The sequence below is a fragment of the Aedes aegypti genome, chromosome 1, assembly GCF_002204515.2.
Source record: "Aedes aegypti strain LVP_AGWG chromosome 1, AaegL5.0 Primary Assembly, whole genome shotgun sequence".
NCBI classification, from domain to species: Eukaryota; Metazoa; Arthropoda; class Insecta; order Diptera; family Culicidae; genus Aedes; species Aedes aegypti.
Genome location: NC_035107.1, coordinates 145,328,685 through 145,400,773, shown reverse-complemented (window position 1 = coordinate 145,400,773; position 72,089 = coordinate 145,328,685). Strand labels below are relative to the sequence as shown.

The following is a 72,089-nucleotide window of genomic DNA, read 5'->3' as shown; positions in this document are numbered from 1 at the left end:
AGTTGTACAAGTGATACAATTTTTGAAGACAAAATTTGTTGGTATAAATTTGTTATAATAATTGATAAGTCCTAAAAAGGACTTCAATTCGGCCACATTTGTTGGAACTTTTGCTTCCCGTATTGTTGCAATTTTGCTTGAGCATGGTGTCAAACCTTTATCACTTATCATATGACCCAAATACTCCAATTCAGTTACGAAAAACTTGCATTTGTCCCAGTTGATATTTACTTTAGACAATCTGTCTAAAACTTTATAAAGTTTAGCTTTGCAATCCTTTAAGTCTTTTCCTGCAATAAGCACATCATCCAAATAGACGCAAACGTTTTCAATACCTTGCAATACTTGATCCATAACTTGCTGGTAAATAGATGCACTAGAGGAAGCCCCCTGTGGCAATCTATTGTAGGTAAACAGTCCTTTGATTGTGTTAATTACCATAAATTTCCTTGATCGCTTTGATAATGATAGTTGTGTGTATGTGCCCTCCAAATCAAGAGAACAAACAACCTTGCATCCAGCCAAACTAGCGAAAATATCCTGAGATACAAGTAAAGGATAAGTATTTGGAATGATGAGCTTATTAATTGAAACCTTGCAGTCAATTACTAGTCGTATGTCATTATTTTTCTTCATGACAACAACTACAGGTGATGCCCACTCACTGGTTTGAATAGGAGTAATCACTTTCTCTGCTTCAAGTTTGTCCAAATATTTTAAAACTTTCTCCGTTAATCGATAAGGAACGTCGTAAGCCTTTTTAAAAATAGGAATGTCAGTTTTTAAAACCAAATCAGCTTCAAAATGTTTAATTGGCTTGGAAAAATCCTTGACAAAAACGTCAGAAAAATTTAGTTTAATTTCAGCTATTAGTGCTTCACTTTGATTTACTGAAATGTTGTTCAATTGCTCAAATTGGCAAAAAAAATTCTCCAGTTGGGAAAGAATTCGTCCAACCACGGTCGACCCAGCAAAGGAATGAACTGGTAGTCACAGTCAAGCACTAAAAGCGTCCAGTTGGCAACCGCTCTTCGTGCGCGACAAACGTATTTCTCTAAAGCTCCCGTTTATTATTTTTTCGCGATTCCTTGTGAAGTAAATTTTGCATTCAAAGCAAAATGTCTTCACACAGGAAAAACACCTTGGTAGTGGACTTTAGTACCCTGCCAAAACGTCCGACCCTCGATCAGGTAGAGGAATTCTTGAAAAACAGAATTATTCTCGACATGGCCGACGTGAAGAGCATTCAGCTCCACCACCTCGATAACTGCGTTTTCATACAAATGAATAACGCCAGCGTAGCTCCACGGCTGCAGAAGCTTCACCATCTACGACACTCCTTTATCTACGAAGGAGTGGATTACTTCGTCCCGGTGTATGTGGATGGCCCGCATACCATCGTCAAAATCCATGATCTTCCACCGCAAATGCCAAATACTGCGATCACCAACCACATGGAACAGTACGGCAAGGTCATTTCCATCCAAAATGATGTGTGGAAAAACTATTTCCCTGGAATTCCGAACGGTGTGAGAGTTCTCCGGATGAAAATTGAAAAACCATTGCCGTCAAACGTTGTTGTGGAAGGTAAGCGCAGCTACGTTAGCTACCCGAAAGACGACGTGAAACAACAGCAACGCACATCATCAAACACAACCAAAAAACCGCAAGTACCATCTAGCACTTCGAAGGGAAACGAAAACAATCATAACGATGCACCATCAGCTCATCCCGCCGACGGCTCAAGCGACGATGACGATGGGGACGAGAGCGACAACGACGATGACGGAAACAACAACAATAGCAACGTGCAGGAGAATGAAACAATTGAACTGACCGGGAAGAGACGTCAAATTAGCTGATTTACCAATATATTTAACTCTAACTCCAACTTCACCAGAAACTGTTAACCTGGAACCATTTATCACAATTAGTTGTTTAGAACTTTTTACCGTTTTGATTCATATTACGGACACTTAAGGCTTCAGTGAAGTACAACTAGTCACTACACATATAAATTGAATCGTTCTGTACAAAACTTCAGCATTATCAGGCCTTGCAAACACTTAACTTTCGAATGGTAGGTGAAGATGTGGATTCCACATCTGTAATTCACTTTAATCAATAAAAATGTTCGGCCTCTTCATGATTTTTATTCCGGACACAACCACACTTTTGCTTCATATTCCGGACACTTTGATTCGAATTCCGGACAGTTCTTGAAAAACACAATCAGAATAGTCGAATCATTAATTAAACGCACTAAACCGTTGTAAAGACATCAAAACTAGTTGAACGTCGTAAATTTTCATGGATTGCGATGTAAAATGTTTATAAAAATCATCTTTCAAATTGGGAACTTTTTGACGGCGCATTTTAAAACATTTCGAGTGAAATCTTTCCCATACAAAGTAGAGTGTCCGGAATTTGAAGCTGTCCGGGATTCGAATCAAAACGGTATTCGAAAATTTTTTGCGTAAACTTAATTATTTATATGACTTTTTGATGAAATAAAAAGCTGAAATTTGGCAAATCGACTAAACTAGAGGCGATCTATCCACTAAAAATAGCACATGTCGTTTTTTATCAAAAAATGAACGTTTTATTCCATAGTCCAATCTACTGGTACATTACAACCATTGGTACCGGTACCCTACCCCTTTTGATTCCGCCTTAATTGCTTATTTTTGAAGAAGACTGCAAGTGGTAGTCGAAATACGTGTATCTGTCAATGATAAGCAATCAGGGCGGAATTTAAAGGTGCAAGGACTCCAACCTACTTTTTTAGTTTCTCGATATTTGACGGGCTCAAACGGAAAGGGTGCCAATCGTTACCACAAGACTAACAAAGTTTTTCGTCTCTACAGGATTGGTAGCGATTTTGAGTAGTGAAAAAAGTGCCGCGAAAGTTAGTTGTGTTTGATCCTTCGACCTTGGTACTTGCCCTTGCGGGGGCGGGCGATGAGGGCAGAATCAAACATGTCGCGCGTTGTTCGCGTAGTGAAATGAAAAAGCGCCGAGGATCGTTGGTAGTGTTTGTTTGTCATTTGTATAAGAATTATAAAATATCTTTTTTGAAATTCAGAACTAAACTCTATGTTGTGGCTTTCTAATTAGAAGACCTTCGAGAAGTTTAAAAACGCAATTATCTCGCTTTTTCTGATAAATAAGGTACAGGTTTTTGAAGAGTAGTTTCTTAAACAATTATGTAGTTATGTATGCATATTGAGACCGTTTCAAAAGCTGATTGATGCAACGTTCGATATTTTGAAAAATCTTTCAGTAGGCTCAGTATTGAGCCGATTTTTATGACCTTCAGAGAGCACGTGAATTTCCGGAGAAGCTTATCCCGGGAATGGGATTCGATCCCAGGTGCTTGACGTAAGTGTCGAGTGTTCTAACCACTACACCAAGTCCGTCCTCATAAAAGATCGTGGTTAAGTTGCTAATGAAAAGTCACAAATTTTCGTCTACAATCTGAAAATGCTTCAATATCTGTGATGCCAATTTATTTATTTTATAATTCCTTCGACAAACTGCTAATGATAGTCACAATGCTTCTTATTGCGGCGAAAAATCATACTATTTGTTGAAAAACTTGAAAACGTATGTAAGGAACAGAGCAAGTGAAGAGTGATTGAACGATATCACGCTAATGTATGTGCGTGTGCATCAAAATGTAGCTTGTATACAGTTTCGAACAAACTACGAAAAATGTAGATTTAATCATTATCAGAATATTGTGATCCAATTAAGCCATTCATATTTAAAAATTAGAATCTAAGAATGTAAAGAACAAAATGCTCTTTGGAACCTTAAGCTTTTCTATACCCAATAAACGCATGTCGGAAAACTTTTCCAAAATTTCACCCGGTACCAGGTTCCCTAGAGCGTGGTAAATTTGTATAAAAATATATGCTTAGGGTGGACGAGAAAAGCTTAGTTTTCCGTTTGGTGTTACGTTATTTCTTTAATGTTAATCTAGCAATACACTAAATGTTTTTGTTCAAATATTTTACACCCGTTTGACTTTCCCAAAAACACCGATCCAAAAGTGTACAAAACCCCCCCCTAGAGCCAAATCCTGGTTGCGCTACTGATCATGAAACAAACATTACAGCATTGCAAAGCCAAGTCAATTAGCTGCTGTTGTAAGCAATCACTAGTGTTGTTAAACTTTGAAGAGCCTTTTTTTTCTGTGTGCCACGTATTGAACAACAGTATCCAAAATATTATTAGGCAAGGGACCGTCCATAAATGACGTAGCATTTTTTCACTGATTTTTTATACCCCCCCTTCCCCCTCGTAGCATTTAGTCACAAATGAAGATACCCCCCCCCCACATCCCTCGGAAAATACGTAGCATATCAAGCACACAACCCCCCCCCCCCCTCCATTAATTTTTTTATTTGTTTTCCTCGACAATTGAGCTTAAACAAAACATTAAAATCCAGAAATTATAAACAAAGTTTTATATTAATTGATAGTTAATTACTGACCGGAAACGTTAGGATAATCTGACGAATAACAGTTTGAAATACTGTAGCGCTCAAAAAATATTTGGGAAACTGTTTAAACTAACTTATTTTCTGTTGATTCCCAGTTTATATTTATTTTGTTATATTTAGGTTGAATTTAAATATTTAAATCTATCATTGCATTACAATTGCTCTTTGATACAATGATAGATTTTCTTGAGGATTTCTTTAAATTTGAGCGAAAAAACTGGTTTTTATTTTTAATAATTGCTGATGATTGAATGATGGATTTTTGAGCCTTAATTTGGAATGGTTCTCCGTCATTATCAAATCCATTCAGCAAATAGTGGCCAGATAGAGAAAAAATAAAAATTATAATATTTGGAATGTTTCAAAAATCAGCACTTTCAGGGCTGTTCCATCAAGACTGTGTGGAGATCTCATGCAACATTGAACGCACTGAATAAATATCTTGTTTTACTAAAATAACGTTAATATTTGTCTAAATGAGCAAATTATGAAATAATATATTTGAGTAAATAAATCTCTAACTGAAAATATTGATTAAACTAAAACGGTTGATTGTATATCTTGTTAACAAATGGAAAAATAATACTTTCCAAGTCGATAAAGGATTGATTTTTACTTAATTTATTGAGCTTTTAATTTGTTTATTCATAAATAAATAGTATGGACACGAATATAATGTAAAATTCACATAACTATTTAAACCTTCATAAAATCTGTTTAGTTGTCAGGAATTAAATGGTTAAGGGATTTATGCTTTGAAGCTGAATCATTATTTTATAACTTAAGTTAAATAGTTCAACCAAATAAGTTTGATAAAAACCGTTTTTATTTTTTTTTCCAGCGCTACTTTTTTTACCGAAATTATTTAAAATGGGGGAGTTGGGACCCCTCCCTCCCCCTCGTCACACATCGTCACAAATTCGTGAAGACCCCCCTCCCCCCTAAAATGCTACGTCATTTATGGACGACCCCCAATCAAAATCTCGGTGAAGTATATTGTCATCCAAACTTGTTGAAACTTTAATTCGACCTACTATGAAAATAGCATAGGAGTGAGAAACTAAAGTGCTGCTTAGACTATATGTAACATTCATTCGAAACTTTGAACAGCTTTAACTCTTGTTCCACTGCCATGGCTGTTGTGAAACACTAGCTAAGAAGGTGGAGATGAATCGAAGCCACATTTAAAATTTTCAAGTGCACAAATCTGGAGAACCAAAAACCCGTCTGAGCTGAAAACTTAATCGATTGGTCACCACCAGCTAGGGACCAATCGATTAAGTAAACAGCTTCAACAGATGTTTGGTTCTCCAGGTTTGTGCTCTTGACAATTTGAGGTTTGGCTTCGATGCTTCTTCATCTTAAGCATACATCTGCACAAGGTTTAATTAATTTATGGCACAGATTTTCTTTTTGGTTTAGCAGATTGCCAATGTACTAGGCGTAAGGAAATAGATTTTAAAATTGATGATTGATAGAGAATGTACGGAAGACGGTTTCTAGCCCTTTATGGAAATGATAAGATCTAAAATGATATTCAGACCAACACTATATATCTTAAGAAAATATAAGCGACTATCTCCCAAAATCTCCAGGAAGTCAGGATAACCCCGCGCACATAACGGCCCGAAAAAACATAGCCAACAATAAAATGAATTCAAATTTTAATTCAATTTAAAGCACTGTAATACAAAGTAATTAAATCAATTTGTATAAACTTTATTAAATTGAGAATTGGCGGTAGTAGAGTATCACTTGTTTACTACGAGCCCATTTGAGCTGAATCATCCACCATCAGGTCCCAAGAATAAACATCGTACCTTCCCGTTTATCAGTCTGTATAAATATATGGAGAACAAACACAGCGCAACAAGATATATCTACATCTGAATTACGCGAGTCGACTCAACTCGACTCAACTCGAGCCGGTTCCAGCGTTGTTTACACTTTTCTGCTTAATTGGGTCTCGCCGAGCTGTAAAATCTATTCACAAATTTTCACCTTGACCATTTGACCAGACTGCGTGAGGGGATGGGACGGGAAGCAAGAGAAGCGTCACCCCATTGTAAGAAGTGCCTCCGACTCAAGTTTACCTCGTTTTCAACCAGAGAAACAGCTGACTGCCTTCGGCCGAAAGGGTAACTTCATGAGTGCGTACTTAATACCAATTTCACTGGTTCCCACGCAGCTAAAATATAGCACCACCGAGAGGAGAAACGCAGAAAAAGTTAACTCTTGAATCCAAAACCCAAATATGATTTACGATGGCAGCCAAAATAACAAGCATTTAATGAAGGAGCACACTCTGTGATCTATCCTAAAAAGACCAAACACTGTCGAATGCTTTTTCTATATCTAGAAGAGCAAGACCGGTAGAATAATCTTTAGATTTGTTGGAACAAATCAAATTTGTTACACGTAAAAGTTGATGAGTGGTCGAATGTCCTTGTCCGAATCCGAACTGTTCATTGGTAAAATTTGAATTTTCGTTGATGTGGACGTCTCAAATGGTGACCATGGTTCTGTTCAAAATGACATTTTCAAAAAGTTTACTGATGGAGGAAAGCAAGCTGAATGGACGATTGCTGGAAGCTTCTGCAGAATTTTGTCCAGTTTTAAAATTGGTACAATCTTGGCATTTTTACATTTATCAGTAAACTGTGCCAACTGAAAACATTTATTAACTGTATCAACCAAGAATGATAAGCTACTTTCTGGAAGTTTCTTGATGAGGATGTAAAAAATTACATTATAGCCAGAAGCTTTCATATTTTAGAAATTTTTAAAAATAGTTCTCACTTCTTCCAAATCAGTCTCCAAGGAATTTTCGAAAACGTTCTCTTGATTGAAAATATTTTCGAAATCCTGAGTAACTTGAATTTCCATTGGAATAGTAAGTCCTAAATGTTTTTTTATTTCTTCCTACAGATTCTGCCATATAATTTTCCACAGTAGGATCGCGACCGCGTTGAATTTGCCTTCTCCTCACGTTCTTAAGACGGATCAAGAATTTAAGATAATTGTCTATAATCACGAATTCACATTTTGGTTTTGCAATGCCTGTTGCTTCAACAATGTTAAATTTTAGTTAAATTTTCGATAGCATTGTCCATATCAAGTTTTGTTTGCAAAGAAATGCTAACATCAAGATTACTATCGACATATGTTTCATATGTATTCCAATCGGCTTGATGATTGAAATTAGACATGGCAGGTATGCCCTGGGAAGTCGAGAAAATTTACAACCCGAAAAGATCCTCGACCGGTGGGATTCGAACCCACGACCCTCAGCTTGGTCGTGCTGAATAGCTGCGCGGCTATCTGGGACCCTTGTTCGATACTCTACCAGGGAAATTCCGGAAACGACCGTTATCATAACAGACATTACCGCTCATCTGCCTGACACGAGCCTCGACGACTCCGCGACTACGCGAAGGGAAAGTTAAAAGTTAGACTTATAAGGGCCACGGCAATTTGCGCATTCAAATTTTGTGGCATCTTCCTTCACTGGACAGACGTCCTAAGCGTGAGAAGAACTTCCGCAAATCATGCATTTAGCATCCATGCGGCAATGTTTTGTACCATGACGCCACTTTCGGCACCGTCGGCACTAAGTGGGGTTCTGGTAATTTCCTCCAGGTTTCTGGAAATGTTCCCATCACACGGACATTGAACATAAATTTTGCTTTTTCCAAAGCTTTCATATTATGTGGATCCCTTTTGTTAAAGTGAACTCAATAATATTCTTGAGAAAGCCCTTTCCGAACAATGCCAGATTGGGTTCTCTTTTTCATAATGATTACTTGGACTGGGGAAAATCCAAGTAAATCATTTATTCCATTTTTGATCTTATAGTGACTTATAGTCACTTGAGAGACCTTTCAAGACGACTTTGAACAAACGTACAGTTTTGTCGTTATAAGTAAAAAATGTGCTTCTTTTTTTCAAGATGTTTGAGAAGAAGTTCGCGATCATTAAGAGTTTCCGGCAAAACGCGACAGTCTCCTTTCTTTGCGATTTGGAAGGAGACCTTGATTCCCCTAATGGAGTTCAAGATCTCCTGCCTAAATCCCCCAAATTCGGAACAACTGACCACGATAGGCGGCACTCGTCGCTTTCTCACTTGAATAAAAAAGTCTGGGCTGCTTCGATTTGGTGTTCGGAAAATTTGTCTAGAGCATCGAACTGATTAATAGAAATATAAGAAATTAGAACGCTAATGTCGCTGCAAATCTTGTGACCAACATCTAGTGGGCATAATTTAAAGGTGGTACTCAAAGTGTCAAAATTATTTTAATTTAATCATAGTAACATGTTTTCAAAATCAAAATAACAGTTCTTGGCAACGCACATGCGTGTTGTGTTTCATTGAAATAATTTGTTTTTCGTATGCCCTGAAGATCTCCAGGCAAAAGATAGCAAAAGATCGCTGTCGTTCCACAGGTGATTAATTTTTATGTATATGGATTACACAAATGCGTAATTGAATTGCTCCTTAGATTTACATAGATTGAATGCTTTAACCAATGGCAAGACGGATGGCGACTATCTCTGTGCTCCCGGTACTTTTCAACCTGCTGCAACTCGACTCTGTATGGTGAAACTTTGGAGACATGTACGAAGAAAACGCAAGGATCAATTAGGACAATTGCAGTTGTTTAAGATGAAGATGAATCGAAGCCAAACGTCAAATCTGATGAACCGAACACCTGTACGTATACCCAGAGCCGTAGCGTCACCTCATGGCGCCCTTGGCGAACCTCCATTTGGGCGCCCCCTTGTCAAAGTCAAAGTCAAAATTTATCGATTTCTTTTCATGAAACAAAATTGCGTTAAACATACCATAAAAAACCAAAAGGTTTCTTTAAAAATTCAAAAACTACATCTATGTCTATATAAACTTTACCAAAACATTGAAGAAGTACCATGCTAAAGCTTGAGTATTCCCTTAAATTTAATATTACATTAAACTGTTGATAAATTTTGAATAAGCTCATAAATTTGTTTTTGGATGAACTGTCTTAGAATTCCATGAAATTGGCAGAAACATCTAATAGTTTTACATTTGGCAAACATTTGCGATTTATATTTTTATCAACTGCATTGAGTAAAAATGAAGTGTCTGTTGGAGACTCAGCTAGTTTTTCAGATTCTTTCACAGATTCTTCTTGGAATTGTCAATTTTTTTATTTTTTTCGAAAATTCCTGGGATATTTTTCAGCGAAAATCAACAGTTGATCTCTTGAATGAAACTCTCAGCAAAACATATTTAGTTCAGAAAAAAATAATACGCTTCAAATATTTTCAGCATATATTCATAACGGTTGTGCTACTCTTCCCCGAATGTCGTTTCCCCGAACGCTAGTTCCCCGAATGCGAGTTCCCCGAATTTCCCGTTTCCCCGAATAACCCACTTCACCGAAAATATTTTGGAACTCATAATTGTCATATATTTATACATTTCAGGATGGTGAACGTACTGGTCATCTGATATGCACCCTTCTCTATTTGATTGGCGGTTCTTACGAGATTCACCGTCCTCAGCCTTTTTGACAACATCTGTATAGCCGAGAATGACCAAATACCTCCTTCTTTTTATTGCCTATTTGAACTGCTCCACTTTTCAGGGAAACGGGTCATTCGGGGAACCGACATTCGGGGAAACGACATTTGGGGGAAAGTAGCACAATCAATCATAACAAATCTGAATATTGTTAAATTTAACTTTTTGATGTTTTTTTTTTGACTAGTTCGTCGAAATAAGTTATTTATGTTCAATAATTTTTATAAACGTAATGTTGATGTAATCATTCTGTTCTGGATTCTGAAGGTAAAATCATTCTGGTCAGGAGATTTTTTCGAAAATTGTGCTACAGACAATATTCAGATATTCACAGATTTATGCTCAGTATTTCATCAAAAGTATTCTATCAAAATAACACCAAATATTATGATTGAATTCGGAGATATGTCCACAATTTCCAGTGACAACGGGGTTGACTAGGGTATGGTATTTTCAACAGCTTTGTTCTTTTTGTCATGCGCGATTTTTAAAACTGTCGAATTTCGTATAAAATTTCTTCGCATAAAAATTTATCGTTAGGCTAAATTTCAGAATGTTTGACATCCAAAAACCTTTCATTACTAATAGTAAAAACTGCAGATAATACATTGGTTCTAAGATCCCGATTGTGAGAGATTCCTATTTGTAAGTTCTGCAGAGCATTTTGTATCAATCTTTGCCAATGTTGTGAAAACTTGCTTAAGATAATGTAAGAACTATACTCAATAATGTATAAAGACAGTACCCAATTTACGTAAACATTTTTTTCCAGAATTCTGATCCACGAATATATTAGTTGTATTCATTAGCGTCACTTGAACTCAAACCTAGGGGGGGCTTGACCGATTCGATTTAAAAAATTGCTTAAGCAAGATTCGAACATAGTATGAGAATTTTAATTTTCTAGGGGGGGCTTGAACTTTTCTTGGGGGGGCTTAGACCCCCCTAGCCACCCCGTATTTACGCCAATGGTTGTATTTGGCGAACTTTCTTATGAGTGACAATTATTCTTCAACTTTAGACATACATACATACAGTTTTGCAGGTTTCACAGCTTAAAAGGCATAGGAGAGGAAGCGTATCTTATGATACTCATATATTTTGTTCTGATTTATAAAAAGAACCTTGTTTATTCTTATTTTGAATCCCAAATCGGAGTAATGAAGTGATTTTATTAGAAAAAAGAAAAGAAAAGTAGTTGTAATCTGTTATATATGAAATAAGTATTAAATAAATATAAATATTAAAAAAAAAAACCTTAAGTAAATTTCTATATAGATTCAATTAATTTATATTGATAATATGACAATATCTCAATAATCTTCAAGTTATGAATAATGCAATCTTCTGCGATGCTATCAACACATATTGTTAAAATATCAGTAATGTTTTCTATTTTTTACTTTGAATCTGGTACTCATTGGATATATCTCTCCCAAAATTTTGCCAAGTGCGTCACGCATTTTGGCGCCCCCTTAGAGCTGGCGCCCTTGGCGGCTGCCAATCTGGCCAACCGCACGCTACGGCACTGCGTATACCTGCATACGTGTATCCGAGCGAATTCTGAGTGTCCATTTCCGATTCGTTCTGCCGTTAGAAACGTTAAACAAACTAGCACCGACTCGGTTTGAGAGTTTTTATCCATCTCTTTTGTTTCAACGATTAGGATTTGGCTTCACTTACATCCCGCATTTCACTTTCAGGATACGAAAAGAAGTACAAAACAAAACAATCGTTTTGACACTTTGAGTCCGGTAGATTGCGCCAATAGAAAATCAAGGCTACTGTGGTTCATTCATTCCCATCACAACCTGGGAGGGAGAAACCAATACAAAATTTCTGTACGTCATAGTGAGCCGAGATTCCGCTGTCACGAACTGTCACTGTGAGCCCAGATCTCAAACATTTGACTAACATGAAAAAAGCGCGTAACTGATAAAAACACATTTTCGTATTTCTTCAAAAGTGATAAAAATCGAATGAAAATCAATTCATGCACATAACGCAAGTAATGTCACGTAAGCACCATTTAATCTGATTGAACATAAAGCATTGAAAAACGCATCATTCTACTTTTTCCAATGAAAACGAATATTTAGTGCATAGAAAAGTGTGGCCCTTTTGCCATGTTTGTCAGGAAAGATTGAAGGTGCACAACAAAAGGAAACTACCGATTTTCTCGAAGCCTGCCTTGATTGTTGTTGGCAAGCTGGAGTTATCTTGCAGTTCTAAATAACGTTGTCTTATATTTCGTGTGTAGTATCGGTGCCTCCCTCCCAGATCACAACCATCGTATGGAAGGAACAGCGCCTCTAGCGTTCTATATCTAATGTTTCTATTAACTGATTGCTCATTTCGATGCAATTATAAACATTATCCATTTCACCCTTAAGGCCGGTTTGCTACTGACAAGAAAAGGAATCGCCTATCTCGATGCGTGGAAAATTTCTCCCAAGAAATGGTCAAGAAAATCACTTTTTTCTGATCGCAGTACGCAGTTGAGAAGAAATGTCACTTCAAAGGGGACTCTCTGTAGGAAATTTCTTGACCCTTTCAGTCAAGGAATTTCTTTACTTTTCTTGAGCGAAACAGCATACTTAGCTTTAAGCCTGATTTGCTGCTGAACAGGAATCGCTAAAGAAATTTCTCGCCGATTCCTTGCAGAAATTTTCTACAGCGACTTCCGTTTGAACTGACATCTCTTTTCAACTGCGTACTGCGATCAGAAAAAAGCACTTCCTTGATCGATTCCTTGCAGAAATTTCCCATGCATCAAGATAGGCCGAGAAATTACTTGTCAGCAGCGAATCAGGCTTTAGAAGAAAGTTCGCATTCCGGAGAAACGTCCTTTCTTCCATTCTTGCCACGTTTAGTGACAGTTTTAAATCCCACTTTTTAGGAAGGAAGTTGTGAATGCGAGATTCACCCTTCCTTTTGTTTGTTGTTGCAACCATGTTTAGTGAATAAACGAAAAAATGCGAGACCTTCAAGAGTTTTTTTTCCCAAGACAGTGTCCAAGTAGGATTACCACCGCTAGCTTTCACAAATGGGTCCAATGATAAATAGAAGGCACGAGTCCAAACAAGGATCGAAAGAAGATCCATAGGTATAAAAAGTAGCATTGAAAAGTACTGTTTTATTGCTTTAGGTAGTTTAGAAAAATTTCCGAGAGCGGAAAGAATTTGTGTACGCACAGCACGAGGTTACGATGCGCACTTTTTTTGATAATTTTTTTCTAGGGCATGATAATATTTTTCCTATTTACGATCGGTTGGAGCGGAGCGGATGATATATTAGCAGATGATTACAATGCTACTTTTCACCATCTTAGCCAGCTGCAATGCTCTGTTATCATATTCAGTTTTATGCTCGTTTTGTCTCTGCGTGGTAAGAAACCGCCAAAATGTGGAAACAATTACGCATATCCAAACCGACTCCAACACGCTATGAAGCGAGAGAGTGCACATAATTCATACTACGGAATGGATGCACAACTCTCGATAGAGAAAAATACAAACAAAACCAAAGCTCCGGAACCTTTTCAAACGCTTTTGAAGAACTTGAATGTTGCATATGGAAGAGCTTAATGTGATTGGTCTGGTAAATAATATGCTCAATAGCATACAAGATCATTCTGACTCATTTGCAGTTTAAATTTCTTCCACTTATCTAAAAAAATCTACAATTTCAGATGAACATGTGAACAGTATGAAGCTTGACTGGTAACTTGACGGCAAGATGTGAAATCGTTTTAGATTTTAGACAGGTCAATTTACGTAGTTTATTTTTTGATTCACGGAGAAAAACAATTAGTAAAAACAAAATTATTGGTTAGGCGCAGCTGTTTAGTTTTATAGTATGTGTCTAATGGTTTAGTAGTTGGATTAGGAATGAAGAAGAAAAAAAAGACACCACTTTCTCTATGGGTATCCAGCTTTTTACGCTCGCTATAAAATTGCAGGGGGTGATTCGATTTTGACATTTCTTGTCTCCAGATTTTATGGTTTAGTCTTAGTAGGGAATGCTCTCAGATTGTTTATTGAACTGTCAAATATTTTCACTGTATTATTTTCAGCTACCAATTCTTCAATCTGCAAAGCTTATCTTAAAATGATCGAAAATTTGATTCTTATTTTATCATTTTAGGTACCCTAGGACAACAAATCTATAAATGGGAAGAGTTGCTGTAGAATTTAGGAATAAGATTCATAATAACCGTAATAGATTTGTTAGCTCGGCTGTTCTGCATTTCAGAAAAAGCACAGGATCAGAAAAAAACGAGCCATAGTTTTCAATCCATACAAATTTTCAAACGGGAGGGAAGAAGTTCATCGATTGTTTTCTGATTACCGACATGTTGGGTTAACCATTCCCGTTTGCGGCTTACTTGGGCGTGAGCTTATTCCAACATGATGTCCAACTGAATGTGAAATAACGTTGATGTTTCGTTGATACGCCTTTGTGAACGCAACATAACGAAAGCAATCATTCGAAAACGGAAAACGGTCAATAACACAGCGCAACAAAAATGACATTTTTGCGTGTCTCAAGAATCAAATTATGTGTCTCTAGTAGATTTGGGGTTGCTGAATCTGATGCCGTTTTCAGAAATTTTCCAGCACGTCACAATTTTTGGCTACAGGTCGTCAAAGTTGTATAAAACATTGGTTTCGTTGATGTTTACCTAAAATTTGAAGTATATTTTATCAAACTTTTTTGTGATCTTATCCACCAAGCATGTAAAAGAGGACGTAAACTTTCGTTTTAGATATATTATGGTTGAAATTTCACGATTAAATTTAGATTAAACCGATTTTTTCAACATGCTTGCAGTCTCCATATAAAATTCTTCGTTACTCTTATATGGCAAAATGCAATACTTTTCTAAGCCATCAAAAACTAACTTTTCTGCATGAAAAGTATTATGAACTTTGATGATAAGTATTGTTATACACATAAAGTTTGAATTCTGTGGCAAATTAAGCAAATAAATTTCCTTACAAGCTGGCAAACTTTCTTACAAGTTGGCTGAAATAGTCATTTTTTGCATTTTCAACACCTGATATCTCAAAAACTAGACGTGCTATGATAATTATGTAAACGGCAATGGAGTCAGCAACCCTTAATTAAGTAAATAGAGGTATTTTGATACTGGAGACAAAAACGTGTTCCGCAGTGTAATCGCTGCGGTCGATCTTAAAAGGTCCTCTAAATGTCCAGTTCATTTATTTATTCATTATTTTCTTCCAGTAGAAGTTTAAATGAAGCAAATGGCGCATGCGTATTCTATGGAGAGATCATTTGCTGTTATATTTCAACTCCATAGCACTACTGAAGGTTACTGTTACTTATATTTACCAACCTAAAATAATTAGAACATTAGAATAAAACATAAAATCTGAATTTTATCGATACCCATTTACTGAAAACAAGACTGCACTTTTTGACATAGCTTTATCGACATGAAAAGTTTTGAAGTTGAATAAGCTTACTTAGATTGAACCATAAAAAAACAAGTGAAGACAAAAATTGTCCAAAAGGGGGTAATTCAAAGTTTATAGTAAGGCAGCGTAAAAAGCTGGATAGGCTTTCGGTTTCATAGATCACGAAGATGTTCACATGGTCCTGTTCTTAGCCCTTTGGTTAATATATTGCTGTGTGCGTTTGAAATGCAAATATCAAATGCGGTGAGATTTTTAACAAGGAAAGCGAAGTCAAAGATTGATTTTCATTGCTATGTTGGCGGTGATATGGACTATGTTTGCTAAATATCCTTTGAATACTTTGTGTTACCACATTTGAAGCCCAGTTAGAATTGATTTGCACGTCAAACGCAAACAGCAATATCAACAACTTATTATTTTGTAGATACATACATTATTGCGTATTTCTTTCACCACTGGACTATCGCAGAAGTTTTTACAAGTGCGGAAACTCTAATAAAAGTGCGCAATTGCATCAAATCGGGTAGGTGTCTTCGGGGGACTTATTTTTCGTAAATCAAAGAATAAATGCTCTGAAGACACCAACAGGATTCAATGCAATCCCCACTTTTAATCCCGCTTTCGCACATATCAGGCCGCACTTCGCAGTCCAGTAGTGAAAGAAATACACAATAACTGGCTGGGTAATCTTGTTCTGTATGCAGTCTCGAATAATGTGGCATCGAATGTCCACATGCTTCTTTCTTCGATGATCCCGAGGCTCCTCAGCATACACGATTGGTTGTCCTCAAATATTCACGTCGGTCTTAAATATCAACGCCAAATTCTTGTAGTACCTACACGTCTTAGCCAAATTACTTCACAGGCTGCTTGGCTTAATGAAACGTACTTTGCTTCTGTCGATGAAAAAGCTACGGTATCCTATTTTCTTGTGGTCCACGAAACGTCATCATGGATCTGGAACGTGAAGCTAAAAATTAATCGCATGACCTCACCATCTGCATCTGCATATCCTATCAGTGGACTGAAATCAGTTCAGTGGCGGTACATAAGCATTCTATCCACTCCTTGTACGGGTGCTATGTTTCCTTGTTGTTTAAAATGTGTCTTTGGTTTCATCGGGGTGGATGTTAGGTGAACTGGTTCGCTATACTCAGCATAATCCGGAACGCTGTTATTCAAGCCACTGGTGCGAATGTCTCCGTACAATCCTAATTCTTCTTCCTTTCAATGTTACCGTTGTCATCACGTTTGATCCGGAATACTCATTTACAATCTACGATATTTTTCTCTTTTGGCTTCGGATGCAAAGTCCAAGTTCCGTTTTCCTTCAAACCATGTAACTCGCTTTCAGACAAAGATGCATCGCAGCCAAACCCTGAATTTTCAAGAGCACAAATCTGGAGAACCAGTCAACCGTTTGTGCTTTAACTCAATGATCACTTGCTGGTGATGACCAGTGAGTTAAATTTTCAGCACAAACGGTTGTCTGGTTCTCTAGATTTGTGCTCTTGAAAATTTGAAGTTTGGCATCAATGCATCTTCACCTTCAATCGCTTCCATCCCACTCATCTCTCTTTTTCAGCTCAGCAAATTTATTATGCATTTCTTCAATAAAAGCTTCTGTATTCAACGCATAGACCATCGGAGTTTCAACACTTCTTAAGAACACGTGGTAGTCATTCATCCAGGCAGAAGGGCTCGTACTGGTCAATTACTGAACGATTCATCAACAGCCAGCAAGCACTCTCTTGCCACACGGATCTGCTACAACATTTCCTCAGCAAACGGTGTAGCTCCTCAAAATAATTTCGGCCTCCCTTCACCTTTGAGTCGCATGACCGCTAGAGCCATACACAAGAATAATATAAAACAACCACGGTCGATACCTTCTCCTGTGCACATTACCTTTTTCCTCGTCGTGGTTCCTCACGAAACGCTTCGCTTCCTCTTCCAACAAACGGTTCTTGACAAATTTTATGGAGATTTTTTTTGAATGGCATCGTTTGCAGCGCTGTACACAGTCTATCTTATGGTTCCGACAGGGTGAGAAGAAGTTGGATAATCGCGTCATCTTTTTTCAATTTTGACACCAGTCATCTTTAGTACTCGCATAGTTTGTCAAACTCCACCAAATGGTTCTGCATACTCGCACCGCTCTTCAGCTTCAGCAAACCAAGTCTACAACGGTAGTTCAGCCGAGTGCGAAGACCTCGACGTTGGAAAGCTCCTTGAACACAATTCCAGCACTCTTTCGCAGTATGACGAATTCCAAGTATCTATCGGAGACTCGGTGGACGATCAGGCTCTTGCACTATCGGTCGAGCTTTCATTTTTCCTCGAGTTGTTGCTTCTTCCTCGCCTTAACTTCCACTGAGTCCTCAGGGAGTTCAGCGTTAGCTTCCTCATGAATGGCTTCCTCGATGCACTTCACAAGACCTTTCTCCTCCAACAACACACGCATCCGGTACACCTACTGGTCGTGATTTCTTCCGTAGAAAATCCGGATCTTCTCGTCCTCTATTTTCTTGATTCACAAATGGTCGGTGTTTAGACAGATAGGACCAAGTGCTTTTCATTGGTTTCAAAAAAAAAAAAACATCCCCAAACCATTCGAAATAACAAAATAATTGCATTATTTACTGTTATGTTGAAACTTGCCTATTTGATGAAACATCTGCATCAAAATAGTATCAGAAAAATAAGAATTGATGGAGCCGTTGACATATCTTCACAAGGCTAAAATATCATGTAGTCCGGTCTGTCTGAACACCGACCAAATCTACCTCTTACTATAACCTATTGATTAAACGCAGCGGTTTGATTTTAGTACGTACCTGAGAGAGAGGAGACAGCTCACTGACAGTTGGTATGTTTTTTGCCTTCTTTGACTTATTTTTTTCAATTCTTGGATTGTGCACAACGGTCAGATGAACTTATTTTGCTTCTTGTTGTTCACAATGAAAAAGGATATGAATATAAAAAAACAATAACTGTTGACTTCACGCCAACACCAAACTCACAAACCACCAGAGCAGCCAGCGACCGATCGCAATCCACATTCAAGTCCAAAACCACCGGACAACTCAGACTATTCTCTGCTCGGAAAATTACGACTACAACTATGAAAAGAACTGAAAAGAACTATGGCGGAATTTCTTAACAACTCTAGCTGGTTGGAAGGTAGCGACAAATGACGGTATTGGATAGCAGCGGTAGTCAAAATAATACACACAGCAGCGGCAGTGCAGAAACGTTTCTGAGTGGTGGCAATTTGATGAATGCAATCGGCAGCTGACTCTCAACAGGAACGGGAATACGACGAAATCGAAACGGCAACGATGGTCAGGCAACAAGATGAGCAGCGGTTGCTGCGATCCTCAGGGCTCAGCTTCACAAATGATAGACTCACTACATTTCACTTTTTTTAAGTTTTATTCGGATGTCTTCACTGTATAGATTACAAATAACTTCTCAACCGCTTCGTGGCGATACATTTATTTTTATACTCTCAGGAGCAAAGAAAAAAAATATACAAAACAAAAACCCACGCGATTGGTCCTCCAATCACAAATTGCGTTCTGTTGACGTTGTACACACGCATTATGCCTTCGATGACTGTACGCTTGTGGCTTATTCAGGTGTTGGTGTGTGCGTGTTGATTTTGCGTTGAAAGGAAGGAATGAGGAAGGGAAATAAAAGGGATGTTGGTCGTGCGCTGTACAGGGTATGCGTACAGGGTTGAATTTAGGGACGTTGGGAAAAGGATTGTAACCATTTCGCTGTCGCGAACAATAACAGTTTGTCAAAATACAACTTTATAATGGCTTTGGAAGTTGGATTTTTGATGCGCTTTGCCCATCACACTTTTTTCTTGTGCACACACAGTTGCCAGAAAACAAAATGTAAATATGTCAATTATTAAACTTTCTATATGAAACACTTTGAAAAGTCCATACGACTGGCAACCCTTCTCATCTGTTTGACAACAATAAAAAGAAGTAGCAAGTCAATATCTACAAACTTGCTTTTCTGTCCACGACCGTAAACAACGTTCCTGTGTTTTTGATTTGTTTTGAGGTATTTATATAAAAATTGTGGTAAAACAGTTTGGTTTCATACGAATACTGGTGATTTTGATACTTTTTATAGCTCAATGGAAGACGACGTCGAAAGTGATTATGAAAACCGTGCGGAAGAAGCAAATTCATTGGATGCCGTGAACTTGGGGGACGATTCCGACAACTACCCAGTTGAGGCCCTGGACGAAGACGATCATCCCTTGGTTCTTCCCTTGGATTATGATGACGGAACGGAAGATTCCATGCTCAGATACGACGAGCATGATGAGCCGATGGATAAATCTGTTACCGCGAACCAAAAAACCAACTTGTCGCTGTGTGCCTCTTTCTTCAAGCGTCGATTTGTTGGTGAGACATCCGGCAGCCTCGTAGCATCCGAAATCATTTCCGGCAATTCCGTAAAAGAGGTTTTAGAAGGAATGTGGACGATTGTTAAGACAATCATTTGCCGTGAAGTGATTTTCATCGATGAGGATGGAAGCCAGACACCGAGGTGGAGCGACGATGAGCCGACGGTAAACGACATGCAAAAATTCGTCTACTTGCAAAATCAGCGCAATCGACGGCGTGTGAACATCGATCAGATAAGCAGCAAATTGCTTATCAGCTGGCGCGGCAAGGATATACGAGTACACGTTCACATTTATTCGACGGCGGTTTCCTGTAAACAACTATGGGAGCTGGTTGACAAGCAGTTAGTAAAGTTCCAACATACTGACCAAGCAAGTGCACCCAACAACCAGTCTCTTTCTCAGCTAGCTGATGAACTTCGAGAGCTACATGGCAGTCACTTCCCTGGACACGCGAGCTCATGGAAACTATGGACAAACTATATCCACACGGTGCCAGCGCATGAAAGAGAAATGAGAAAATCGGAGCTACCACCACATTCCATCATCAAATTTTTCAGATCTGTTCCAATCTCGGAAGCTGTGAGGTTAGAAAGCACTCGACAGGGATTATCTGTCGCACGTACAATCAATGATGCCTTTTCCACGGAACTTGCAGAGTTGGAAGAAGAAGCTGACCATTTGATTGCTCTGGGACAGAGGGTGAAACATCGCATAGCTGCCCTACGAGCGCGCTCTTTGATTAATTGCAGTCTGGTATCAGCCATGCAAGAATCTACAAGACCGGAAGAGAACGAAATCAGTCGTTCGGTTGCTGAAAGGGTAACGGATATGCTAGACGTAGACCACATGTAATAAAAGCAAATCGATTTTTATTTAAGTTTTATTTGATGTTTTTCTTTAAATAAATGGGAAAAATCGTATATTATCGAATTCAATTTCTGTAATAATTTGATGATCACTTATTCGTCATTTTGAGACAATTCAATCAAAGGATCAAAGGTGCCGCCAGGTAAATAGCCACAATGCTTGAAAATTTTGGAAAAATTGTATTTCCCTGTGCCATGAAAGTTTCAAGAGCCAGCAATGATAATTTTTCGTTTTTGTTTTCAACATATGCTTTCCTTATTCGTGATTTTGTCATTCCAAACATCATCTCTATGGGATTGAAAAACGGGCAATAAGGAGGCAGAAATACTGGTATGATGCCCACAGATCGTAGGTAAAGGATGATATTGGGATCGCAATGGATCCTGGCCCCATCCATTACCCACACTGAATTGGCTCCAGGATATCGACGTATTTTATTGTTCTTCAAACAAAACTCACGACAACAATAAAAAAATATTTTCCTCGTGAATGTTCCTTCCGTTTCAAATGAATCTAGAACTCCGTGAACACCCAGGAAACACAGAAATGATGCTCTAGGGCGGCGCACAAATTCCCCACGAAAAACTAGACGTTTCCCTTTAGCTCCATAGCCGCGGTTCCTCAACACACCTTTGTTGTCTATCGATACCTCATCAAGGAACACTAAATGATAGATGTCCCAATTGAATGAGTTCATTTCTGCGCAGTATCGAAGAATTTCGTACTCTTTAATTTGAATAGCCCTGCGTTCTAATGCCTTCCAAGTAAGTCCTTCAACCACTGATTTTTACCTGAAAATGTTGGTAGAATAGCTCTTGACATTCCTCCAGGTACAGCACCGGATTTTGATGGTACAAGGCCACGATCCATTGCCGATGTTTCGCACTGAATTTTCGGAACACTTGGTGGCGTTGCTTGGAAGAAATTAAACCAGTTTTCTCGTAGGCATCTAACCAGCTACTGATAGTTGATTTGCTCTTCCGGTATATTAGGGCAAGCTGGATCCTTGTTATTCCGAGAAAATAATAGTCGTAGAGGCAATGATACTTTGTATTCGTGCTGGCGTGTTTATGGTGAACGTTCTGGAGGATTGCGTTGACCATTTTGAGGACAGAATGTTTTTTTTTTCAACAAAAATAGATCGAATGATTTCAGAACGAGAAAATTAGAAACAATCAAAACAAAACAGTCACTTCAGACCATCAAACAACAGATGTTCAATTTTGACATTTGTCGATGTCAAAATTGTGTCAGATCAACATGGTTGCACTTATGATCACACTTCTGTAACCGTCACACTTCCATACTGTGCGGTTCGATTTGGTGGGAACAGCGCAATAAAGTATTCAACTTTTTAAAATGTGAAATCATAAAAAACACCTAGAAATGTTAACTACGTTTACTTGAATTCTGATGATTTTTAACACTTTGCTCTTTGAATGTGCGGTTTTCCAGTGACAGGTGGTGACAGGTTTCCTTGAGTTTTGGAAGCTCAATTATATCAAAATTGGACAAAAAAAATTTTTGCAAAAAAGTTTTTAAATTTTTGTGTGTGTTTAGTCAACTGTTTGTTTCGATCAAGTTTATTCGATTGTTACACTGAAAGAAATTTGCAATTGAATTTCGTGTAATTGTTTGTCAAATCGTTTTCAGTTTTTCGTCGTTTTTCATCGCTGTCAGTATGCCGTTGGTGAATCATATCGAGCCGTATGTACCCGGCACGATTCCGTTTAGCCAGTACTTGGAGCAGATGGAATGGGTGTTCATCGATAACAAGATGGCGGATGCGAATGAGCAGAAAGCATCGTTTCTGGCGGCATGCGGAAAGGAGGTGTACAGCGAGTTGAAGCTTTTGTTTCCTGGAAAGTATTTGAAGACGGTGTCGTTCAAGGAGATCACCGATTCGTTGAAGAAGCGATACGACAAGACTGAAAGCGACATGATCCAACGTTTTGAGTTTTATCAACGAGTTCAAGGCCCTACCGAAAGTGCGGAGGATTTCATCCTAGCTGTGAAGCTGCAAGCGGAGTTGTGTGAGTTTGGAGAGTTCAAGGACATCGCAATCCGCGACAAGCTTGTGTGTGGTATTCACGATCCGGATGTGCAACAGCGTTTGTTTGATGAGGAAGCTTTGACACTTGCGAAAGCGGAGAAAATCATCATCAACAGGGAGCTAGCTGGAGCGAACCGAAAGCTAGTTTCTCGTGAATTCGGTCGAGTGAGTGTGTTGAACAGGCTTGGAAAAAGGCAAGAGCCAACAGTTTCACATGCGAGATCCCGTGGTAGGAGTCGTGGACCAAGTAACCGGTATAGGAGCCGTAGCCGATCAGTTTCGTTTGACCGTAGAAATCGTTCTTCATCACGATCACGGAAGTTTCGCTGTAATTTCTGTGGCAGAGATGGTTACACACGTCGCTTCTGTTACGATTTGAAAAGCAAAGAGAAGAAATCCGTGAAGTTTGTCGATTCTCCAGCAGCAAAGCCGAAGATGACGGAGTTTCAGAAAAGTTTGCGTCGTCGGTTGAACAGATCAGTCTCGGATGACGAGGATATGGAGGGTTTGTTGATCTCTTCTATCGGAAAAATCAACGAACCGTGTTTTCGATCCATTTTGATCGAGGGTATACGTGTCGAAATGGAGATAGACTGTGGAGATGCAGTTTCTGTCGTCATATAGGCATATTTGGCAAGGAAGGCAAAAATTCGTTATTTGTGACGCGTCTGCAGAGATATGTAATGGAACTAAACATCTACGATTTCGACATTGTTTACAGACCTTCATCAAAAATGAGCAATGCAGATTTTTGCTCAAGGTTTCCTTTACCAGTTGAAGTGCCAGTTTCGTTGCAACAAAAGTTTGAATGTTTACGATGAGTTTCCTTTGGACCATGTTTTAATTGCAAATGAGTCAGAACAAGACGAGTTTATCCAAAGAGTTGTTTCATACATGAGGCATGGTTGGCAAAAAAAAGTTGGAACGTTGTTTGTTGGACGTTTATGCACAACATCAAGATCTCGAACTGGTCGATGGTTGTTTATTGTACCAGGATCGTGTGTTTATTCCTACTATTGTTACGTCAGTTTCATCACCGCTTTTGAGATTTTGTAGATGTTTTCATCGGCTTTTTTCGGTGAAATTAACGTTAAAACTTGGCTAGTTTGCAAAAGCAGTTGATGAAGTTGTTGCATCGGAATCATTCAGGAATCACCAAAATCAAGCAGATGGCAAGAAGGACAGTTTACTGGTATGGCATGAACAGTGACATTGAACGTTTCGTCAAATCATGTAGTGTGTGTTGCCAGATGAATGCAGTTTCAAAGCCAGCTTCAAATTCCAGTTGGATTCCTACAACAAAACCGTTTACCCGTATCCATGCAGACTTTTTCTACTTCGACAAGAAGGTTTTCCTGGTCATTGTGGACAGTTTTTCAAAATGAATTGAAGTTGACTATATGAAGTTTGGAACAGATACCAGGAAAGTCATATCAAAGTTTATGAGCGTTTTCGCTAGGTTTGGGTTACCTGACGTAGTTGTTACTGATGGCGGACCACCGTTTAGCTCGAAAGAGTTTATCGTTTTCTTCGAGAAACATGGAGTGAAGGTGATTAAGAGTCCACCGTACAACCCATCGAGCAACGGTCAAGCGGAGCGCATGGTCAGAGTAGTGTAGGAAGGTTTGAAAAAGTTTCTTTTGGATCCGGATATGATTGGTTTGAGTACTGAAGACATGGTTTCGTACTTCTTGTTTGGTTACCGGAATACTTGTTTGGAAGATGGACATTCGTTTCCGTCCGAGAGATTGTTTAGACGCTGGATTTAATCCATCCAAAGAATAGTTTTAAACATCATTCCACGAAGCCCAAGGAAGTGGATAAGCGTGTTGTATTTAGTCCTAGTCGTAAGAAACATGACTGGATTGGCAAGTTGCGTCCTGGAGATATTGTTTATTATAAAAATTTCAGACCTACAGATATAAGACGATGGTTAGAAGCCAAATTTCTCAGACGTATCTCATCAAATGTTTTTCAGGTTTCCGTTGGAGGGAGAGTCTACTCCGCTCACCGAAATCAGCTCAAGCTGGTTGGCACCCCAAAGTGCCGAGGTTTGTTCTTTGGGAGGAGCGAGAGGAATCAACGCAGAAAACGTACTAGAGAGGACGATGACGATAGGTTTAGCGACGACGACGAAGAGGACTTTTACCACAGAACAGATGGGAAAGATGACAACAAAAACAGCTGCCAAAATATACGCGAACACTAGCGCACCTGGTGGCGGCGGGCAAGCTTTTTACACTGTAAAGTTTTCGAAAAATTTACTGAATTAGACAAGAAAACTCGTCTAAATATTTTTTGAGATCTCTACTCCAAAGTTATTGTAAAAGAAAGGTAATCTTCAGAAAAAGTGGAATGTTTTCATTTAGTCTAAGTCTAAGTCTAACGATAGATGGTTTTGAATTTCCTCCCTGTTTTAGTAATAAGATCGTACAATAGTTTATAGAATTGAATTTAAATACGAATGAGATAAATGTTCGTTAAAATCATTTTTTAAGATCTTTCAGGAATACCATTACCTTTAATTTAAGTGGGCAGGATCCGTCATTGATTTCGGAATTTTCAAAAGCAGTTTTTTTCGTTCTAAAGCCTGATTTGCTGCTTACAAGTAATTTCTCGGCCTATCTTGATGCATGGAAAATTTCTGCAAGGAATCGATCAAGAATGCGCTTTTTTCTGATCGCAGTACGCAGTTGAAAAGAAATGTCAGTTCAAATGCACGATGTACAAATATTAAGAAGGTGATATATTCTGAAAACTGACAGCTACTTGACGACGTCATTCCTATCCATTTCGAACAAATTTCTTAAAAAAAATGATCTAGTGGTCCGGAAGGTATATGGCACGATAGGACGTCACATGTTTACATTCAAACTTGATATTTACATCAGTAAAGAGCCTGCCTTGTTAATTTTTATGCCGTGTTCAAATGGGAATCGCTGTGGAAAAATTTCTTCAAGGAATCGGCGAGAAATTTCTTTAGTGATTCCTTTTCAGTAGCAAATCAGGCTTAAATCAAAAAAATTATCAGGAAAATGTGTTCACTGTATTCTATTCTCTAACCGAAATACAGTGAACACATTTTCATCGAATAATTTTTAGTTTTTAACAGAAAAACTGCTTTTGAAGTTTCGATGATGGCGAAGATTTCGATGACGGAGCCTTGAACGTTAATCTGCAATTTTTCCGGAAATTTAAATTACAGTTACTGAACACAAAATGGTGAAGTTTGGAAGCATAGACCTCGGCTTCTAGTGCTCCGATTAACTTGAAATTTTAATCGTAGCTCAGACATAACTTTTCCTGAAATAAAATTCACTATTTTTACACACATTGTTGTTCTGTTATTGCAAATATAACATTTAGCAAAAACGGCATATAATTTTTTGAAAACAAGCAATTTTACTGTAAAATTTTATTACCAAACTTGTAATTATCAACAAATGTATAATATTCGCAGACGAGGATTTATTGGCATTTTCGTCTTAATTTGTGTTTTGTTATAACTCAAAAGTTTTTTTTTGTGAGTTACTGTAAATTTCCAACTGCACGATTGTCAAGTTATTTACAAGCTGTGGTGAAAACTTCAGGTCAAACGAAGCACTAGTAGCCTTCAAACTTGACAATTGTGTAGTATTGTATTAAGAAAATAATACCATGCAAATTTCACACAATATTCCAGATTTGGAATTTATTTTTCTTATACAACAATGTGTATAGTAAGTTATTTTACAATTTGAACATAATTTTCGATAACATTTCCTCAACTTTTTCGGGTCTTTCTTTTCTTTGATGATCAGACTAAGAAGAGAGTAAAGGAAGATTTCTTTAAAACTTACATTTTTTAAATTAAAAATAAATGGCAGGTGACCTAAACGCTTGGTCTATTTGTTCAAGAGTCTCCAGATTTTTTTTGCGATTCAGAGGATTTTGAACAAAAAAAAAACTTCTCATCTGGTCTATTGATTTTGAATTCGCCTATTTGAATATGTAGAGTAGTTATTCGGTTAATATAGTGATACTTGGGATGTCGGGTCACCAATTGTACGTAAATTCACCAAAAACTATATTCTAAACTTTTTCTTATATTGTCTCTTGACTCAAAACATTTTGACGTTTGATCGGCTTGCTGGTTTACTGAACTAGGCACATGTTCATCCATGTTAATATCAGTTATACAAACAATAATTATTCTGTACATATTGAAAAAAAAAAACAATGAAGTGGAGTTAGTTTTAGAGTTGGCGACCACAAATCATATTAGAAATATCGGATTAGTTTGGTATCTACGCTCAACATTGCGGTTAAAGGCTGGTTTCCTACTGACAAGAAAAGGAATCGCCTATTTCGATGCGTGGAAAAAGTTTCCCCCAGAAATGGTCAAGAAAATCACATTTTTGATCCCAGTACGCAATTGAGAAAAGAAATGTCATTTCAATGGGGGCTCCCTGTAGGAAATTTCTTGACCCATTTTTTTACTTTTCTTGAGCGAAACAGCATACTTAGCTTAAGACGCCTAATCGGTTCGATATAATTCCGCACTTCGACCCGCATTTTTAAAGAAATTCGTGGAGATAAATTACCAACCATTAGTATAAATTCCATTTAATAAACTACAGATACAACAACTAATAAATGCACTATTTGTTTTTAATTTTGGAGAACGCACTCTGGTAGAATACCAGAATTAGGTAATCGTTTCTCCTCACTGGCTATGAATCAAAAGTCAGCCATCAATTGTCCTCTGGATAGCAAATCTCATGCGCTATATAACGTGCTATGACAGGCAGTCTGAGGATTTGGAGAAAAATCTTTTTCATGCATTTCAAACTAATGGTGCCGGTGCAAAATAAAATTGTATTCATTTATATCAATGAAATATAATAACATAACACCACGATAAATTAATCAACCTTGCACTCGTCTAAAAACTTGCACAACAGACTGACAGCTATTTTTTCTGCTTAACTTACATCATAGCAAACCTTTGGTGGAAAACAATAAAGAAAACTCAACTCATAGGAATGAATGAATGGACCGATGCACGAGTTCATTATTTTGACGTTTGAGCGGTGCCAAATTCACTGGTTTCCATGGTCACATAAACAACACGGCACCGCTAAAACGTCAAATAGTGAACCCGTGCATAGGTCCATAATGTCAACCACATCCTTCACGAGAGTGTTAATGCGATCGTGATGGAAGAGCCGCTGCGTGTTTCATTGCACTACACATGAAATTTGAAATGCGATCATAGATTTCCATGAGAATTGGCTTTAATTCGAACGAAATTTTGTTTGATGATTGCTCATGCTTGAATGGTTGATGCTTGAGCATTACACGATGGAAGAAAAATGTGCACATGATTGAATTGAACGTTTTTTTCGATAACAAATTTATTCACCGTGCCGCAAGGGGCTGAAGAAGGTTGGTAGTTGTTGGTTTATGTCAAAAACTCCGGTCCCACATATAGCATGTAACCAGTTGCCATACCATGTTTCTACACTTTCCCAATCCAAAAGGATGTGAAAGCCAATTATCAGGGGAAAACTGTTTATATTTGTAATGCTTAAAGTTTCGGGCCTTTGTTGACAAATGTTCCGATTTAGGTTCAAGGCTTACTGTGATGGCAGATCAATAATGTTTATATAACGTCAAACAAATTATACGAGCGAAGGAAACCATTTTAGACGAAAGAACGTCAATATCCTGCACTCTAAATTCCGATGGGGCAAACAATGTTTTATTCGCCTACTCTTCTACGTATTTCCTCGTATTCTAGCCGAAAATGGCTTTTTGTTCTAAGATGGCTATCTGTTCTGTGCTTTTACGGTTTTCCTTCGGATTCTTTCATCTATAGTGACGGGGGCGGTCGTGCAGAGGTCGCAAGTTGTGGTCCTGAAGCGGATGTTAGTGTTCCGCGCCGTCGAAGTGTGTCACGCGAAGAGGAAGGTCTACGAAAATCGTCGAGTTTGCCGGTTGAAGAGGTCGAACCGCAGGCTGGTCCGTCGTATCGAGCTGTGTGCCAGTCGTCACCATCGAAGAATCGACAGGAGAATGTCAGGCGTTCTAAGCGACCTAAGCGTCTGAAGAAGGATGTCGATTATGAGTATTACTAGTTGTGTTGTGTTTGTTTTATGCCATGGAGGCGTTCTAATGAACTAGTTTATCGGCAGTCATGTTTTGCCGTGTTCTGTAGTTTTGGTAGTTTTTACCTATCAAATTGTTTAGACGGTTTGAAGTTTCGCCGTAGTTTTGTTTGAAGTTTTCGGCAGTCGAGTTTTGCCGACAGTCAGTAGAGCGGCAGTCAGGTTTTGCTGCGTATTCAATGTAAATATGTTTTAAACTAAAAGGGGGAGTACTGTAGCATCCACCCTAGCTACACCACTGGCTGTCAGGTACAGCAGTGAAGATCATATCAATAAAAGATCAGTTTATCTACTGACTGCACACCCGAACAGACGCGCGTTTCTTTACGTATCGATTATCATATCACAGTCTCGGTCGTAAATCGTTAATTACCGTTTAGAACCCAATCTCCCACAAGATATTACAGTTATTTACTTTACCACTCGTATTCCAATTACTATGAAAAACTATTTTGGATGAAATAGCTGTTTAATCGTAAGTCAGAGATGGAAAGACATAACAATTTTCATTACCGGTCACGCCCATCTTCTCCGTTACGAAGAAAGGGAATGATAATGATGATATGACACCTACTTAAAGAGAGGCCAGCGATGTATTTCAAATTGACAGTTTTGTTATATTTAATCTAAAACTTTTTTGTTCCAATCTCATTACCTTGTGCAGAACTAATTTTTTTAATAGGCTGTTTCAATATTAAATTTTTGTGTCTTTCTAACGTAAATAATGATTGCTACTGAATTTTTAGTTTGTTTCCACAAACAACTAGTATTATTTTTACTATTTAGTTTTAAAACAATGTTGTTTGTTTCTCCGACTAAGACCATAATTGTAAAAATAAAATAACGGCTTGATTCGACCAATCTAATACGTTGAAACCAACTAAGATTTTATTCGTGGTAAAAACAATTACAATTGACAATACAACAATTGAGAATATAAAGGGAAATGTAAAATGTAAAATGTAAAATGTAAAATGTAAAATGTAAAATGTAAAATGTAAAATGTAAAATGTAAAATGTAAAATGTAAAATGTAAAATGTAAAATGTAAAATGTAAAATGTAAAATGTAAAATGTAAAATGTAAAATGTAAATGTAAAATGTAAAATGTAAAATGTAAAATGTAAAATGTAAAATGTAAAATGTAAAATGATTTAATCGAAGAAACAATTTTTCATCGATCAAAATGAATAAACGTTGCGATATAATGTATAACTTTTATCGGAATTGAATCAACAACAAGCACTTATGCATCGTGGATAGCAACCATGCCAAAACAATAAAGTTCCAGCGCGCGATTGCATTAAAGTCAGTGGCCGATAGTCAACCCAGTGCCCGTGCGATTTATTTACCCACCATCAAAACGAAGAGCATTCTCACTCTCATTGAATTGGGAGGCACCGACGCGACGCCACCACCCAACTCAAGCGCCGGATGAGTAACGTTTTTCAGTACGCTATTAGATTTCAACCGGTAATGTTGTTGATTCGCCGCGGCGCGCATCGCGTATCTTTTCCCAAACGTATAAAATATGTTGAGTAGTAGCAGGCCGTACATGCGTATCTATGACAACGGCCTATTGCTAGTGCGGTTCACAATATTGGCCTTCTTCGTCGCCAGCGCAGTTCTGCCTACTGCGTCGGGCCAGACTTTCGTCAGACGTAAGTGTCCAAGCGTAAAAACGGAAACGACTCACGGACGCCTGCTCAGAGTTGGGATACACCTAATTATTCAAATGACCAATCTGCAATTCACGACAAAACTATCGTGCACGATGTACAATTGGCAAACCGTTCTTCAAAGTGGAGTGATTCGTTCGGTATTATTTGTTGTAGTGAAGAACCGCATAGTGCACAGAAGAATGGAGGAAAAACAGTGCATTTCATCATTGATGAGCAACAATTTGAGAGCAATGCGCTGATTGTTGCGCGTTGGCCTTCACCGTTAGTGGGAAGATGTGGTCAATTTTTGTGATGACGTCGTTGTTAAACGATACCTACTCGCGGCAGTCTAAAGGGCCAAAAGCATGAGGCAGTGATTCTGTTACCTCAGCATGGGCGCATCCGTTTGCACGGGGAACAGCAGAATAGGACTGATTTTCGGCTGGCCTACTTCGTCTTGCCCGTTCGTTTGCTAGAGCAATTTTGAAACATTATATACAGTGACGGGCAAAACTATCAGATCAGCTTACTATAAATTTTCATTATCGTTGTATTTTTTTGTTTTTACCATATTTATATTGGGATTTTGCCCTAAAAATAGCATTTTAAAATTTATACCATATTCATAAAATTGCAAAAATCATTAAAATAATTTTCACTGAAATCAGGCCGCTTTCGGTATATTTCGTTGAAATTCCAATTAATTTCACTAATCGCTAGTAGGTAAATGATAAAACTAGAAGATGGTCATTTAAGTTAACACAAATTGGGAGACCCCTATTACGCCAGCTAGCTATAACTCTACACGTGATATACAGTCGACTCTCCCCATCTCGATGTTCTATATCTCGATATCTCTCCCTATGTCGATGATTTTTTCGGTCCCTTCAGTCTGCATACATTCTCTCTTTCCATATTTCCATATCCTCCTTATCTCGATATCTCCATACCTCGATGTGCTCCTGTTGATTTTTTGTTCCAAATTTTCTCTCCGTATGTCGATATGACCATAATCAAATGTGACTAGACTAGATTTTAGTGATTCAAAACAATTTCAGAACGCCAGATGACGTCTGCTTGTTTATTATTTTTCTGGTAACGGAGTGATTTTCAATCTAGTGTTCATTAAAAATGTGTTCTTTGTCGCAATCTCTCCGTATCTCGATGGTCCCTCCGTTATCGAGATGTGAAGAGGCGACTGTATTTTATATTTCACTTGTAACACATAGGAAAGTTAGTGGCATTGTATAAGAAAGGATCATCTTCTTCTTCTTGACATTGCGTCCTCACTGGGATAGAGCCTGCTTTACAGCTTAGTGTTCTTATGAGCACTTCCACAGTTATTAACTGAGAGCTTTATTTGCCAATTTTGCTATTATCGCATTCGTATATCGTGTTAAGTTAAGGAAATTTCCATTACAAAAAGACCCTGGACCGACCGGGAATAGAGCCTAGACACATTCAGCATGGCTTTGTTTTGTAGCCGCGGACTCTAACCACTTGGCTAAGGAAGGCCCCTATAAAAAAAGAATGTTGCTTTTATTTGAAGTTTAAACAATTTTTTCTTCCATTTTTAGTTTAGCCGCTAACCCGTTTTTTTTTCACCATTAGCGCACCGCTCGTTTTTAATTCTAAAATCATAATCAAAAAGCTGAGAAAAAATTCAGCAAGAGCAACTACGAAAACTAGGTGAACAGTAAGGTTTACCCTATGAAATGAACCTTTTTAAAAATCATCTCGGCCATCCACGACTCGTGCTGAAAAAATCATCATTTTGCAACTTGTTGACTAAATAACTATAACTATAATTATAATAACTATAATAACTATATATTATAATAATTTATTATAATAATATCATAATATTATAATAACTATCAAAAACGCAAAATCACAAGAGAAATATGCTACACATAAAACAGTCAGCGATTATGGAAAGAAGGAGTGAAGTGATTGTTAAGTTTTGTACGTCACTGTACATGTCCAGTTTGTGGGAGAAAAGCATGGAAGTTCCTGAGGAAAAGAAGAACAATGAAAATCAAAAGTGAAGCACCAAGGAAATCGATACCTATTTGGGAAATTTCGGCATTTGCTTACAACTTAACAACGTAGCAACAGCGCTTATTTAGCTCTGCATTCCACAACTCAGGGGATCCAATTAGTAAATAGGCTCTGCCGGTCAAATGATACTGATTGATTCATTGAGACATTTTCAATGCCAACAAGGCGTGAGAATATGGTGATGACCGTCAACAACGACCAGAATGGACTATTTAATTCAGACGACAAACCGATAACAATGCGTCGAGGTATTTTTTTTAGTACAGAGCCGCTCTGCTTGTGATGCACATGTAGCTAGATAAGTGAACAATACGTAATTTATGCGCAAAATAATGTGACGTAACGAAGCATGACAAATTCTGTTCTGAAGCACGTTTGATCGTTAGTTTTCAATTACTTATACCTATATTTAGTTGTATAACGCATTGCTCAGTGGCCCAGTTTGCAGTTTTGATGTTTTAGGACTTTAGGTAAATCCAAGAACTGGTTTATATCAATGAGAACTATAATCTTTTTCTTCCTTCTAACGATACGTCCCAACTGGGACAGAGCCTGCTTCTCACTTAATGTTTTTATGAGCGCTTCCACAGTTACTAACTACGAGCTTTCTTTGCCAGTTCACCATTTCTGCATGTGTACCTAAGTCGTGTGGCAAGCACAAAGATACTCTATGGCCTGGCAAGTCAGAAAAAAAAATCTTTTACGAAAAGATCCTCAACCGCTAGGATCAGAACCCACGATCCTCAGCTTGGTCTTGTTGAATAGCAAGCTAATGTGACGATAGTTGGAAAATTCTGCAGGATTTTTGTCTGGTTTTAAAATTGGAACAACCTTGGCGTTTTTCCATTTGTCAGGAAAATATGCTAATTGAAAACATTTGTATAATATATCAACAAAGAATGCTAAGCTACTCTCAGGAAATTTCTTGATGAAGATGTAAACAATTCCATCATAGCCAGGGGCTTTCAGATTTTTGATTTTTGTTATAAAAGTTCTCACTTCTTTCAAATCTGTCTCCCATAAATTTTTTGAAAACGTTCTCTAGATTGAGAATGTTTTCGAAGTCCTGGGTAACTTGATTTTTAATTAGACTAGTGAGTCCTAAATTAAAATTATGTGCGCTTTCAAACTGCATAGCAAGTTTTTGAGCTTTTTCGCAATTAGTTAGTAATGATTTTTTTCCTCTTTAAAGGCCGGAATTGACTTCTGAGGGTTTTTCGAAATTTTAGATAATTTCCAAAAAGATTTTATTTTATTTTTATTTTCAAAATTTTTGTTTCCTCATCGAGAAAATCGTTCTTAAATTTCTTCTGCAGAGCCTGACATATAATTTTCATAGCAGGATCGCAAATGCATTGAAATTGTCAGCTCAACACGTTTTAAGGACGGATCAATAGTTTAAGATCATCGTCTATAATCACGGATTCTAATTTGGTATTGCAATGCCGCTTGCTTTAACAATGGAATTTTTTAAAGTTTCTAGAGCATTATCAATATCAAATTTTGTTTGCAAAGAAATGCTATTATACTTTTTTTTTTCTTTATTAGTATCATTCCAAACATCACATTTATTTCTTATATCTATGTGTCCTGTGTTATTAGACAACACTATCATCCGAATTTGGTAAAACAAATTTAAATTTTTTTAAACATTTTGTCAACAACATATTACATTTGATTTGCCGTAGCAGTTCAGACTTTTACAGATGAGTTGATTTCATCTGCTTATAAGAGAAAATAAAAACGCTTTGAATATACTTAACCTAACCTAAACATATAACGCTTTAATCGTGGCAATAGAAGATTGTATCGATTTTTGCCTGAAATTATTAATTATTTTATTTGACATTTGTTCCAATGTTTCAACATTGGATATTCTATGTAACTCATTGGTACTATACCAGGGAGGAAGCTTCAGAATCATTTTCAAAATTTTATTTTGAATTCTCTGCAGAGCTTTCTTCCTGGTATTACAACAGCTAGTCCATATTGGTACAGCATACAACATGGCTGGCCTGAAAATTTGTTTGAATATCAAAAGCTTGTTCTTCAGACAAAGTTTTGATTTTCTATTAATAAGGGGATAGAGACATTTTACATATTTATTACATTTGGCTTGAATGCCCTCAATGTGATTTTTGAAAGTTAAATTCTTATCTAGCATGAGCCCTAGATACTTAACTTCATCTGACCAATTTATTGGAACCCCTCTCATCGTAACAACATGTCTACTTGAAGGTTTCAAATAAAGAGCTTTTGGTTTATGTGGGTATATTATTAGTTGAGTTTTGGAAGCATTAGGAGAAATCTTCCATTTCTGCAAGTATGAAGAAAAAATATCCAAACTTTTTTGCAATCGACTACAGATGACACGCAAGCTTCGTCCTTTGGCGGAGAGGCCTGTGTCATCCGCAAACAAGGATTTTTGACATCCCTGAGGTAACTCAGTTAAGTCAGATGTGAAAATATTGTATAATATTGGTCCCAAAATGCTGCCTTGGGGAACACCATCTTACAGGAAGTCTTTCAGACCTGGAGTTCTGATAATTAACCTGAAGTGTACGATTTGAGAGATAACTTTGAACTATTCTAACAATGTACACTCCCGTGCATAAGTTTGGGTTCACCCCCTCAAAAATATGCAAAAGTGTTCAGTCCATATCTCTGTGATTACACGTCCAATACAAACTCTTTAAGCCGCATTCGAAAAGCAAAGAGTTTTTCTTATAAATGAAACAGTCAGTCAAGTCATCGTGCAAAAGTTTGGGTTCACCTGAACTTACTTAAATCTGTGAAATCTTAAACCAATCATGTACGCGCTATTATTTTCGCTCAAAAAAGCTTTAAACTATTAAAATCGGTTGAAAAATGGCAGAGATATTAACAAAAATGATGTGCGTGTGGCTCAGGTGAACCCAAACTTTTGCACGATTTGCATCATACTGAGGGGTGAACCCAAGGGGTGGATCACTTGTTTGATACACATCAAATGTGCATTGATTTGCATCAAATGCATTTTTTCGTGATTCACATCAACTTAGCCCTGATGTTGGAAACTTCATTTTGTTATCATAGTAACGCGTCTTGTTTGTTATGAAAGGATTGTAGGGAAAGTTGACGGTCTGGTAGAATGATTTTTGTCTATTGTCCATCACGGTGGATCGTGGTTATGCGAAACAGATTTATCACCTCTGTTGCAAGCTGGGCGATGAAATATCCTATTTTTTGGCAATGGAACCTACGGCGATAATAAATATTCAAATTCATTATTAGCTAACAAAACGGTCATTTTTCTCTGATATGAATTTGGTCTTACTATCCACAAAAAGATCCGGAAAAATTAATATTGGATTGAGAACTCTGGAAGTGCTAATTCCTCTGAATGGCCAATGCTTTTGATATTAATGCAGCAGATAGCAGCCACAATGGACCGATGCACGAGTTCACTAATTTGACGTTTGGGCGGTGCCGAATTCACTAGTTGCCATGGTCACGTAAATAACACGGCACCGCTCAAACGTCAAATAGTGAACTCGTGCATCGGTCCATAGTAAATTAAGTAAGGACAATTTTGACATTTCATCAACAATCAATCAAACCTAGAGTCAAAAATTACAGCAAACCATGAGTTTAGAGAACTATTGCATTGAAATGCATTTCTGATGCATCTTATTTTCTCGATGCATCAAGAGTGATTCAGCCCTTGGGTGAACCCAAACTTTTGCACAATGACTTGACTGACTGTTTCATTGATTTTGAATACTTTTCAGATTTTTCCGCCAAAATTTCGTGGGGTCTCTTCAAAGAATATAAGATAACGATTCTAATGACACTTTGATTTAAAATTTTGGTCGACCCAATACTGAGGAAATTAGATATGATCTTCCAGTGTGTTTTTTGAAAAATGTCACAACTTTAAGTACAAATTTAGTATACAAAATTGAAAAAATGTTTTTGGAAAAATACATACGAAGTAAGAATAACTCTTTGCCGTTCGAATGCGGTTCAAATTGGAGTTTAAATTGGACGTGTAATCACAGAGATACGGACCGAACACTTTTGTATGTTTTTGAGGGGGTGAACCCAAACTTTTGCACGGGAGTGTATGTTGGAAAATTAAAGTTTTTCAATTTTGCAATCAAACCTTCATGCCAAACACTGTCGAATGCTTTTTCTATGTCTAGAAGAGCAGGACCAGTAGAATAGCCTTCAGATTTGTTGGAACGGATCAAATTTGTTACACGTAAAAGTTGATGAGTAGTCGAATGTCCATAGCGGAATCCGAACTGTTCATTGGCAAAAATTGAATTTGGATTTCAAATATCATTTGATGGATCTTTGGGCCAGAAATGCGTTAGTCATGCGGAAAGGAATGAAATTTCAAGAGAATGCGTTCAAGTTGAAGAAGCAGAGAAAATTCGAACAATTACGGGCGGAAAATCTAGTCTAGTCAATTTTGAATATTTTGCGAACTTGGCACAACAAATCAAAGATATGTTCAAGATCAATGATAATATTATGAAGCTAAATATGGTATTAGGGGTCGTCCATAAATGACGTAGCATTTGAGGGGGGAGGGGGGTCTTCACGGATATGTGACGATGTGTGACGAGAGGGAGGTAGGGGTCCCAACCAGTGGACGTACCATTTTGAAAAATTTCGGTAAAAAGAGTAGTGCTGAAAAAACTGACAAACAGTTTATTTCTATCAAACTTCTTTATCTGACTTTTTGAACTTGAGTTTAAAATGATGATTCAGCTTCAAAACATTAATATGATCTCATTAAAAAATTTTGAGAAAATTTTAAATTTTCATGATAAATTCAATCAAACAGATTTTATGAAGCTATAAATAGTTATGTGAATAATTGTATTCGTATCCAAATTATTTTATTTATTAGTCAACAAATTCAAACTTTAACAAGTTAGGTAAACATTAATGCTTTATCGACTTGGAAAATATTGTTTTACCATTTGTTAACAAGACAGAATCAACCGTTTTTGTTTAATTCATTTTTTTCTGTTGGAGCTTTAATTCTTCAAAAGAACACAATATGCTCATTTAGGTAAATATGACCGTTTTTAAAGTAAAACATGTAAAACAAGATATCAATTTAGTGCGATAAATGTTGCAGAAGATCTCCACTCAGTCAAATAATCGATTTGTTTTGATATATCAATGCTTTTGATGGAACAGCCTGGATAATATTGAGGACATCAAATTCAAGTTTTATCAAAATTGTTCTGTCATTCAGTTTTCTAAATCACTCGGTAATTCAGCGAAAAAGCATTTTTAATATTTCGTTTTTTCATTATGAGTTGTGTAAGAATATTTCAGTATGGGGAACAATGATGAAGTTTAGCTTAAATAATAATAAAGATGATTGTATAAACATTTCTGACTGTTTGCGGAATGGATTTGAATTTAGAGAATAATGACAAAGATCCATTCCAAATAAAGGTATTTTGTTGATCACATATTACTGAAATCTGTTTCTCAACCACGAATAATTAAGAAACATCTGTTTAATATGTTGTAAAAGATTTTAATCCTTCAACCATTGCTATTATCTTTATCAATCCGAACAAGTTTTTAACCCTTTTTTCTACATTTTCAACTGTAAACTTGTTGTAGGTTCTAACAACAGTAAAAATACTACAAATTAAATTTACCCTATATAAACTGGGAATCAAAATTATGTTATTTAAACAGGAAATAAGGGTATTTCAACTGTTTTCCAATTGATTGTTTTTTCGTCAGACTATCATGACTTATCAATCAATAAATAATATCAATTAATATCTAATTTTTTGTTGAATTTCTGGATTTCAATGTGGGAGGTTGGGGGGTTTTGTGCTTTATATGCTACGTATTTTCCAAGGGGGGTATCAGCATTAGTGACTAAATGCTACGAAGGGGAGGGGGTGTAAAAAATCACTGAAAAAATGCTACGTCATTTCTGGACGGCCCCTTATTAGTTTTAGTTTTGAAACATTTGAAAGGGAATGCACAAATTTGTGGTCCAGGTCACAGACAGATTTGATGAAAATGAAATTGTCGAAAACGATAGTTTTGTATTTTTTTATAAATCTATTCAATTTAGCAAAAATGGAGGATTTCTTTAGGAAATCGTCTACACTTGAGCGTTTTAAGTTTAAGTTCCCAACTTACAAGAGTTCAATTTTCATATTCGGGCATAGAGGCCATTCGGTTATCGTATTTGAAATACTACCGCGCATACTTTCCATGGATGATCAATGTTACCCCACAGACAACCAGACAATTACGTCCTCATTGCGACATAGCCTGCATCTCTGGTTAGTGTTCTTATGAGCATTTAGAGAGCTTTCTTTGCCAAAGTTGCATTCGTACATCGTGTGGCAGGTACGATGATACTCTATGCCCAGGGAAGTCAAGGAAATTTCCTTTACGAACAGATCCTGGACCGACAGGGAATCGAACCTAGACACCTTCAGCATGGCTTTGCTTTGTAGCCGTGGACTCTAACTACTCGGCTAAGGAAGGCCCCAACAAACAGACGTAACACTTAGAACAAAACGTGATAAAAAAAATCATAGTCGGGAGAACATGTGCGTCCAATGCTGAAATCGTTGTGATTGGCCGATGGGCCAACAGCTGACGTTAGCGTGTAAACGCCAAACGCGAACAAAAGTGATGCGAGCGCTGCCTTTGGCTGGATTGGCCACCTACAGTATATTTGAATCGGTCGTTAAAAAGGTGGTGACATTGCCCTAATATTGGTTACCCAATATCTGCAAAACTAAAAACCAATTTGTATATTCTATAGACATTCTTTAAACTTTCAAAATACAAACTATAATTTATAGTCACGAGCTTTGGGTGCCAGTTTCAAAACTTTCAAAATAAGATTTTTGAGCGATTTTTTTTATCTCAGTAATGGAGTAATGATCTTTTTCCCATACATAAACTATTGTTTGAAGGTCTGATCCCCTCTTCTCCCCTACTAACGATCAAGTGGACAACCCCTTATTGTGAAATGAACTGACGACACCACACATTCCCCATTCGTGATCAAACGTCAACATCCCACCGCAAAATCGCTAGTGTTTGGAGTTGATTTTAACCTCCAAATTGCCAAATAACCTCCAAAACATCACCTCCAAGTTAGGTCTAATAACTTCCGTTTTATGAAATATGGTGGCGCGTTGATCGTCGCAAGTTTATCGTTAAACAGCCAATGAACTGACGAATCCTATGTTTGCACCCACTTATAGGTACAGCGAGCGTTTGCCGAACAAACTCGGATTGTCCATCGAACGCATACTGCGAACATTACTCTCCGCCGACTGGATTCGGCGTCTGTTCCTGCCTCCAAGGTCACTTTATGCTCACGTACAATAATACACGGGACTGCATTCGATGTAAGACTTAATTGCTACTGGTGTCAATAGAACCCATTCAACTCTTCCGATTACAATCTTTAATTACAGTTGCAACTGCCATAGGCGATTTCTGCCAGTACGACGATCAGTGTCAATATCTGCTGAGCACGGACGCCGAATGTCGTGACAACTCGTGTCAATGTCGCGAAGGTACGCACTACGTAGAACGGGAACGTAGATGCTACAAGACCAGCTACCTTGGCCAGTACTGCCGGTTGACCAACAATTGCATCGGCGACGACACCTACTGCCGCGATGGCATTTGCGTGTGCGCCCTGGGTAAGCACCCGAACGCTGGCCGGAATCTGTGCCTCCCGGATGTGTACCTTGGCGAGAAGTGCTTCCGAGACGAAGAATGCATAACAGAGAGCTCCCACTGCAGTGACGACGAGTGTTGTTGTCGAGTTAGCCATATCTTGAATCAGGCGAGAAACCAATGCCTGCCAAGTAAGTATCTAGGTCAACTCAGGGCGGGATGGAGGCAAATGATCGCCCTCCAAATAATGGGTCGATTCTTCTAGGGTAATGATGCGTGACGACACATTGATGTGCATTTGATTTCCATTTCAGTTGCCGGCAAGCTGTACGATCTGTGTGAAGAGGATCTGCAGTGCCTTCATAGGGTTCCATACTCACGATGCCACATCGGGGTGCAGATGAATGGCGATCGAGTGGGCAAATGTACTTGCGCCAACGGTTTCCACGAGATCAGTTATGTAAGCTCATTGATTTAATTCTAGTTCATTCTTTTCAAGTCGTTTTGGGGGTTTCTTCTTTTGAATGGGGAAGATCGTTGAGCTTGTGCAATCGGGCGTTGGTGTCGGTTTGTCGATATTGAACAAAGCATGTCATCGTTAGATTGTTCCTATTTCATAGAGTGCCAATAAATTTCAAAGGCTGGTACTTTAATCGAATTGATCCCTATTTTTGTAGGGGAACTGGGAGAAATTGGATCATGCATTAAAGAAAAAAAGCGGTTTTAAATATGCTCATTTTTAATTTTGACTGTATTGAATAGTGGAAACAGCCAAGTATTTTAAGGCTCAAGAATCCATAATTCAATCAAGAATCCTCATGAAAATCCATCATCGCATTACAGATATGAAGTGCAATGCAATGATAGACTTTCATGATCTTTGCTTTAATTTGGAGCTAAAAACTGGTTTTGAAAATTTGCAAAACAGTTATGGCTATTTTCCTCTTAATTTGTTGATGTCAATACATCAATTTAAAAAAAAAACAAATGAATACTTACTCATGTTTTTTTTTCGTGCTAGTTTAAAGCCCCAACTTCACTGCCCTTTGGAGTAGTTCAAAAAATCGTTTTTACTCCTCACCGCTCATTTGATTATAGATCAAATTGTGAGTGTCCTCCCAAAGTTTGAGCTCATTTGGATGAAAACTGATACTGTACAAGCCCTTCAAAATTTGTATGGGAATTACTATGGGAAGAGCAAACAATTTATTCAATCGGTTATAGTGTTTGCCAATGTGCTCTTTGTTGGCGGAATACCGGCAGAGACACAAACAACGCCAAGGAAACGGATAAAATCGCGAAAAGTAAACCGCACCGGAGAATCACGTTTTAATTGTTTTATTTGGAATCAACTTATAAAAGGAAATACAAAAGAAGAAATCAATCTGTCACTCGTAGTGTTTGCAGTCAGGATGACGATCAACTTGTGAAAAGGGTGTATTCGCGCATCAGTATCCTCACAGGGCTGTGCGGCCAACACTCCTCCTCGCGAAATCAGCCTTTAACTCCTACATCCGGTCCTCCGACCAAACCCAGCTCCGTGGCAAATCTCTTGACCTTGGTAGCACCCAGTGGCTTAGTCAAGATATCCGCCACCATCTCCTCAGACGGACAGTACCTCAACTCGATTACTCCAGATGACGAAAGTTCACGAGTGTAGTGGTACCGTGTATCTATATGCTTGGTCCTCTTCTTGTGTTGATCAAGGGCCACGAAGTCGAGGCAGCTCTTGTTGTCCTCGAACAGTACAGTTGGCTTGACTTGTTCAACATTCAGCTCCTTCAAAAGATTACGCAACCACACGACTTCATGAGCAGCTTCCGAGAGCGCTACGTATTCCGCCTCCATTGTCGACGTAGCAACGCAACTCTGCTTCCTGCTGGCCCAACTGATTGCAGCTCCTCCGATACGGAAGACATATCCGCTACATGATCTTCTGTCACTGGTGTCTCCTGCCCAGTCAGCGTCACAGTGGCCGACTAGCTCAAAGTTTTCCTGCGCATTACCCAACTTCAGTCTGTAATCCACCGTATACGCCAAATAGCGTATAATCCTCTGACTCTCGATCCAATCAACCTCCGAAGGGCTACTGATCTTGCGGCTCAGAATACCAACACAAGCTGCAATGTCCGGACGGCTGTTTGTTGAAAGATACAAAAGCGAACCAATAAGGCTATGGAACTCCTGATTATCGTTGAGCTTCGTTTCGTCTTTTGTTAGCTTGAAATAGCCCGGGTCCATGGGATATTTGGACCCCTTCGCTCCTTCCTTTCCGTAACGCTTGACAAGTCGCTTGATGAAGCTCTCCTGGCTGAGACTGTAGAACCCGCACTCGTCCTTCCGTACTCCAATACCCAGAAAACAAGATATATCGCCCAGCCTCGTGATCTGTATCTTCTTCTGCAACGCTCTCTCGATACTGGTGATCTCCTCCTCCTGTGCACAAGCCACCAGAATATCATCTACGTACAACAAAAGGTAAATCCATTCTCCACCGGCTAGTTGCTTTCTGTACAAACAGGAATCGCTTTCACACTGGCTGAATCCCAGCTCCTTCAGGATGTTGGTTATCGTTTGATGCCAAACCCTGGCCGCCTGCTTAAGGCCATATATGCTCTTACGCAATCTGCAAACTTGGTGAACCTTCTCCTTGGCAACAAACCCCGGTGGTTGCCGCATATAAATTTCCTCGCTAAGTGTCCCATAAAGGTAAGCCGATTTCACGTCGAGGTGTTTGACTGCCATTTGCTTTCTTCCTGCTACAGCCAACAACACGCGAAGGGTCGACTGCATGGCAACCGGGGCGAATATCTCCTCATAGTCGGATCCGAAGCGCTGAGTAAACCCCTGCGCTACGAGTCGGGCTTTGAATCTCTCAACTTCACCTTCGGCGTTCAGCTTCTTGCGATATACCCACTTACTGCCTATAATGTTGCGATTAGCCGGAGGGTCCACCAACTCCCATGTACCATTCGCAATCAAGGACTGGTATTCCTCTTTCATAGCTTTTAGCCAATCCTCCTTTTCAGGTCCTCTGACGGCTTCTTTGAACGTAGTAGGCTCGCTCTGTTCTACCGCCGCAAGACCCATCTCGTAATCCCTGAATCGAACTGGCAGAACATTTCGCGTTGACCTTTGACGCTCTTCTGGTCGCACTTCTCCCATCACTCCACTTCCACGCACTGTAAGTTCTTCTTCGGGTTCCTCTTCTTCGGAATGTAATTCTTCCGCACTTTCATACTCCAGCATATCGTTTTCTTGATCAGGTGCTTCGTCGTTCTTCATCAAGGGTTCAAGTTCGACGGTGGATTCAACCACGGGCTCAATGTCACTTTCACAGAACACTTTTTCGTCCATGTTTATATTCACACGTAAGTCTTCCACAAATTTCACATCACGACTGATTGTAATACGGTCACTACCCGTATCAAGAAAACGATACGCCTTATGCTGGTTCGAGTAGCCAACAAACACCATTTTACGGGACTTAACTTCCATTTTCTTCCTTTTCTGCGCGGGAATCTGCACCCACGCCTCGCACCCGAAGATTCTGAAGTGCTCCAACGACGGCTTCTTGTCGTACCAACGCTCGAACGGACTCATGCCGATGGATTTGGACGGCAAACGGTTTTGGATGTAGGTCGCCGTTAAAACCGCTTCACCCCAGTATCGCTGATCTAGGCCCGCGTCCAATAGCATACACATTGTCATCTCCTTTAAGTGGCGGTTTTTTCTCTCCGCCACCCCGTTTTGTTGCGGGGAATAAGGAGCCGTGAATTGACTCACAATTCCCTCTTCTCGAAGGAAAGACTGCAGGTCATTTCCGGTGTACTCACCACCTCCATCCGATTGCAAAATACGCGGGGTTTTTCCAATCTGCGTCTTGCAAAAATACACAAACTGCTTGATCTTCTCCGTGGCTTCGGTTTTAGACCGCAGCAGATACACGAACGTCATCCGCGTGTAGTCGTCGATCAAAGATAAAAAATACTTATTCCCGCTAGGGGTACTCACCATCGGTCCACTGAGATCGGTATGCACTAGATCCAGCTTTTCTCTAGCGCCGCGGTCGACTTGTTTTGGGAACGGAACACGGGTCATTTTCCCCGCCAAACAACATTGGCAAATCGATTGATCACCACAATCCACCAACTTCATTCCCTCCGCATGTTCATTTGCCGGAATGGCACGTACTGCATCGAAATCACGATGACCTAGCCGGCGATGCCAGGTATGCTGACAGTTAACGGTATGAGGAGATTGGACACTCAGCAGCGCTTGCTCAGGGGTACACAATCTGTACAGGCTGCCGTGCCGCAATGCCACTGCTGTGACCTTTCCTTGCCGGTCTCGAACTTCACAGCGATCGTCGCAAAATACTACCTGGAAACCCTTGGCAGCAAGTGTGCTTACTGATATTAAGCCACTGGCTAACTTTGGAACACAAAGCACATCACGTAGTATGATATCGACAGGCTCATTCGCATCGTTCATCCCAACGATCGTACCGTGGCCAATGCCGGTTGCGTCGGCCTTCTCTCCATCTGCCAACATCACGCTGATGCCTTTCGTTTCACTCAATGATCGAAAAAATTTCTTGTCCCCAGTCATATGACGGGACGCTCCGCTGTCGACAAACCACCACGACGGCTCGCCGTGGCCGACCATCCAGGCAACAGGTCCATCATTAACGCTCACTTGCTTCGCTTTCGCTTCATCGGGTTTCTTCGCTTGACTAGGTCCATCCTGCTTCTTCACGGAACCATCAGCAACCTCTTTCTTCCAAGAGCGACAGTTTCGCTTCAAGTGGCCAGTCTTCTTGCAGTAAAAACAGGAACGGGTTTCCTTGTCATCACTCGAACCACCGCGATGCTTACGAATATCCGTACGCAAAGCTTTTACTGCTCCTCCGCCGCCAGCAGCAGATCCACTTCGTTCCCTCCGCTTCTCAGACTCCGCGAGGAGTTTTGACTTGACTAAATCTAGAGTCAACTCATCGCTTGGCCGCTGCTCGAGTGCTGTCGCTAGTGGGTCGTAAGAATCAGGGAGCGAACACAGTAGCATCGCCACCTGCCACTTCTTCGGGATTTCTTCCCCGGCATCTGCAATACGCTGAACCAGATCGGTGAATTTCTGCAGATGTTGCTCCATATCGCCGTCTTCTCCTAGCTCCAATCGTGTCAGCTTTTTCAGAAGGTACACTTCCGAGCCCTTGTCATGGTAATCCTTTAGAGCTTTCCATGCATCCTTTGCACTGGTGCAGTTTCGTACGATGCTGGTCTGGCTATCCTCGATGCACAAGCAAATCGTGGCTCGGGCTTTCAAATCGGCCTTGGACCATTCCTCCGTCACAGGCTCAGGTTTAGGGTCGGCGATCACACTCCATAGCTCATCTCTGATGAGCATCATCTCGATCTTGAACTTCCAGGATTGATAATTCTGGTTGTTCAGTCTCGGAAGCGAGAATCGTGGCTGCTCCGCCATCTTGAGGAAAAAGTTCTTTCGCTACCGGGATCGCACCGAACACGCACTTTTTTAATTCGCTCTCCAAATACTTTCCGGCACAACCTAAACCGAATTTTTCTTCGCACTTATCACACCGGGCCAATAACCTGTTGGCGGAATACCGGCAGAGACACAAACAACGCCAAGGAAACGGATAAAATCGCGAAAAGTAAACCGCACCGGAGAATCACGTTTTAATTGTTTTATTTGGAATCAACTTATAAAAGGAAATACAAAAGAAGAAATCAATCTGTCACTCGTAGTGTTTGCAGTCAGGATGACGATCAACTTGTGAAAAGGGTGTATTCGCGCATCAGTATCCTCACAGGGCTGTGCGGCCAACACTCTTGAGGGTTAGAGCTATGCTACAATTCTTCATAATTTGATATTGAAGGAAACATCAAGTTATAGAGGTATCGAGTTACTGAACACAAAACCGGTGGTAGGTAATTTGGCATAAAGTCGTTTTGCATAAAGCCGTTTGTCATAAAGTCGTTTGGCATAGTGGTCATTTGGCATAAAGTCGTTTAGCATAATGGTTGTTTGGCATAATGAAAAATAGTTTTTTTAAATGACATTCGTTTTTACGTTTCTATTGAATCTTTCTGATGTCATCAGGCTTGTTGTGGAGTCAATTGATACAAAATGTCTCTTTATTCAACAATCTTATGCTCTTGAATAAACTAAAGCTTACCTAATAGTTATTACCAATAGTATTTTATTACACAACACTTTTGTGTGTCTCAAGAATCAAATTATGTGTCTCTAGTAGATTTGGGGTTGCTGAATCTGATGCTGTAACATTGATCTGCACAAATTATTAGCGAAAAGCGAAATCGATTACTGTATTTACTTCGATGGGGTGTGCTACTTTTCCCAGAATGTCAGTTTCCGGAATGTCGTTACCCCGAACGTCAGTTCCCCGAATGTCAGTTCTCCGAGTATCCCGCTTCCTCGAATAGCCCACTTCTCCGAAAAGTTTTTGGCACTCATAATTGTCGTAACTTTATACATTCCAGGGTGGTGAACAAACTGGCCATCGGATGTGCACCCTTCTTTATTTAATTGGCGGTTCTTTCGAGTTTTACCGTCCTCAGCATTTTTGCCAACATGTGTATAGCCGAGAGTGCAAGAAAACCTCCTTCTTTTGATTGCTTATCGTTCTTTCTCGTTCACCATCCTGCCACTGAAGACTATTACTTAAACTGTACCACTTTTGAGGGAATGGGGTCATTCGGGGAACTGGTATCCGGGAGCCGACATTCAGACAAAAGACATTGGGGGAAAAGTAGCACAATCACTTCGATGATCTTGAACGCAATTTTCGATGTCTTCGTTTAATTAAGCCGCAATATTTGTTGGCGTCCAATCTTCTAATGGATTAATCATAAATGTTGCCTTCTTTTAAAAATAGGCTGTTTTTTATATTAATACTGTTTTAAATTTGATTAATTAGTTAAGCTAAATATTAACCATTTTTATATTTGGCTGTTTTATCAATTATTGCAAGACGTTCTTTTGAATTGATAATTATTCAACATATTTTGCTTTCGAGATATGCTGGAAAAATATTAATTCAATGAATTATTTTTCCCTTCTTTCGATGGTAGATAGTGTTTTGATATACACTTCCAAAATTAAAATTAATATTGAACAGTCCAAAAGTTTTACCACAAATATTGTTTTTTTTTTCAAAAATTTGTTGTTCATTTGAGTTATGTTGTAAGATTTTTTTTGCGTTAGAGCCTTAAACATTTCAAACGAAAAATAATCTGCTCTAGTATATAGGCTTTGTTTGCATATTGCTGCAATAATAGATAAGAGATTGTAATATTTTGTATATAAATTTTCGCTTCGTAAAAACGAAGTAATCTTCATCAAGTTACGTCCAAGCTGGGACAGAGCTTGATCTGCAGCGAAATATTCTATGAGCGTTCCCTTTATTAATAACTGCGAACTTTCTTTGTCCATTTACTTTTATCAAATATGTATATCGCAACAAGCTCAAAGATACTCTGTGTTCTGGGATGTGGAGAAAATTATTACAGGTATGTATGTTCCGTTTTTATCAACACGATCGGCGATTTTCAGTTAACAAAAACTTCTTAGACAAAATATTTTACAAATTTGAAATGAAAATTGTGGTTTGGTCAAGATAATACACATTTTCATCACATAAATGCACAGTATTGATGTTTAGGAGCTGTGAGGAGCATTTAGATTGTCCATTCTCATAGGTTCGTTATGAAAGTTGATTGCAGACTCCTATCAATCAATATGATTTTGTAATAAATCATTAATAGTTTTCGTTTTCTTGGTTAGAATTTCAACAAATGTTCTACAGAATATTAAAACGATAATCACATAAATGTCCTTTGCATCACAAGGTACGTCATATTTGTAAAAATAACTACAAGGAAGTAGGGCAAGATGATCATTGTGTTTTTTAAGAAAGATTAATCCAGAAACGACTTTTTTTCTGTTCATCCTCATCCTTCTGCTTTCTTTTCTTTTTTATGACATTACATCCCAATTAAGAAAGAGTCTTCTTCTCAGCTTAGTGTTGTTATTAATACTTCCGCAGTTATCAACTGAGAGCTTTTTTGCCAAGGCATATTTTTGCATTTTTGGTCACTTCCGATTGTTGATTGAGTGTGGAGTTATGTTACGAAAGTTTTGCAAATTGAAATGAATACTTACGGTTTCCTGTGCATTGAATTGCCAAATTTATCAGTAAAATAATTGTGGTGATCTTTTTTCTAAAGTTATTACTACCAACTTCGACAAGAATGCACTAATCGCCAATCTAGATCAGCACCACCATCGCCATTTAGCTTTACGTTAGATCACAAATAGATGGGCATTAAACTGACCTTAAGTTCTAGTTTTTGTTGAGTAAAAATAGTATTAAATACTAGTGGTTCCGTGAATCTTTGTTTTGTCATTAAGGGATGGTACACAAATTATGTCACGCTAAATTTAAACTTTTTCGACCCCCCCCCCCCTTTGTCGCACTTTTGGTATGAGTCCTCGGAAAATTTAGTAAGGCTTGTCACACTTGGCTCGACCACCTCCCCCCCCCCCTTGGAGCGTGACATCATTTCGTCCCTTTAATGCTACAACTAGATAACTCGAAAATCAAAATTTTGAGATGTGCAACTTTGAAAGTATGACCGTTTAACAAGGTGATGGTTAATCACAGAGATTATGATTGAAAAATAATCTTTAACTTGTATATTTTGAATCACACGCTTAAGACCTGTGGATATTTTGCAGATCTAATTGAGAAAACTGTTTTGATGTATTGAAGTCGAAAATTTCAAATTTCGAGTTATCTAGTTGTAGCATCAAGGGGACGATTTGTGCATGACCCCCAAGTAGGCTGCTGAAAATGGCATGTAATCTCTTATACAAAACAACAGATTAGTTTCCAGGTGTTTTTTCAGTTATTCCAGATAATTTTCCCAATCGTTTCCTTCACTCAAACATGTTAGAACACTTGACCAATGCAACAGTTAAATAATCATGTAAGTCTACCGTTCTTAAGGCATATCGTGACATACGGTGGTGTTGATCTCGGTAAAAGCTTCGAAAATGTCGATATTCCTTCTAAGTCAAACATTATGCCAAACGGCTATTATGCCAAACGATTTTATGCCAAACGGCTTTATGCCAAACGGCCTTATGGCAAACGACTTTATGCCAAACGACTTTATGCCAAACTGGGTACAATCCACAAAACCAATGTAACGCCTTAAGCCTTGATTACAGTACGCGCGCAATGCACGAACGTTCGTTCAAAAAAATTCGCTCGATATTCGCGCAAAGTGTTCGAGGTTATAACGAACTGTTCGCCCATATATTACACAGTTCGAACAAACACATCTTTGGTTCAATGACAATTGGTCGCAGCAAGCAATGTGTGGTGTAGGGAAAGTGTACCAGTTATGGCCATAGTGGTTCCCTATTTGGCCATATGCAAAATTTGAATAACTTTTACATTTTTAATCTTTTTGAATGTTTAAACATCAAGATGTATCCTTTATTTTACTGCTAAAATACAAAAGTTTTTTCAAAATGTAAAGGCATTCAAGATATCACGTATGGCGAAATAGGGAACCACTATGGCCATAACTGGTACACCTACCCTATTCATTGTTCGTCAAAATGTCGCTGCTGCTGTGGCTGTTATCAAAGTATATTATTAACAAACAATTTCCCTCAATTAATCCTTCTTTTCTACCAGACATGAATTCTAAGACCCTTGCAAAAATCAATGCAAGAATGTGCAGAATTGTCTCCAGGAATGACCCAATGAAAATGTCGAGGAAATCCATTAGAAATTTCGTCGGAAACTCGAGAACTTCGTGATTTTTAGAATTTCTTTCAGGTACCAGATTTTCTAGACCGGTCTAGGTCCAGAAATATCTTCAATAACTCGTTCCATTTATTTATTTATTTATTTATTTATTATCGTCAATCAAAGTAGACTACATGTTAACACTTAAATCTATATACTGCTATATCTTACAGAGTTAAAGTACATTCTTAGGTTACTACGCGACATTGTTAAGTCTATTGTTTCGCAATGTTGATTATATAAACTCATCATTCGGTTTAGAGGAGAAAATTTTGCATAATTAGTACGACGGTGATTAATAAAAAACAAGTTACGATTCCTCAATTGCCGGGAAGGAGTATAAAAATTTAAACTGTTTAATAGGTTAGGAGAATCAATACGATGCGAAACAATATCGTTCACGAATGAAACCATAGCGAATTCGCGGCGCTTTTTCAATGTCTGAATATCAATGAGCATGGATCTTGATTCATAAGATGGAAGAGGGAAGGATGTCCAGCCCAATTTACGAAGAGCATATAACAGAAATTGTTTTTGAACTGATTCAAGACGTTCTTCATGCGTCTTCATAAAAGGAGACCATACAATACTACAATACTCTAATATAGACCTCACGTAAGCGACGTACAAAGTTTTAATAGTGTATGGATCATTAAAGTTAGAACCAAAGCGTTTGATAAAACCAAGCATATTTGTTGCTTTATGTATAATGGTGTTGTAATGATCGATAAAAGTGAGTTTTGAGTCTAAAATTACGCCTAAATCTCTGACCCTATCGCATTTTTCAACGATTTGATTTCCTAAAACTACAGTTGTTTCTTCTGTGTTTCGCTTCCTGCTAAAAGTAATTAAATTACATTTTTTAACATTTAACTGAAGTAGGCTTTTATTACACCATTCATCAAAAATAGATATTTCACTCAGATAGATGTCATTGTCGTTAGCATACTTGATTTCCATGAATAACTTCATATCGTCGGCATGGATAAGAATATTTATATGCTTAAGAATGTAGGAAATATCATTTACATATAATATGAAAAGAAGAGGTCCTAGATGTGAGCCTTGAGGAACTCCTGATGTAACTTGGATAGGATTCGATTTTTTACCATTATATCTCACTATTTGTTGCCGATCTGTTAAATATGATTGTATCCAGTTTAAAGATGGTTTATCAAATCCTATTTTTTTCTAACTTGAAGAGTAACATAGAGATATCAATGCGGTCAAATGCTTTGCTGAAATTAGTATACAGAGCCTCTACATAGTTACCATTGTCCATAGCATTCAAAGTATAATTGGTGAATTCTAGTAAATTTGTAGAAGTGGAACGGCCTTTAAAAAATCCATGTTGTGCATTTGTAATTCTGTTCCTTAATTGCCCAAACAATTTTTTTATTAACAATGGATTCAAAGAGCTTTGGAATACAGGAAATTATAGCAATTCCACGAGAATTACGAATATCAGTTTTCTTCTCTGATTTGTAAATAGGTACTAAGAATGATTTCTTCCAGATTTTAGGAAATTTGCCGGATTTTAGTGACATATTGAACAGCCAAAACAAAGGAGATGTTAATTCAACAGCAAGCTTCTTCATAAATACTGGAGGGATTTCATCAGGTCCTGCACTTTTTGTGGCATCCAATCCTTTCAAGCCTGATAAGATGTCTTGTACACTTATCTGGTGCACACTAATGTCATTTGAGGGGGCAGGGAAGAATGAAAAATAATTTTGGTCCCGATCCTTTTCTGAAAATGTCGTATAGACTTCTTGGAAAAACGTTGAAAAGAGGTGGCAAATTTCTTCCGACTTGACGATAAAGTTGCATTTTTGATGGTAGATTTTTTGATTTTAATTTTGTTTTAGTATAATTAAAGAAACTTCTTGGGCATGACTTTATATCGCTCTCAATTTTTCTATTATACTCTTCAAGTGCAGAATTTATAGCAATGTTCAACTGTTCACATAAGTCCAGGTATTTCTGAATATTATCATCACTTCCATGTTTTTTATAAATTTTGTGAGCCTTTTGCTTTCGATTTTTTAAATTCCTGATATTTCTATTGAACCAGATGGGATTTTTTGAATTACCAAAAAGTTTTTTCCTTTTCAGAGGTACCTCTTCATGAATAATTTCCATTAGTAAACTGTAAAATATATCAACAGCTTTTTCGACAATATTTTCTTCTCTGATCAGTGATTGCCAGTCAATTAAGTTTATTCTATTTTTAATGTTTTCATAATTTGCATTATCGTATTCATAGATATCCTCATATTCGCACACTGTGGGTCTGCAGTTATTGTGAATAAATAATGAGTATTCCAGTTCTGTATGAAATCCTTCATTTTTCCACAAGGGTGCAATACTTTCATTAACGTAGAAATCTTCTTGGATGTTTGTCAATAGAAAGTCTAGGTAACAATTTTGCCGATTTTTTACATGATTAATTTGGTTCAAGCCCAAAATTGCAATTTTGTCGAAAATTAATTGTAACGTTTCATTTTCCCCGACCACTGGAAGCATGATGCCCTCATTTTCAAAATCAGGGATGAAGTCAGCATTGCGTTGGTTGAAGTCACCATATATGTGTACTTTCACCTCAGGGGGAAGACCAGATATGATATCTTCAGCATTTTTGAAAAAGGAGTCGTAAGCATGTTTGTTGGCATGATCAGGTGGAAAGTACACTGATACAAATACATGTTTTTCGTTTTCTATATTTACTTTCACCCAAACATGTTCAAACTCTTTGAATTTCGAAGAACAAATAATTTCAGAATTAAATTTTGAAGAGACTGCAATGAGGACCCCTCCTCCGGGAATTTCCCCAGGAGCTCTTCCTGGGATTATTCCAAGATTTTTTGCAGAGATGTTTCTATACGGATTCGTATAGCGATTTTGCCAGAAGTTTCTGCCGAAATGCCTCCAGCGATTCCATCACAGATTCATCCAATAAACACACGCACTGTGTAATCAAAGCTTTAGAGTATAACTGCGATCCATCGTATCGAGGACCATCGAGGTAGCCATGAAAATCAAAATATTTTACTATGGTTATTTTACTTGACATCGAGATACGAAATATCGATTAAGGAAGAGTTGACTGTACAACATAAATTGTGTAATCAATTATTATCAATTAAATAGGATCATTCAAATGTAACTTTCATTTTTGTTTTCTTGTAGAAATGTTACCCCTCCGTCTACCTGAACGGCATTTGCGAAGTGGACGAAAACTGCGCTATCAATCCAGACACGGTTTGTATCAACGGTCGGTGTCGCTGTGCAGACCACATGATCGAAGTTGACGGGCAGTGCTCTGCAGCAACCAGGAATGTCCTGTTCTCAATCCAAATAATAGTCCTCCTAGGCATCAAACAGCTTTTCTTGTATTAATTTATCAAAGATCTTCCTAGTTTTAGCAGAGTAGATTTATTTACTTGAAGAGAATATTTTGTTATTTTTTATGAGTAGATATCGAACTTTTATACAGGAACTTAGAAGCGTGGATATTGCAATCAGCAAAACCGACGATTTTTTGTTTGTTAAATCTGTACAAGTATGTGATAACCAAATACATTTTAAATCAATACCAATCAAACCGTAGAATAAGATCAAATTGTAAATAGCAACAAGTTTGAAATAAATTTTTAACCAGCAAAGAGAATTATTTCTTAGAGAGGAAAATAAAACATATATCACACTGCCATCCATAAGAACTCTCATCACATTATTTTCAGGCACAATCTCTATATTCATTCCGAACTTTTCCTGCTTTCTTAAATTTACTCTAACCTGTTTTTCTATAGGTAAGTATAATAATACGCCGAAAAATCAATTTTTCAGCTCACAAATTAGGTCATAATCAATCTATTATTTCCATTGACATAACTGCCGTGAATCGCAAGTCAGTCCCATCTGCATTTTCGTCAAAATTGAGTTGAATTCAGTTTTCAGCATCTCTTCCAATGCTCTTTCAGCTGCACTAATGAAATAATATGATTTGTTCGGAAAAAATAGGAAAAAAACAGCAAGTCAAATTGTCCCATAATGAAAAGTAACCGCATATCAGTCCCACTACAGACTTTCGCACCATGGAACACAAAAATGTAAATTGTTTAAAGATGATCTTTACATTTTTCTCGGGACGATATCATAGTGATAAGCAAGTTGTGAAAGTTTCATTTAGATTGGAACATGTTCCAATCCTCTGGGATTTTTTTGAATATTCGTATGGAAAACGAGTTTGAAAACTTCGCAGCCCCTTTTCTCAATGCCTACTTTTTACAGATGGGACTGACTTGCGATTCACGGCAGCATAATCATTTGGTACCATTATTCTTGCGATACGCGTGTTTTCACAACAAATTTGATTACTAACAAAACATCCGGAAGTTCATAACCTATGCTTTCAAACACCAATTTTCCAATTTTATCCCACAAATCGTAGCACTAACCGGATCTGTACATTTTCAAAGAACAACAAGTTTGTTATGTTTTTCAGTGCTCTCTGGTCGTCTACAAAATAACTGTTCGATAGCCGGAGAACACTTTTCTGGTTCGTTCTACTCTTGGACTCCTTCGGGATTATTGCGGATTGAAACACTAATGTTTGGTCGAAATAGAAATATAATTCACGCTCGGTCTCTATCGACAAAAGAAACAATACTGATCTACAAAGGCAACATGAAGAAAATCTTCTGCTTCATCTACATCAGTCGACTACAGTGGAATCTTTCTATTTAGGGCTCTTGAAATCATAGTGTGAAGCATGAGCATTCTCCCCCCTATGAAAAAATAGTTTTTTTTTATCGAAATCAAATTAATCTAACATGACGTTTAATCTTCTTCAGAATCAGATGATGACGAGATTGATACTGATCGAGAAACACAATGATTGTGATTCCTTTGTTGTCCTGTCGCAACGGTCCAATCAGTGGGAGTAATGAAGTGGCCTCGAGGGATTCGTCCTGAAACCACCCATCCAAGCTCAGAATTCACTAACGTTGGTAGACCATGTCCAAGTGGGATCCATCCGCCAGGATGAAATAGGTCAAAAAACACCTGTGCTCCTATGACCATATCAACACGTTTTGGTTTCCAAAATCCTGGATCAGCCAATTGAATATCAGCTGGTATATTCCAATTTTTAATGTTGATCGGCTCTGATGGAAGCTTCATTGTTATTTTTTGCATCACGAAGAAATCCATCGGAGCGTAGTAGTTGTTCACCCTCGACTTACCCAGTAAACACAAACTCGTATACGATAGCGCATAAGAGTACAAATGTGGAGGCGATATACGTACATGCGCCATAAGGCTGCGTGCAAGATGTACGTATATCGCCTCCACATTTGTACTCTTATATCCCATCATAAACGATGGTGTGTTTACTGGGTAATAACTGCGTTCACCTTATTTTTCACCAAGGTTGATCCTCCTGCGATTCCCCCCCCCCCCCCTCTTGGTAGACCGATTCATGTTTCAGACTCATTTTTTATAATAATTTTTCACTAATAAAACGAGCTTGTGAACATGACTCCAATAAAGCACGAGCTTGATGGCAATTGCCCTTGTTGTCAACAACGTTCACCATGGCAGTTATCAACAAAACAGGACCCTTTCGTTGTTCGCAGTTTGTCTTCGTGGTTGTTAGATTGGCCACTCATGGTGTATTAGACTGGCCCTTAAACAAAAATGTAGTAAAACTTAATGGGGCACCCCCTAGATATGAGCCTTAGGGTAAGAAAAACGCTCTCTCAAAATTTCAACTCATTTGGTTGCTCCACCAGCTGGCGCAATCGATATGAAGTTTGTATGGGATATTCGTCTCAAATATATTGAAAATTAATCCTATGTCAATGTTTCGTTCCGTATACTAATTGTTCGCGTTCAAATAAGCCCAGAATGACAAATACACTAGTTGATACCCTAATGAACATAATTGCAGAAGGTTGTATCTGGATTTAATCTCATTTTCATTACTTTTTCAGTTGTTGAAAGTTAGGCTTACATCAGCACTCCCGTTCAGTCACTCATATGCATGCGACATGTGCCTCAGCTCGCCCAGCGTCATAGGTGGCTATGATGCGCTTAGTGGTTACCTCCAAGCTATGTTGAAAAAATACAAGCAGTATTGCATGATATACTTCAGATGGTTAAAACACCAACTTTATTAATTTTGATCATGGTACAATCTTCTACAATATTCTTCGCTATTATATCAAGTAGTGTTTTTGACATTCTGGGTCCAATTGAACGCGATCATCAATTTTCCTAAACCAAACAGTAGATGATGTGCTGTTGCTCATACGTTTGAGCTAATAATCCCATATTAACTTCAATTCAAATGCGCCAGTTCATGGAACGACCAAATGAGCTGAATTTTTCAGGAAGGCTTCCTCTAACCCCAAGAAATAATCCTGGGGAGTGCCCCGTGGAATCAAACACCTTTATTTTTCTCCCATACTGAGCTGGGCCAGTCTAATGGTGTATCCTGACTTTGGGCATCTAAGTTGTTAGATTGAGACGGCATATCATTTGTATTGCTTTCCGAACACAGGAGTGTGTGATGTCGTAAACCGCACCTTCGACACGAAAATCTCGATGGACAATTTCTGCATGTGTGTCCCTTACCCAAACAATTACGACATAGACCATGCCTTCTAATCTCTTCCTCTTTCTCTGTAGCGGGAAGCCCTGCAAACATAGGACACCACCGAAGTAAGTGTTCACCACGACACAAAAAACATTTCGGTTCGGACACACGAAGCGCTGTCATGCTGACCAGTCTTGATGACCCATCATTTCGTCTGGACGAAATGTTCTGTTCTACAGTAGCAGACTCCAATATTTGCATACGGCGTCTCAAAAATTCGAGCAGTTCTATAATAGTATCCGTATCGCGTTTAGACGACTCTTCTTCCCAACTGCGACGTGTAGTAGTATCTAATTTCGGTGATAACAGATGTACGAGTAGCAGATGTTTATAATCTGCATCCTGCGAAATTTGATCTAACCCTTTCATCGCTCTTTCAAATCCATCAGTGAGATCACGAAGTTCCCTCGCGTTTTCTCGTTTCAGTTCTGGTAGCTCAAAAAGTGTTTGAACTTGCTTACGTTTTAACAATTTTTTGTTAGAATATCGTTCTGTGAGTAGATCCCAAGCCACGACATAGTTATCTTGTGTGAGCGGTAGTGAGCCTATCACAGACAAAGCTTCGCCATCAAGCTGAGAACGTAGATAATGGAATTTTTCGATGGTAGGCAGCTCAGCTGAGCTATGGATGAGAGCGACATATAATTCACGGAAGGTAAACCATTCTTGTATGTTGCCAGAAAACCTAGGCAAAGTAATTCTGGGCAATTGAACCTTTGGAGCCAATTGCTGTACCATAATGGACTCATTGAAACGGATGGAACGTTCTGCATTTTGTGGGTCTTGATCCATTTTGTTGACCAGAAATTCCTTAATCTTGTAGTATTTCTTCTCGTACAAGATTTTTTCCTTCAGGTAAGCAGTGACATTTTCAGGAATTTCATCGTTGATCTGCAAATCCATATAGACGGACATCAGCTGTTCGTGAAGCTTTTCTAGTTTTTCTAGGCGGATTTTGAGTGCCGCCACTGGTGTGTGTTCGTTGTACTCATCCATGAACTCGTAAAATATTTCGAACGATGCCAACTCATTCTCCTTCTCCACTAGAAGTCCTTTAATTTTTCTTGCGACAGACATTGCTGGATTAGCGGAATTGAATATCCGCAATAAACCGCATCCGGCTCGAAGGACCAATGTTCGATAGCCGGAGAACACTTTTCTGGTTCGTTCCACTCTTGGACTCCTTCGGGATTATTGCGGATTGAAACACTAACGTTTGGTCGAAATAGAACTATAATTCACGCTCGGTCTCTATCGACAAAAGAAACAATACTGATCTACAAAGGCAACATGAAGAAAATCTTCTGCTTCATCTACATCAGTCGACTACAGTGGAATCTTTCTATTTAGGGCTCTTGAAATCATAGTGTCGCTTCTCTTTTCGTCATCAAACGTCAACATCCCACCGCAAAATCGCTAGTGTTTGGAGGGGATTTTAACCTCCAAATTGCCAAATAACCTCCAAATCATCACCTCCAAATTAGTTCTAATACCCTCCGTTATATGAAATATGGTGGCGCGTCGATTATCGCAAGTTTATCGTTAGACAGTCATTGGAGGTGATGTTTACTCCCAAAATACGAAATCATCACCTCCAACTTAGTTCTTACACCCTCCGTACGCAGTTGAAAAGAATTGTCAGTTCAAATGGGAGTCGCTGTAGAAAATTTCTGCAAGGAATCGGCGAGAAATTTCTTTAGCGATTCCTGTTCAGCAGCAAATCAGGCTTTATGCATTATCATATACGAGTTTGTGTTTACTGGGTTAGCACTAGAAAAGACAGAAACTACAACTCATAGAGGTTACCGTATCGCATGAATTATGTCAAACACGACTGATCCTAATGTTTTACACAAGAATGATGAGATATGTGACTAAACACCAGGCTGTCGACATGGATGGAGACACCATCTTCTATGGTGACAGAGGGCTCGATTGGCTCGTCTGATAAATCGGGCCCGAGACATCCATCAATCGTTGCAGTTGATATAGAGCATCTCCAAGGTGTGCTAACCACAGATCAAATTAAAACAATGAATTGAGTAATGTCATCAATACATCAGACAAATACAAGTTTATCAAAAAGATTTTTAATTATACTATAAATATTGTTCTAAAGTGTCGTAAACGAGCACGGAATGACAATACTCAAAAATACTGTGTAGAAAGAGTATTACAAAGTACTTACTATAAACGGACGTAACAAAACAATTTAAGAGAAACAGCACTCAAAAAACACTCAGGACAGTTTCATCAACTGCATCATCAACGTAGGGCAAACCAAAAGGACGCCCCCGACGACGTAAGTGATTTTAGATCCTATGCTCCAGAAGGCAATCGAGGCTACAATCGGACCAAGGGCACGAGCCAAAGCACCAAGTGACCGAAACACTCCCAAAACGGTTCCCTTCTGATGGAAATCGCCATACTTGGACGTAAGCGTGGTCATGCATGTCACCACGAACGCGGTTGCTGGAAGTACAAATGGATGATTAACACGGGGCAACGATTATTGAATAACGAAAAACTTACAAATCGCAAATAGAATCATGCCCAGATAGAGCATTTGCGTTGTCTCCGCAATCCCTACGATAATAAATGCTGGTATGATTAAGTACAACCCACCGACGGCCGAAATTTGTGTTAAACGCTGTGGAAGCCTCCGAACGACCGAGCCTTGCAACAAGGCCATGATTATACCTGAAAGATTATCGATTAGAATTATTTATAGCTACAAATCTTCCAAACAAATTACCAGTGGTGAGGAACATTTTAGCCTGATCTATCGATGTGTAGTTGAACTTATGATACATAAGGAATGTGACGGTAAACTCCAGTCCGGAGTAGATGAATAAATAGATGAAATAAACTAAACCAAGACTTTGAAGTGATCCAATGTCTCGCTTGGAAAGATTCTTCACAGCTGAAAATTTGAACAATGCCGGAATACTGATATGGTCCAGAGTTTGCGAGAGTGTATTAATGATCTTTTTTGAGCGTTTCTCTTTCGGCAGGGACTCTTTAAGGCAGACTGCAATGAAGATAACATCCAGCACAGCCAGACCCATGGCAAACATGGCTGGCAACCAGAACCAGTGCGCATCGGTTTTGTCTGCAAACCGAGAGAATATCGCTCCAATCATAGGTCCCACGATAAATCCCAACGAAAAGGCAATTCCGACCAATGCCATTGCTTTTCCGCGGTTCTGCTGGTTGGAAACGTCTGTGATCACTGCCATACAGATCGAGATATTGCCTTTGCTCAAGCCACCCACAAAACGAGCCAGCACAAAGAGCAGAAAGTTATGAGAATAGGCCCATAAACCGTATGAAGCAGCTATACCAATCTGAAATCAAGAAACCATATAATATGTTGTCCCTTGAAGTAGTAAAATCAATCAGTTACTCACAGCGCAAACAATCATTACGGGCTTCCGTCCATAGATGTCCGACAGACCTCCGGCTATTGGACTAACGATAAACTGCAGCAAACTGAACATGGAACCCAGAGCGCCACCGAAGAGAACTGAATTGAACCGTTTCGGAGCACCGACCCACTCCTGGAAGCTACTAATGCTATCCGACAGGTACCCGTACAACCCGCCAACATCGTTCTGTTTGTAATATTCCAGCATGGACGGCAACAGCGGCAGGATCATGGTGAATGCCAGCAAATCCAACAGCAATGATCCAAAGATCAAATAGGCCGTCGGATGCGTCCGGGTGATTTCGTTGATTGTTTTGGACGATTCGGCCACCTTTTCGTGCTGGGTGGACTGTGCCAGATTGTTGTTGTTGATTGTCGAGCTGGAAAGCCCAGAACGCTTCTTGATCACGCTCATTGTGTTGTATGTCATTGTGATGATGGTGTGACGAAATCTGGAATATAAAGAATTAAGAAGTGAGGAATGATTTAAGAATCGAGTGTGCGGTAATTGTATGCTAAATTTTTTAAATTACATTAGCAAATTATGATAAAAAAGTACGCCTTTTCAATGACCCATATACTAATCGATTGTATGTTGCGATGAGTCTGGAAATAATTTTCACCAGATCCAGTAAATTTGTCTGCTTCGCTAGTTCGTCATTATTGGCATAACACAGAAAATAGTGAAATATATGTACACAAGGAACGAGATAGTCTTCAATTATTGAAAAACTGTAATTCATGCCCTCTCGGACACCATGATGGTTGACGGAAGTGTTGATACTATCTACGGCATCCCCTGCATGTCAAACAAAATAACATTTTTTTTTGTTAAACAGTCGAGCCAAATGAATAAAGTATTACTGACAGATATTTTTTTCAGAGGGAGCCGAAAAAATCCCCTATGGGACGGCACTGGGGCAAGTTGGTCGGGTTCCTTTAGCAGCATCCATTTATTACGTAACGCTAAAATTGGAAATTTTCCACCCCCTCCAATCCGTAACGCTTTTTGTATGAAAATTTTCAAAATTGTGTATGAGTCGTAACGCTCGAGCCTATCCCCTCCCCACCTCTGGACGTTACGTAATTTGTGGATGCCACCCTTCTTTCGCCACGTGCTTGCTATTTCCACGCCATCTTCGATTGAACTGGCAGCACCCATTTTTAGGGAGTCCAGATAGCAATTCTCTTTACTCAACGCATCCCGCAACGGCTTTGTGCCGCGAGCCGAGATGTGCAGGGATAAGGATGGGAGCATTTTGACGGACGAGCGTGAGGTGATCGAAAGGTAGAAGCAGCACTTCGACAAACACCTGAATGGCGCTGAGAGCACAGGCAATGAAGGACGGAACAACGGAGGAAATGCCTTCGTTAGGGCAATGGAGACCAACCAGCTCCCATTTTGAGGGAGTTAAGGATGCCATTCACCAGCTCAAGAACAATATAGGCGACAAGTTAGATTGTGAGAACTTTCGGGCGATCACTATTCTGCGGCCTGCAAAGTATTATCCCAGATCATCTTCCGTCGTCTGTCACCTGTAGTAAACGAGTTCGTGGGAAGTTTTCAAGCTGCCTTCGTCGACGGCCAATCGACAACGGACCAGATCATTACTGTACATATCCTCAAAAAATGTCGTGAATACCAGGTCCCAACGCATCGTCTTTTCATCGATTTCAAGGCGGCATATGGTAGTATCGACCACGTAGAGCTATGGAAAATCATGGACGAGAACATCTCTCCCAAGAAGCTCACGAGACTGACAATAGCGACGATGTGAAGTTTACAGGCACTCCAGTTCGTTTGGATCTACGGCAAGGTGATGGACTCCCGTGCCTGTTGTTCAATATTGCGCTAGAAGGTGTTATGCGGAGAGCCGGACTTAACAGCCGGGTACGATTTTTACGAGATCCAGTCAATTTGTTTGCTTCGCGGATGATATAGACATTGTCTCTAATTGTATCAATACGTGCAGCGGATGATTGGAGACTGGATGGGAAAAAAACTTAAACCTATAAATAAATAAACCAGGGACGAAAATACTCAATCTACCCTCGCCTACATTGATACTTGCTGGGTAGAATCTTCGTTGAATTTTATTTGTTTTTATCCTCGCCTTGACAACACAACAAAGATTGGCAAAGCGCTTGCCGCAAGATTGTCAGTTTCCTTTTACCCTGCTGATACTCAACCGCTTTATGATCATCGGAAGCAAAAAATGATATTCATTCTGGACAGCTTGACTTTTTTACATTCCGCTTCGGGAAGTTGTAATTTTTGCACAAAGCACAGTAAAGACGCGTCAACATCATCGATTCCGTGCATCGGATCGTTCATTACCCGTAAAGCAGCATACTTTTTAATTAGTATGAACCTCAATGATAATCAATTTTCTAAAACTGACACTCTTCTGCTTCTGATAATCAAAAACACCAGCGACGTACGGGCATCGTTGTTTGTTTTTTCATCTACTTTTGTGCCATCTTCATTGGTGCAATCATATTGGTGGTGGTGCGGTTACTTTGATGGTGGCATAAATGTCAGTGAATTGAGTATAGTGAGCATGATTTTTTTCGTCCCTGAAATAAACCATATAAAGTGAATGATACGAATTGCCAAATATGGGAATTAGGAGGGCCTATTATTTTACCAGGATCGTTTATTTTAACACAGATGGTTCTACAATGAACGATAGTGCCGGAGCTGGTATTATAGACCCGGGGATTTATGTTTCAATACCTATGGGAACATGGAAAAGTAAAAGTATGCGTATTTCAATACTTTATATCAACCAGAGTAAAAAGTGCTTTCACGACTTTACATTTGAGTGTGCATGAATAGATTCATTGAAATTTTGTCACGTTTAAGGAAATGCAAAAATTTGTTTTGATTAATTACGCGCCTCTTTCGTGTATTCCTAAACAATGGGATGCTGACTCCCAGTGACCATTCGTGACAGCAGAATCTCGGCTCACCTTGCCGTACAGAAATTTTGTATCAGTTTCTTCCTCCCAGCTGAAGACCATTTTCATGAAATTAAAAAAAACACCTTTGTAGCAAACCAGTTGATTTTTATTTTTATAGGAGAAGTGGGGGTAAGTTATTTGTTTAGGAATTTTACCTGTATCAAAATTTGATCATGAAACATACTTCCGCAAAGGCACTAGCATCGTGGTCCAAAATATAGTAAGACATTGAATCTGTGTGAAACTTATTCCTGCAGTTGATGTCCAAGTTTTATTGAAAATCTTATTATTCTCACCACGCTCATATGCCGAACTAGACTATAACACACTGTTAAGGATGGGAACGCTGAAGCCATTAGTTAATTGGATACTAAAATTTTTAATGAAATCTTGCTTTTATTCAATAACAATGAACATGTTACTGCAACTACTTTAGCAATTTTTCCCGCTCAAATAACGGCTACATCATGTTTAAACTTTAATTTAAAAATGGGGTCCATAAATGAACCTTGACGCTTGAGATCATGCTTGACGTTCGCTTAGTCGACAAAAACACCACAGGGGTTTTAGTTTTAACACTGGGGCTGTTCCTATCTGTCATTTCGGAAGGGACACGGAAAACAAAATACACCCAAAATTTGAGTTTAAGCCAATGGGTGTGACAAAATCTAAAAAAAAACATAAAAAATGTTTTTTTGACTCAAACCAACGGAAAACATTAGAAAATTGAGTAAACATGTATTATTGACCTTAACTTGAGCGTTTGATACTAAAATTGGGACATGGTTTAGGACCCTATTCATCTCTTGTATTGAAAAATACTACGCCATACCTAATCTAATTATGAAAAAATAACGGGGACTAAAGCACTAGCAAAGGCGTGTCTCCCAGACAGATTGTTAAAATTGAATAAGATAGTTAATAGCCTTCACAAAAAGGTATTTAAAATTTCGTAGATCGCAGATGATCACACAAACATGGCAGAAGTAGTTAATTGCAGCGGTGATTACAGCTGCTGTTAGAAATTGTTTTTGATGTCTTCATTTAAAAAATCGCCGCTCACTATGAACATATTTTCTTGTATGCAATGTCATTGCATACAATCCCATTGGCGATTTAATAAATATGTCCAAATTCGAAAAACTCTTTGCGATGCTTGAGATTTAAATTAATTGAGCTGAAATTTTGCAGGGAGTCTTTGAGTATCAAAAGGAAACTGTTAATTTAAGGGGAAGAGAATTCTGTGATGGTCTTGGAAAAATGGGACACCCTAATGAACACCCTAAGCAATTTTCATGTTTTCTTGCTTATGAAGCTGTCAAATTCTTTTCCAATTGCTCAGAATTGAAGAAGGATGTTTATGCAATGTAACAAGTTGAAATATTGTGATGGAAATAGAATTTTTACAACATTATTATAATTTTGAAAATGTCTTTCCACAGTGTCAATGTTCCAAACATGTGGGTAAAATGAACAGGTAACGGGGAAAATATATACACCAATTTGCAGCAAACTGGTTTCCTCTTCATTCATGAATAAAAAAAATATATCATAAACAAGGTGTCCACTTTAAAAATGAACAGTCCTTAGAAGGAAATATAGCAGGGCTACACGTGCAAGTGCTAAAAAAGTCATGTTACTCCAGTTTTTGCGAATGAGGTAAGACAAAAAGCAAGTTGATTAGACTTTTTTTTTCCTAATCAGAACGTTTTCTTGAGTTGGAAGTTTGCATCCTGACGTGCTAAAATGCAATCAAACTCGCATATCTCCATTTTTATTTGCAAAAACTGGATGAATAATACACTATCATGCGACATGGACAAAAGTTGTCACTAAAAAGTAGGACTTCATCATATAGAAATTGATAAATTCCAAATATCCCATAAAGCGATTCTCAATTCTATCAGCTCCACTTTCAATTTGTTTACGAGCCGACAGGAATACATCGATAGTAATGTTGATGTTACCATTTCTTTGCAAACAAAACTAGATATTGACAATGCGCTCGAAACGTTAACTTATTCCACTGTTGAACCAAGAGGCATTGTAATACAAAAATGTGAAGTCCATGATTACAGACAATGATCTTAAACTCTTGATCCGTCTTAAAAACGTGAACGTTTTCAAAAATTCCTGGGAAGATGATTTGGGAGAAGTTATAAAAAAAATCTAAAATATGAAAGACCCTGGCGATGCTAGGTAGATTTTTTACACCCTCATCAGAAAACTTTCAAAGACTAGTTTATTATTCTTGGTTGATATATTAATAACAAATGTTTTCAGTTGATTTTTTTTTCCTGATAACCAAAATTTGCAAAAATGGAAGACTTCTCAACCAATAATATTCCCACATAAACCAAAAGCTCTTTATTTGAAACTTTCAAGTAGACATGTTGTCACGATGAGAGGGGTTCTAATAAATTGTTCAGATGAAGTTAAGTATCTAGGGCTCATGCTAGATACAAATTTAGCTATCAAAAATCACATTGAATGCCATATATAACAAATATATAAAATATCTGTATACACTTATTAATAGAAAATCTTAACTTTGTTTTAACAACAAGCTGTTTATCTTCAAACAAATTTTCAGGCCAGCCATGTTGATATGGACTAGCCGTTGTAATACCAGAAAGAAAGCTCTGCAGAGGATTTAAAAATAAAATAAAAATGATCATGTACCAATGAGTTACAAGAATATCCAATGTTGAAACATTGCAATGTTGAAACATTGAAACAAATGTCGAATTATTATAAATTTAGACGCCACGATAAATGCGTTAAGTTAGGCTAAGTTAATTGAAAGCGTTTTTTTTTTTCTCTTTTAAACAAGTGAAATCAACCATCGACAATGCCAAAATAAATGCCCAGCAGAACATCATCGTGTTCAATACCTAGCGCTCAGATGTATTTTGAGTAGTTTCTCACGAAAATATAATTATAAGAGCATAAAAATGAAGAAAGTTCTCATTTGCCTTTATTTTATTGCAAGGCAACAGAAATAAAGTCATATCAGGCTCAACGCCAATTCAGAACGATGAGCAAAATTTTGGCTCATTCCAAATGCTCATAACTTTATGAAGAATGGATGAAATTCAATGCATCTGGAAGTAGTCGGCGGCAAATTTGGTCTTGTTTCAGGAACTTTATTGGCCCTGCATATTGGCCACCTGACACCAAAGATGTTCCGGATTCTCCAAGGTCATGTCCAAATGGTATTTTTCTGTCGCTTGTAATTTGTGCGGGGTGAAGTTGTATGAGTGTTTACAATTTTCCTAGAGACTAGAACTAATAGGAAGTTGAATGCCGGCAAACGCATTTAAGTTTGTTGAAAATCTTCAGAAATATAACCATTTACGTAGAACTGGTTCCGGAAAATATGATCATTCATGTTTCTAATTCCTATCATGTATTGTATATACTATCCGGAGCTATATCCTAGTGCCCAGACAACCAAAATGTACGTATAACGAAATCACATGGAAGCTTTGTATGTGCATAATTTCAGTTAAAAGATGTCGCAAATAGGCCATCTACGTACAAAAGTGGAGGCGTTATACGTGGATATATTATGTGATGAATAATAACATACAATGCGAGTGTATAAATATTCAACCGAACTAACCTGTGATCTTATGCGACTTAACCTATGATAACAAATGTTTATTTGACAGCTTCTACGGATTGATTCGACTTACTTTGTACGAGTGTACGGGACGAAACAAAATGTACAAATGAACTCAGAAAAAAAGTGTTTTATGCGAGGAAACTCATCAATCTGACGATTTTATCCACGGTGTTTTGCGGGTTTGATGTAATTAGTATGAATAAACGATTTATAACGTGAACTTTTATGCGATTTCTGGTTGTCTGGGTGACCTTTAATGCTCAAGAATACATCATTCAATCATCAGCAATCATCCAAAATGATAACCCAGTTTTTTCGTTCAATTTTAAAAAATTTTCATGAAAATATATCATTGCATTTCAGATTGCAAGTGCAATGCAATGATAGATTTTCATAAACATTGCTTCAAATTTGAGCGACAATGATGGTTATTTTCCTCTTATACTTCCAAGATGATGCTTCCGGCAGCATATTCAGAACCTTTAGACGAATTGACCATTCTATAGTAGGTTCCAGGTGCCCTGGGAGAAGTGCCCAATTAGGAACATGTTCTGAACCATATCAATATGGGCATCAAACTTCAAGATTTCTAAAAGTGATAATTCCGGAAGAATTTGCAGAACCACCGACTGCCATGACCACTCTCTAGTAGTATCCAAGTGCCCCAAGGGATGTGGCCAATTAAAAACATGTCCGGAATCACATCAAAATGGGTATCAAATATCAAGAGTTTAAAAGGTGATGCTTCAGAAAGTACTTCATAAACCTCCGGCTGTCATGACTACTGTATAGTAGGTTCGAGGTACCCTGATGAAAGTGGATAATTTTACACGGATTTTTTTGTACGGAATAAAACCAATATGGGTAACAAACTTCAATATATTTAAAATTCATGCTTCTGGAAGTAGTTTTAGAATCACCGTCTACCATGAACAGTAGGTTTTATATGCCTTGGAAGATGTGGAGCATTTTCAAAATCACAAATGTAGTAATCACTCTATAGATTCCAGGGGCTCCTAGATAAGTGGCCAATTCGGAACATGATCACATCCCCCGGGGAACTGGGAACCTGCTATACAGTGATCTGGCAGCCGATGTCCATGGGTATCCGTATGCTCAAAATCTTTACAATAAACCAAAATATCCTGAATAATGAGGAAAGACTAGGATGAGTAGGTTTCTATCTACAAACTGCTGTTCACAATTGAATTTTGATTAAATAAATACTAAAACAACGCATGATTTGGAATACATAGACATTTTTATAGCTTAAAAAACCTAACTCATTTGTTAATTCTTCTTCAGTACAATTCAATCTCCGGAAATAAAAGGAATTGCTTCTGTACTTAGGGGTTCCTGGGGTAATATGCACCACTTAAGGAAAATGTGCCGAAATGAACACTAAACAACATGTATGTAGTGTTTTAATACACGAATATAGTTGGTTTGGGTTCACCCTACATGGTGTTGAGCGAATTTTCATCATAATTAATTTAGATTGTTGGGAAATTTAACTTTTTTCAAACACTACTTTTGCGTGAATTAGGATTTATGTGGGGCACGATGCACCGCTTTTTGGGGCAGAACGCACCACAACATTGAGGCAAGACGCACCTAAACAAAGGGGCATGATGCACCACAACAATGAGGCAAGATGCACCATCGTGTTTTAAACGTAATTTTATTTATCGTAAAAACTTGAGTTTTTGATAGCTTTCGTGTATAAGATGATATAATTTGGCATAAATACGTTGGTAAAGACTTCAAATAACCTAACTTTCGTGATTGTAGTTTATTTTGGACTGGATCGTTCTGCCCCAACCGATGGAGTGCATGTTGCCCCATCCGGGCGCCTAACAGAAAATGTTATGAAAAATAGAAATCGTTGTGTTATTTCGCCAAATCATGTAATCAACAACTTACCCAGTCTCTAATCATCTGTTTTATGGTGAAAGGTTGTGAAAATCCTCAATTCATAACTCTCAAAACAACAAGTGAAATGATCTGGAAAGTTACATCAGAATCGTGCTTTTCGAATTTATTGCTCTATCTCCTTGTTAAGTTTTCCAAAATGTATCAAATTCTCAGGGTGTCAACAATTTGCAACGTTTCATCGATCCGCATAGTGTTTTTCTCTCAAAACTTGTTTATTTCAGAGAAACTGACAGGGTGCGTTTTGCCTCGGCAGTGCATATTACCCCAGGAGCCCCTATTCTATGGGTTCTTCGTGTATGATATGGTTCGGGTTCCATACTAGGTGGCAGTATCTCAGAATTGGTCTTACATAATATATTATAATATAATATGTAATATGCAATATTTTAATAGTATAAGGGTTATGCAAATTGTTGCTGAACAGTTTAATGGAGCCAAGCTTACTGTTTGCTTGTTTAATTATGAAATTCCAATGTTCTACAAAAGTGAGTTTTAAGTCTATTATCTATGATCCCTTACAACTTTACATATCTGCACTACATGATAGTCTAAAAATACTTCAATTGGAGCTGATACATGTTTTCAAGAGATATTGGCAATTCCGCGATGGTTCCGTATGTCAGATTTTGTGCCTGATTAAAAAACAGGCACCAAATATGAGTATTTTCAAGCTTTTGGGAATTTTCCATTATTTAGAAATATGTCGAAAATGCGTTTTAGGGGAACGGTAAGCTCTTCTGAACGATTCTTGAAGAACACGGGTGCAATACCATCCGGTCCTGATCATTTAAATGCGTCCAGGTTTTTTAGTGCTGTGAGTTTCTTGTTGTGATAGTTTTTCAATCTGAGAGTTTTCTTTGCCAATCAACTGTTTTCACATTATTATAACGAATGGTACGAAGATAAACTATGCCCTGTGAAAACAAGAAAATGTTCAACCCGAGTAGATCCTCGTCCGGACTTATATGCATTCTTACCACCTTCACCATGGTCTGGATGAAGAGATGTGCTTCTCTCGCAACAGCTATTTCAGCTCCATTGTTTATGCAACTTCAATTATTTGATTGAAAACGAATTAATCATCAATATTGCAAATGAAATACGGTAAATTAGCTTTCGTAAAGATTTAACGTATTCAACCCAAGACTAGCTGACCACATCGACATTGCCGCCAGAAGCGGTTCTGCTTTGTGTACAGTAAAGGGCGCGGTTTTGGGTCATGTTGCAATATTCAGTAAGACACTACTGTTCTTATGTTAAATATATAGGATATTCTACATTACAAAATGGAATGAACTGAATGTATAAATGATGCTAATTTTCAATCAAAATGTGCTCGCGATAAATTTGTATCGCAGATAATTTTTACTAAAGAATAATTATACTTTTTGCAGGCTGATCTATACAAAGACTGTTATGCCTTTATTTTTCAATATGGGACAGCACTAGTTTGAAATTTTTTCGCAATGTTTTCGAACAAACTGATCAATTTTATGTGTGCATATGAAAATATACATACAAATATGCGTAGCCCGCCAAAACAAAATTTTTGGAGGAAATCCATATGGGACAGTTATGCTTTTATGGGCAGCATTCTACTTTAGTAAAAATAATCTGTAAAAATTTCATCAGCTTTTTGAGCAACCAAGTGGTGTATATTGAACCAGCATCCCCTGTATGAAAACAAAAGGTTCATTCTTTATGTTATTATCAGGGGATTCGATAAGAACGAACACTGGCGATGCACGCAACAGCAGTAAATATCAATCCATCAATCAAAACGTGAATCTTTTTTGGGTTTACAATCAGGTGCAATAGGTGTCATTCTAATGGCTTATCTCCAAACCGGAATTCATGACTAACAAACTGAGAAAAAACCGAACCAAGATGCTCCCGGAATCTAAAGAATAATATATGTAAACTAATCGCAATGCAGTCACGTTCCCGCCTAGTCCCGAGCAAACGGAAAGAGTTCAACGCAAGCAATTTAAGATCTCAGTAACTGAGAACGAAAATGGCTTAATTAACAGCATGTTCTATGTCGAATCAAACTAACCAGTCCAGATTACTCGAATGAAGAAAATCTTGCTCCTCTACAGAACTTGGTCACATAATTCGCGTTCAGCAAAGTCCACTCGGGACATCAACTCGACCGGGAGATAAATTGATCTACTCACGAGCAGACGTGGATCGTATTATGCAATTTACACCAGCATCGTAAAGTCAACTACCAATCCGTGCCCACACGATACACATTGCGCCTTCGCAGCCTATCGAATTGATAGCTTTACGCCAAAACACAGAAGAAGCCCTAAAAAAAACTTTGCAACCATAACCAGTAATAGACTATCGTTATCTAAATACTACGCTCGAGTTGTACTTACGAAATTTGGCTGAGATTACTAAATGTGCGAATTATTGCTGTTGTAAGCTACATTTGCCACACTTTTAAGGCTGACAGTAGTGGTCCAGATCTCGGAAAGTGGTTTCGGTGGACAACAAATTACTTTCACTTTTTTGTTGTTTCTTTCATTTTACACACCCAAAGTGTAATGGGTATGAGCGCGAGTACCGATGCTTGAAAGATGCCAGCACTCGCTTCAGCTTCTCACGGTAGACTGTCAGCCGCTGTCTGACCTATACTGGCAATACAGCTGCTAGCTAGAAGTAATAAGTGCTTTGCCGTCTCGCATTGACTCAAAGAGCACAAGCTGTGGCATACAACAAAACCAACAAAAACGATTCCGAAATGAACGCGAGGGATCGAGTGAATTTCGACCAAGATGGTGATAGAATGGTTGGTATAGTTGGGTAAAGGATTGAAATAGCATTTACAATTAATGTACGCATTACTATGGTCCACATGACCACTTTAAATCAGAGTGTTAATGATTAATCTTATATTTAATCACGATTTGTGATTGAAATTGTCAGAAACAACCCAATAAAGAGCAGAAGGTATCTCTAATAAAGAATAATGATTAAAAATATGATTATTGTGGTTGATTTGCTATAAGTTCTTAAGATCAAAATGATTTCAATACGATATTTATCGTTAGGGTGAGACATCTTAGAATCAAACTTTAATATTATACCTACAGACTGCTATGCAATTTTTATTTTAATCTAATGCACTAGAAGAAAGCTTAAACTAGGGCTCACTATTTTTTTTAGATAAGTGCCTTTGGA

The 72,089-nt window shown here is 38.3% G+C and overlaps 2 protein-coding genes across 6 annotated transcripts; one reads left to right on the top strand and one right to left on the bottom strand.

Annotated features, from left to right (window-relative positions):
* Window positions 1–30,413: 30,413 nt before the first annotated feature.
* Window positions 30,414–53,955, top strand: LOC5565045 (prion-like-(Q/N-rich) domain-bearing protein 25). 3 transcript variants are annotated; one of them, XM_001649330.2, is made up of 5 exons: window positions 30,414–30,679; window positions 39,997–40,143; window positions 40,213–40,611; window positions 40,735–40,880; window positions 53,475–53,955. In XM_001649330.2, exons 1-5 carry the CDS (start codon window positions 30,550–30,552, stop codon window positions 53,682–53,684), a joined length of 1,032 nt encoding a protein of 343 aa, XP_001649380.2. In that variant the 5' UTR covers window positions 30,414–30,549; the 3' UTR covers window positions 53,685–53,955. The 3 variants fall into 3 exon arrangements, with proteins under 3 accessions (XP_001649380.2, XP_021705615.1, XP_021705618.1); XM_021849923.1 differs by lacking the exon at window positions 30,414–30,679 and adding an exon at window positions 32,863–32,988; XM_021849926.1 differs by lacking the exon at window positions 30,414–30,679 and adding an exon at window positions 33,077–33,210.
* Window positions 53,956–59,020: 5,065 nt separating this feature from the next.
* On the bottom strand, window positions 59,021–71,547 carry LOC110677913 (major facilitator superfamily domain-containing protein 10). 3 transcript variants are annotated; one of them, XM_021849898.1, is made up of 6 exons: window positions 71,285–71,547; window positions 71,078–71,221; window positions 60,357–60,825; window positions 59,702–60,293; window positions 59,479–59,646; window positions 59,024–59,418 (listed from the first exon to the last, which is right to left on the bottom strand). In XM_021849898.1, the coding sequence occupies exons 3-6, from the start codon at window positions 60,801–60,803 to the stop codon at window positions 59,186–59,188; spliced, it is 1,440 nt and encodes a 479-aa protein (XP_021705590.1). In that variant the 5' UTR covers window positions 60,804–60,825; window positions 71,078–71,221; window positions 71,285–71,547; the 3' UTR covers window positions 59,024–59,185. The 3 variants fall into 3 exon arrangements, with proteins under 3 accessions (XP_021705581.1, XP_021705590.1, XP_021705596.1); XM_021849904.1 differs by having other exon boundaries at window positions 71,078–71,211; XM_021849889.1 differs by lacking the exon at window positions 71,078–71,221 and having other exon boundaries at window positions 59,021–59,418.
* Between the last annotated feature and the right edge of the window lie 542 nt (window positions 71,548–72,089).

What these genes read in the sequence shown, in the direction of transcription:
- LOC5565045 (XM_001649330.2), top strand. Translation starts at nt 30,550, where the DNA reads ATGTTGAGTAGTAGCAGGCCGTACATGCGTATCTATGACAACGGCCTA. An exon ending in GGGCCAGACTTTCGTCAGAC is followed by an intron (nt 30,680 to 39,996) that starts GTAAGTGTCCAA and finishes ACCCACTTATAG; the next exon opens with GTACAGCGAGCGTTTGCCGA. An exon ending in GTTTCCACGAGATCAGTTAT is followed by an intron (nt 40,881 to 53,474) that starts GTAAGCTCATTG and finishes GTTTTCTTGTAG; the next exon opens with AAATGTTACCCCTCCGTCTA.
- LOC110677913 (XM_021849889.1), bottom strand. Translation starts at nt 60,803, where the DNA reads ATGACATACAACACAATGAGCGTGATCAAGAAGCGTTCTGGGCTTTCC. An exon ending in CCGTAATGATTGTTTGCGCT is followed by an intron (nt 60,294 to 60,356) that starts GTGAGTAACTGA and finishes TCTTGATTTCAG; the next exon opens with ATTGGTATAGCTGCTTCATA. An exon ending in CATGATTCTATTTGCGATTT is followed by an intron (nt 59,419 to 59,478) that starts GTAAGTTTTTCG and finishes TTGTACTTCCAG; the next exon opens with CAACCGCGTTCGTGGTGACA.